General features: G+C 41.4%; 2 protein-coding genes and 1 non-coding gene across 3 annotated transcripts; 1 reads left to right on the top strand and 2 right to left on the bottom strand.

The window, feature by feature from the left end:
* Positions 1–13,608: 13,608 nt before the first annotated feature.
* exd1 (exonuclease 3'-5' domain containing 1) lies at positions 13,609–18,040 on the bottom strand. The gene is made up of 11 exons (XM_089004624.1): positions 17,894–18,040; positions 17,715–17,783; positions 17,612–17,645; positions 17,482–17,543; positions 17,345–17,409; positions 17,132–17,218; positions 15,479–15,583; positions 15,331–15,411; positions 15,095–15,238; positions 14,825–15,016; positions 13,609–14,601 (listed from the first exon to the last, which is right to left on the bottom strand). Exons 1-11 carry the CDS (start codon positions 18,021–18,023, stop codon positions 14,119–14,121), a joined length of 1,452 nt encoding a protein of 483 aa, XP_088860750.1. The 5' UTR covers positions 18,024–18,040; the 3' UTR covers positions 13,609–14,118.
* A 7,050-nt stretch (positions 18,041–25,090) lies between these two features.
* On the top strand, positions 25,091–55,657 carry LOC148893731 (RAS guanyl-releasing protein 1-like). Its single transcript, XM_089004062.1, has 17 exons — positions 25,091–25,337; positions 27,214–27,389; positions 35,167–35,274; positions 40,039–40,099; positions 40,183–40,314; positions 41,079–41,232; positions 41,369–41,542; positions 43,021–43,137; positions 44,053–44,328; positions 46,319–46,399; positions 46,885–46,989; positions 48,580–48,689; positions 48,971–49,115; positions 49,200–49,236; positions 50,655–50,795; positions 52,464–52,774; positions 52,851–55,657. Exons 1-17 carry the CDS (start codon positions 25,225–25,227, stop codon positions 52,983–52,985), a joined length of 2,376 nt encoding a protein of 791 aa, XP_088860188.1. The 5' UTR covers positions 25,091–25,224; the 3' UTR covers positions 52,986–55,657.
* Positions 55,658–59,079: 3,422 nt separating this feature from the next.
* Positions 59,080–59,152, bottom strand: trnap-agg (transfer RNA proline (anticodon AGG)). Its single transcript has one exon. It is a non-coding gene; the product is annotated as a tRNA-Pro (tRNA).
* Between the last annotated feature and the right edge of the window lie 9,188 nt (positions 59,153–68,340).

Below are 68,340 nucleotides of genomic sequence, written 5' to 3'. Positions count from 1 at the left end.
GGTGTCATCTTGGGTGTAACTCATCAAATTCAATGAGTTGTTGCAGAATATGCATTGTTCCAGGGGCATGGCGTACTGGACCATACGTGTGTGTGTGTGTGTGTGTGTGTGTGTGTGTGTGTGTGTGTGTGTGTGTGTGTGTGTGTGTGTGTGTGTGTGTGTGTGTGTGTGTGTGTGTGTGTGCGTGCGTGCGTGCGTGCGTGCGTGCGTGCGTGCGCGCGTGTGTGTGTGTGTGTGTGTGTGTGTGTGTGTGTGTGTGTGCGTTGTATACAAAAAAATAAAATAAACAGTCATGATGTTGTCACAATGCAACCCTGCTCCATCATTTTCAAAACACAAAAACGTTTGAAGTTTCCAAATTGAGTCGTGAACAATGTTATCCAAATCAAATCCACAGCTGCAGTTGCCAGGTATTTGGTGGCTTGAAGCATTGAAGAATATTGTCTCTTTTTAATGTTGGGACAGAGGTTCGCTACTCTGTTACACATAGTAGATTCCAATGACACGACTGGCTCACGCTGAAAATTTCAGGCATGATTCAGCCCTTCTAAAACAAGTCTAACAATGCCATCGCCACTCACATTTTCAATTGTCACGAGACATTGACATTGAACCTGGAAGCCATTTATAAGGCGGCACCCTCCTAATGACGGAAAAGGGCTCACCGTTTGATGTCAAGTCTGCAAAAATGTTTCCTTTTAGGGCACTGAAAGCTCTCCAATACCTACATCATTAAATGCAATCACAAGGTCTCAAATCACTGAATGGATTATAGTGATTTACACAAAATGTTTTTTTAAACTAAGGAAGAATGTAAATCACAAAAAAAACTGTAAATTCCCAAAGTGGAAGTCGACTTCAGACAGTAAATGTTTGGCCACTTTGGACCGGATAATTACTTTTTATTGAGGACTACATGAATCATCATTCTACAATGGACCCTAGTTTGTGCATTGATAACATAACAGAAAGAAAGATCTTTCAAGACTTTATGTAGAATTACACCCTCTCTGCCAGCACTTCCAAACATTTATTGAGTCGTTTTATATTCAGAAGAAAAACCTCTCACAGAACATTACTGGATACAAGTGGTGAAATGAGCATTTAATTTCTCTGCCTTTCACTATAGGTTTCTGGCAAAGACAAATGACCAAAGATACATTTGTAATGAATAATGGACATTTTCCGGCAAATTACAAAAGGTGGATAAGCCTAATGTGATCTTTATGAAGATATGCAGATCAGAAAATGGGTGGAGGGATGGATGGGTGGATGGATTAGTTCCAATGGCACCCCAGATGTGCATTCAGACAGCAGTAAGGTGCCACGGGACCCTTGTTGGGAATCACTGCTCTCTGCAAGGGCAATTATCAGCATGCATGTTTGTGGCTAGTCGAAAGTACTCAAGACTAATGTTAACCATGGTGCTGATTAGAAAAGTCCTAGAATAATTACGCAAAGGACAACAGCATTAAATGCGAGACATTTCTCTTCTGACAAGTTATCATTACATTTTTTCTTCTGAAACAACCGTGCAGATGTGGTAGTGACGGTTTCAGATATCACTCCTAATTGTGGGGGAAAAAATGCAAAAACCACCCACATGTACCGTAATTTATGATTACTGCCATAAATCATAAAACAAGGTTAGTAGGGTAGCAAAACAAACCTCGGCCATGCAGGAACAATGAGCGCTATCTTATCTAACCATTCATTTTCTGATACGCTTATCCTCACAAGGGTCAAGGGGCATGATGGAGCCTATCCCAGTTGTCTTCGGGCAGTACGCGGGGGACACCCTCAACCGGTTGCCAACCAATCATAGTGTACACGTCGACGTGAGACAATTTGCACCCACAATCACACCTTGGGGCAATTTAGAGGGTTCAATCAGCCTACCATGAAACCTTCTTGGGACCTTCTCATTCCAAATTAGTGATACTGGTGACAAAATGGTCACAAACAAGAAAAGTCAACGATACCAGTAGACAATATACAAACGGCTAAGAGAGCATGTGTAAAAATTCAATTTAATTTGAAGCATACTGCTGATTTGGCCCAAAAATTATTTGGAGTTTTGGATCTTAATTTTAAAAATGTTGTACATTCAGCATTACAGTTGATCATTGCATGAATAGGATTGTGTGTGTGTGTGTGCGTGTGCGTGTGTGTGTGTGTGTGTGTGTGTGTGTGTGTGTGTGTGTGTGTGTGTGTGTGTGTGTGTGTGTGTGTGTGTGTGTGTGTGTGTGTGTGTGTGTGTGTGTGTGTGTGTGTGTGCGTGTGCGTGTGCGTGTGTTTTCTTTAAAGTTAAGGCCAATTCATTTATGCAGCACTTAATCACAAAATAGTCTCAAAGGGTTTTACAAGTCCACAGTTGACAAATATTAATGACACCCACTGATCTTAACTCCCGAAATGGCAAGGAAAAAAACATCAGGAGAAGAATAAGAAACCCTGAGGTGACGGCTACTGAAAGTTAAAATAATACCCGAGTGCCCCCTATGTCCTGCAATTTTGCTGCATGTGGAATTTGGGAATCTCATATGGTAGTGAAATAATGCAGTGGTTGTCAAAAATAGCGAGCACCAGAACCAGCAGCAGCATCAAAACACTTTTGGTCCCATTCGAGCAAAGCCATTGTCCACTGGCGGTAATTGTCCATTTTGCTTTCCCCATTACAGCACAAAGAGAGGGGAGGTAAAAACAGTTTGCCCACAAATCTCCCTCAGTGTGCCAACTGGTTTACTCCATTTATTCAGGCCGGGAAGCAAAGACCATCTGCTCATTTCAACTCCCGCCTTAAAACACTCGATAATGTGCATTCACTGCTCGCATTTGTCGTTTGCCAGCACACGATTTGACCAAACACTTAGTAAAACTCCCTCCAAAACAGACCCAAAGCTAGCTTGGCCGAGCCATGAATGTGGCCGCTTTGAATGCGTGAGTCCTTGCTCGGTCTCCTCCTGGCGCGACTTGAATGACATCTACCAAAGGGGAACTGGACAAAGCTGAAGTTGAGGTAAAAGCTTAGATACAGTCAGCTTACAGGCTAAAATTGTGAAAATAAAATGCTTTGTCAGTACACAACAACGCTTTGTTGATTAATTGTTTTCATTTCTTCTTCAATTGGAGGATGTCGAATTGAGATATTTTGGGTCATTAGTTATTGCTTGGCAAAAGATCTAAAGGCCCACATTGTCATTTGGCATGTTTTGGTATGACACTTTGATCCACTTAGTAGCTCACTGCACAGGGCCAAACAAACACTTTTGTATGAATATTCACATACAGCTGTCTGGGGCAAGGCGCTAGCAGCTGGTGCGCTTGAGACTCACAAGCAGACCTAAGCCGTGCCTGGATCGGACACAGGCAGCTACATCTGGGCCAGATTCACCGCGCCGAATGCCACCACCAGGTCTGCGTGAGGCCACTTTTAAGACAGACGATAGCAGTCCGGGTCACAGTTTAATGTTTATTGAACAGTTATGTATCTTCTTTTCCTTTCGGCTTTTCCCCTCAGGGGTCGCCACAGCGAATCAATGTCCTCCATCTATCCCGGTTTATTGAACAGTTATGTATATAAAAAAAACCTCGGAAATTCACCTGTGCTTTTTAAAAATTACTGCATTTACATATGTTTATAGAGCATATATTTTATTAAATGTTTAATTTTTCAATACAAACCAATACAGATAACTTATACAAACCTTAAAACGTACTTATATAAACCTTAAACATACTTATATAAGGCTTAAACATATATTCCATACAAAATATAGCATTGAAGCAACTTACAAACTAATTCACCTTACAAACAACCATTCGGAACGTATCTCATTTGTAAGTTGGGGAGTGTCTTCTCAGAAATTGCGTCTTTTTCTGACACTTTAACAACTGAGCATGGTAGTGTAATGTGAGAGTCCAAATTATTTACGGATATGAATGTGAGTGTGACTGGTTGTCTCTTTGTTCCCTGCAATTACCTCTCAAATGTCACCTGCAACCTTAGTGAGAATATGGGCAATAGATAATGTTTGTAGTTAGTACTGATTGCTTTTTTTCCTTTGTTGGTTTGTATAAACAAAATATGACTAAAGGCAAATGTATTGCCCTTCTGTCACGTTCACATTAAATGTTTTTTTAATTACATTTAACTATAATCCCAGATTCAGAATGTATTATTTAAACACAATAAAAATACTATTTGGTCAGCTTTCCTCATTATAGTTGAATATAATCATCTTAAAATCACATTTCCCCTCTCCAGTGAATGTAATTTTTTTAATGAGCAAATTTAATCTCATCCTAAACCAATGGCGTCACCATAGCAAGTATGGCGAGTGGGTTGAAATACAAAAACGGCTCTGGTGAGAGTTTAGTGTGCAACGGTATCGCTGCCCCCCTCCCCTCACGGGTTGTTGGTTGGCCTTGACAACACCCCTCAACACGATGCCAGGCTGTCAGGATGCCAAGGTCGGGCAGCAGCTGCGGGCATCAACCAGCGGGCACTGATTGCGACAACGGCAAGGGAGCCCCATCCTGCTCTGGTCCTCCCACTAACTCCTTGAGGCTGCGACCACTCATCATCCACCCAACACACACAATGCGGCTTTAATTCTGAAAAATTAGCCAAAAGATAATCTCCCATCTTTTCAATCATTGATGTGCTGGGGCATCCATTATAATGATAATTTATCAGCAATTTTAAGCAAAAACTTAATAGTGTTCCCTATGAGAAACCCTCGTTGTTTCCTCCCCATCCCCACAATGTGTTTTGCACTTATCCTATTTCAGACATGAATATATGTAACTATTTCAGATGATCATAATAATATCGTATAATACATACCCATTCAATCCATCTTTATTGTGACTGTGTTTTTTTGCATTAATAATGTACACGACTGTGTCAAAAGTGGGACAGGAGACATCTACGTGTTTTCTCAGTTGTGTCATGTCAGACTTAGGTCTTATGAATGAGAATTTACAAAGCACGTCACACATCAAGTGCGGTAACAGGGAGCGATCAAATGAGTCACATTAAGTGAGTCACTCAAACAAAATTCCAGTCAGCATGCACATGGCTTCCCATTCAATATGCTGTGGTGTATTCTTAATTTGAATTTGTTTGTTGAACTACAAAAACATGGTGTGATTGTCTAAGAAGAAGTAGCTGGTCACAAAAATGTGTAAAGTGCAACAATGAGGAGACAATGTGCATAATTTGAGGATCTGGGCAATCAATGCATTTTGTGGGAATGGTCACATGCATGTTTGGTTGATAATATAATGCCGCATTGTCAATTCATTTTTCAAATTGCAGCAAAACAAATGGTCCTCCATGTACATCAGGCTGTTGAATCCCACGCACAGTGTGTAGTGGCTTAACTCACAAGTGAATTATTTGCCAAGAGCTCTTTTGAGACCATTTGCATTTCATACAAATACGTGAAGGGAAACTTTATTGTCAATTGTGCAGCACAGATGACATTTCTTCTGCTCTCACCCAGACTATAGACAACAGAGAACAAAAGGAGCCAGTGCGGGTGCCCGTGCCACCAAAGAACAGTTCACATCAATCAAGGTAAACCACTGACCCTGCATCCATCCATTCCGCCAAACATTTTCAGGACTGCTTTACAATCAGTCGGAAAGCTAACAATTCATACATCTGCGGCTGGATGGATGCAAGGCTTGAGGAGACCGCGATGAGGAGAAAGGAGCGACACTGCTCAATCAGTGATATGTCTCGTCACAAAATGCGGCCATGCATTTGTCTATTGACATATTGTAAATGTCAGAGTAAGAAGGTAAAAAATAGTGGCTTATTTGTAGCCTGTGTGGAATCTGTTCCCACCAAATGACAGCGTGACCTGACAGGCAATTTATACAATACAATACAATACCATACAATACTAATTTATAAAGCGCTTTCACAACAGCTGCAACAAAGCGTTTTACATCATAGTCAACATAAAGCAAAATAATAATCACGAGAGTAACAAAAATCTGTGCTGTATGTCATGCAAATTAGCATATTTGACAATAAAGCTGACTTTGACTTTGAAAAACATGGACAGTTGTGCAATCTTAACAACTTTCCCCTTAGGCCCTTTGATGTTTAAGTACAAGACAAAATAAATTGTCCCAAGTAGTACCTAAAAAGTCGAGAAAAACATACTACAGCCCATTGGTTAAGTGGAAAGTCAGTCACCACTTCAATTCGAATATATTAACAGAATTGGAAGAACACCAACAATATTCCATTGTCGTCCTTTATATACTCTGCTTGTCTTGTTGACAGTTTTCTGAGGTGATGCTGGGATGACTGTTACCAGACACGACATCCAGACAGTGAAAACAAGGCCAAATTAAGGTTTGCTGAAGCAACTATACATTACTACACTGCATTATGTTGTGGATAAACATGTTTTCTTCTACTATTACTAACTACTACGCTGATTACTATTTGTATGAATACTTTTGATTGGATTCATAATCAGTTTTGTGTGGATCTTGATGTTTGGAAGTATTTTCAGGGGCATTCCCAAGTGTAGGTACACTGTGAATAAGTCATCTTAAAATATTAATGGTCTGTTTTGTTTACATTTTTGAGAAGCCATCGTCCTTTCTCACATTAAATATGCAGTGGCCTGGTGAATGTGACCAAGGGAGAGCAAAAGAGGGTCATTTTGTAACACGAGAGAGGAGCGGCAAGAAGTGCTAGTGGGGGACTTCAACAATGGCTTTGCCTAACAGATGGATGATAGCGTGTGGGGTTAGACTTCAGTGTCATAGTAGAACCTGATATCTGATTATGTCCTTCTCGGCCTATAAACACAAAGGGATTACATGCGGTTACATGAATAATGAAATTTTGAATTATTTTTTGACATGCGTCTAATTTGCTGTGCCTTGCAAAATGCCACAAAGGAACAGCAGGTCATGTTCCTCTCGCGGGCCATAAGTTCCTCGTGACCGGCTCTCACGTGAAGTGAGGCTATTAATTAGCGGTGAAATGTCCACGTTAGTGGGTGCAATCAGGAAAACTTAAATGTTTGGAACTTTTCCCTTTGTTCAGTCGTGGTGATAAAATGAACCGTGGTCCTAGTGTACACAGAGTCAGCAAACCCGACAAACAATTAAAATGATGTGCAAACACAGCCATCATAAAATGCATACGAAGCGGCAACTTTTCGAGTTCACCACCTTTTAATATTTAATGACAGTCCATCAATTATGAACAAATCTGCTGCTGAACACTCATTAAGATGAGGGATTGTTGCTTAGAAGCGCGGGCATGCTCAGTCACTTGTGTGGCATTCGTAACTGAACACCCCGCAGTGTGACAGTAATATGGTGGAAAGTAAATAAGGCAGCGGGTGCGGGGACCTTTGTCGTGTGAGCTGCCACAAGCATGCTACAAAACCAAATGTTCAATAATGTAGTCTGTCATGTGTCTGGCTTGCTTTGATCCCTGGCACCCTTGACATGCATGTACTCAGCTGTGCACAAATCAGCATTTGTTTAACTTTTTGAGCTTTAGAATACCAACAGAAAAATGTACAGCCGTGTATCCATGAACTCACTTTCTCCGGCATTTGTCCCCATTAGGATAGTAGGTGAGCTGGAATCAATTCGTATTGACTTTGGGCAGGAGCCGGAGAGCAGCCTGGACAATCACAGATGACTTAATTTAGATGACTAACTAACTAACTAACTAACTAACTAACTAGCAGGCCAGCCAACCAACCAACCAACCACATACTGATGTCACGAGAGGCTGGGTCAGCCTCTCCAGTCTTCCCAGGAGATATGTGTTCGTCCTCTTTGGAAAGAGATGACCATCTTCACTGGAGTGGGGGGTGGTGAAGATGACTTGTGCGTGAGGTTGATTAAAGTGAAGGAGAGTTGCGCAATGTCGTCTGCCTCACTCTCTCGTCCCAGCCCATCAGAATTCAGTGGCAAGACAGAGTCAAGACGACTGGGGATGGGTCGGGATGCAGTGGATGACCACAGTGTTCTACGTGTCTCACTGTGACCTACTTGCGCTCCACAATGCTTTGCTGGGCCCACCTTCATGCCTGTTGAACCAGTCTAGTGGTTTCCTCCATGCAATCTGCTGGGTCCAGCCTTTACATGCGTAGGTAGACAAGCCCTACAATGACCTACTGTCTATGTAGCATGCTCACTTAGACAGGGAGACTCGTGGTGGCTGGGACGCCTAACCCCATCACAGATCAAACAGACCTGCCCACTCCCACGAGATAGAAGCGCAATGACTCCAAAGCCCAGGTAATGGCAAGACACTCCTTTTCCACTGTGGAATAGTTCTTTTCCCTGGGCAACAGCTTTCTGCTAAGGTAGAGGACGGGACGTTCCTCTCCTCCATGTACTTGTGAGAGTACGGCCCCCAGACCAACTTCAGATGCATCAGCTGGAACAATGAAGTACTTGCTAAAGTCTGGTGCCACCAGGATCGGACTGGAGCACAACACCTGTTTCAGATTGATGAAGGCCAGTTCGGCCTCTGGGCTCCATTTCACCAACCAGGAGTGTTTTTTGGTCCTCAATCCTGTCAGGGGGGATGCTATAGTAGCAAAGTCAGCAATAAATAGTCTATAGTAGCCAGACAGGCCTAAGAACAACCTCACCTGCTACAGTAAAGTCTCGTTATATCGATATTCAAGGGAGTCCGAAAAAATATCGATATAACCGGGACTATCGATATATCCGACCCTGTTTGCATGTAATTTTCTCCGTGCGTGCATAGAAATAGTATCGATATAACCGGGACTATCGATATATCCGATATCGATATAACGAGACTTTACTGTATTTGGAAAAGGGCCTGGGGCCAATCTTGTATGGCCTGTAGTTTTCCTTCTTGAGGTTTCGCCAGGCCCCGTCCTATAGTGTAGCCCAGGTAGTTGGTCTCGCCAAATGCCAACCTGCACTTTTTCGGGTTTGCTGTGAGACCTGCTTTTCTGAGGTATGCGCACGCACGCACGTACATACGTACATACGTACATACATACATACATACATACATACATACATACATACATACATACATACATACATACATACATACATACATACATAGATAGTAGAAGCAGTCTAAAAACGCCTTGCGTGTTCTTTGAAGCTGGCTCAAGTAAGCTTTCGTGGAGTCTGCTTAAGTTACACATGACATGATGCTCAAAGAGTTAATGTCCCAGGTTTTGTAAGACCACTCACTGAAGTGCAATCAAAGAGAAATTTTTGATTGGCTTTTAAATTGGACATTTTCTGATTTCAGATGATAACGTTTCATATGTTGAGAATCACATAACAAATGTCCACCAAAATTGGAATCAAAACAATTGTAACCTTGCGCTGTCAAGCTCCTCGTTTTTAGGAGATAAACACAGCTGGACACCCTAAAACATGTGTTTATGTCTGTTTGCTACCTTTCCAACTTGAGTCTAAAAATAGTCCTTGTGCATCCGGCTGGGATGCTAACAGTGCAGTCATCTTTCCCTGTGAAGGACACAACACTGTCTGAAGTTTGGGGAGTAGGGGAGAAGGGGAGAAGAGAGGGGAGGAAGCGGTGACTACCGTGTGACAAGCGCCCTGTTCCTTCCTCCCAGGCCTGGGAAACAGGAAGTGCTACACACAAGGCATTATTGTGACGGAGAGGAAATGCAAGGTCCTCTAAAATAAGAGCCTCAATCTGGTTGTCAATGACATGGGACCTGTCGTCCACAGAGACCCCCCACTGTCACACACACAAACACACGTACACACACGCACACGCCCACACACGCGCGCGCGCACACACACACACACACACGCGCACATACACACACACACACGCGCGCGCACACAAACAAACGTACAAGTTTAACAATAACCGTTGATGTACTGCTTTTATTTTCGACCCATGTACGTATAATAAAAGAAAATCTAGACATGGATGATGAATAACTTTTCAAGGTGGCAATATGGGGGCAAGTGTTGAGCAGATGTCGAGGAGAGGCTGGTTGCTAAGAGAGATGCGAAGCTTGAAGTGTGCCGCCTCTCAGTTAATCAAAATCTTCCTTTATCTGTTCCATTTTTTTTTAATTATACAGCTCTGGAAAGGGCCAAATTTTATTTATGAAGATAATGGCAGTCCAGTGGCAGTCCAAGTGGCACCCTTGCTCTGCTGTTTTTGGCCAGGTCTTATTTTGATTCTACACAGCAAGCTCATATCATCCAGGCACAATAATAGCGAGTTACCCCTTTTGCCAAGATCATTTGAACACCATTGGAAAACATTGCAAATGTTGGCCACTTGACTTTTTTTGTCAATTATAACGAGATCCATCAATGTCCTTCTTCTCTACATTGCCAATTAAAAGAAAGGTAGAAGCCAGGATATTAATCATGCTATGTGAACATTCGGACTGAAATTATCGAATATTTTAGGATCAATTATTGAAATCGACCTAACAATGTTTATATTGTTTTAAATATTGGCAATTTGTTGTAATATTTTTTTGCAAAAGCACATTTGTTTTTCATATAATAATAATAATAATAATAATAATAATAATAATAATAATAATAATAATGCCTGGTAGTATACGACCTCTGCACCGGCTTCACGGTGCAGAGGTCGTAAGTAGACCCGGACCAACCGACCTGTGTGGAGTTTGCATGTTCTCCCCGTGCCCGCGTGGGTTTTCTCCGGGGCCTCCGGTTTCCGCCAAGATGTCAAAAAATGCATGGCAGGTTGACTGAACATGCCAAAATTGTCCCTGGGTTTGAGTGTGCAAGACACTGTTATTTTCTCTGTGTGGCCTGCGATTGGCTGACAACCAATTCAGGGGGTCTCCCGCCTCATGCCTGAAGATGACTGGGAGAGGCGACAGCACCCCCGCGACCCTAATGAGGATAAAGCGGTCTGGAAAATGGATGAATAATAATAATAATAATAATAATAATAATAATAATAATAACAATTTTACTGACTCTCCTATCCACGCAGGCTTGTGGGAGACGTTACACTACTCAATATATAAATCCATGGCGTCTGTTCGCCTTTATTAGGCATTGTTTGTAAAGGAATGTAACGTCTGAGTGCTACGGAAGAGGATTAGGGCCACTGAAGAAAAAAAAATATGGTTGGCAAAATTCTGACTTTAATCTCAGAATCCTCTTCCCTAGAGTGCAGTACAAAAAGAAAAGGGAAAAAACATGACCTACCACTCCCATGAGGACAAAACACACATATCTGGTCTGATAGAGACGAAGGACCACCTTCAGTGCCCCTCGTGGACATCTACCGCAAACACAAGGTAAAATAAACAAATCGCTCCATCAATAATACATGCACAGTACTGTGTATGCAATGCACTTTAGTAATATAGATGATTTAAGGGTTAGGTGTAGTAAGAGGTGCTCCCCCACCCCACACCCCCACCCCCTGAAACATACAATGGACCCGAATTTGTGCATTGAAAACATAACAGAAAGAAAGACCTTTCAAGGCCTTACGTAGAATTACACCCTCTCTGCCAGGACCTCTCAACAGTTATTGAGTTGTTTTATATTAAGAAGAAAAACCTCTCACAGAACATTACTGGATACAAGCGACCGGAATGAGCTTTCTCCGTAGGGTGTCCAGGCTCTCCCTTAGAGATACGGTGAGAAGCTGTTATCCAAGAGGGGGACAGTGTCGAGCCACTTCTCCACCACATAGAGAGGAGCCTGATGAGGTGGCTCAGGCATCTGATTAGGATGCCTCCTGGATGCCTCCTTGGTGAGATGTTCTGAGCATGCCCCACTGGCAGAAGACCCCGGGGACGACCGACCTAAGACCTGCCTGGGAACGCATTGGGATCTGCCTGGAAGAACTGGGTGGGGAGAGGGAGCCACTGACCCCGTGACACGACCTCGGATAAGTGGTAGATAATGGATGGATATTTTCTTTTTGCATTAAAGTGCAGGGGGAATTGAGCAATTGCCCGTAAAGCCTGGATCTGATCCCAATGACTGCAAGAACCTGCGCCCCATTTCTCACTTTCCTTTTATTTCCAAAATCCTCGAAAAAGTTGTGTACTCTCAGCTACACTCTCACTTCTCCCCGAATGATCTCTACGAACCATTCCAATTTGGTTTCCGCCCCCTCCACAGTACAGAATCAGGTCTCTTAAAAGTCACGAATGATTTTCTTTTGCCAGCTGACGCCGGTTTACTTTCCATCCTCGTCTTTCTTGACCTCTCTGCAGCTTTTGACATCATTTCTCATCCCATCCTCCTTGACAGACTTTCCTCCATAGGGATCACCTACGCTGGTTCCACTCTTATCTCTCTGACCGCTCTCAGTTCATCCAAATTAACTCCTTCACTTCACAGTCCTCTCCTGCATCCTCTGGTGTGCCCCAAGGCTCTGTCCTGGGACCGCTCCTCTTTATCACCTACCTTCTACCCCTTGGCAATATTCTCCGCTAATTTGGTATACAATTTCATTGCTTTGCGGATGACACCCATCTCTATCTCTCCAACAAACCCGACGCCTCTCTTCCACCTTCTTCCCTTTCACTCTGCCTCTCTGAAATTAAAGCCTGGTTTACCCATAACTTCCTCAAACTTAACAGCGAAAAAACTAAAATTCACCTCGTTGGTACCAAATTCACCTTGAGCAAAGCTAACAGTTTCTCTCTCACTATTGACAATTCTCCCTCCCATCAGGTGAAAAGCCGAGGTATCATTCTTTACAGCACACTATCTTTCCACTCCCATATAAATAACTTAACCTGGTCTTCGTACTTCCACCTACGCAATATCAATCGTCTTCGCCCGTCTCTCACTCCTCACACCACTGCTATCATCGTTCATATAGTCTTGTCACCTCCCAGATTGACTATTGCAATTCACTTCTCTTTGGTGTCCCTCAGAAACGTCTCCACAAACTTCAACTCGTCCAGAATTCTTCAGCCAGATCATCACCAGAACCCCATCCTTTCACCACATCACCCCCGTCCTCCAAGAGCTCCACTGGCTCCCGGTCAAATATAGAATCAACTTTAAAATGGTTCTTTATACACTTAAAGCTATCCATAACTTTGCCCCCTCCCCCCCATACCTATCTGACCTTCTTCAAATTTCTATTCCCTCTCGTTCCCTCAGATCCTCTTCCTCCCTCCGCCTCGGGATGGGTGACAGAGCCTTCAGCTGCTCTGCCCCCAAACTCACTTCCTCCCAACATTAGTAACATCGATTCTCTTCCCACCTTCAACTCCCATCTCAATACCCACCTATTTAAAATTTCTTTTTCAGTGTAGCTCTCTCTCGTTTCTATTTATAATTGTATTTTATTTATTGCATTCTATTTGTGATTATATTTTATTTATTATAGTAGCAATGCTTGTCTGTGACTGTAAAGTGTCCTTGAGAGCTTTGAAAGGCACTTAAAATGTAATGTATTCTTATTATTGTTATCATTCATTTAAAATAAATAGTATCACAGGAGAGGGATTGTTTGAAACTCATTCAGTTACTGGTTTATTCAGTTTTCCCAAATCAAAGAGGATATTTGCAAATGTCTTAATTTCATTAATAACAAAATGTAATCAGCCTTCATTCACAAAAGACTATGAAAGTCAAAGAAGCATGTTGAAAAGTTGAAATCAGAGGATTTGTTCAATTTTGGCTCGAAGTACAAACATTAAAATAGTGTCAACAGCTTGGCAAATGTATTAGTTGTCAAATATTGAGACCACTAAAAATGAGGAAGTAAAAAATATGCCACTTATTGAAAAAGTGGTATGGTTTTCATTCAGACTGTATGTGTATTGTAAAGGTAGAATTTGGGATAAAGCCCTTGCAACGGATCTTATATTGTATTAAGTGGTGGTCATTTACAGAATATGTGTGACATAAGAATCATTCTTTACTCACTTCTGAAAATGAAAGTTTTATTTTAACAGAACTCAAAACATTCTCGTCCAGGCTGAACGTGGTCGTGGAACTAAACAAAATGTTTACTGCCATCTAGTGTTCAATTTATAGACCAACAACCATTTGTGACATCCCGACCGGGTGTTGTATTGGATGGAGGCTTGTGGAGATTGTTCCTTGGGAGGATCCTCAATCCCACTCCTCGCTCTCGGGATCCATTATGGTAGTGTCTGAATCAAGTGGTCTGAGCCCAAAGTGGGGGTAAGAAGGGGGAGGATGGTCGGTCACTGATTTTTCTTTCCCAAAAGACCTCCCTCGACCCATCACCCCCATTAGTAGTGATGTAAACCCTCTGCCTACACCACTGAGAGGTATTTTGCCCATCGGCTCTGACAAGGTGTTTGGGACTGGATCTGATTGAGCAACATTCAAAGTTGTGATGATTGTGTTCTGATCGGCTTTTATCGACGTTGGCGATGATGGTTGCTCAAAAGGCTGTGTGCATTTGTCATCTTCCGCAGGTGATGTCTGGGGTGCGGGCTCCGTTCGAGGACTGGAACGAATGAGCAGACCTTTCTCTGTGACGGGGTACAGTTTGGCAGCACGCTCCCGACGCTCGCTGCGCTTCAGCTCGAGCAGCCTGAGCTCGGGCGGAAAGTCAAAAACACGGTCCTGTAAATGGTGGGGGAAAAATGAAGAAAAACTCAGTATGAATAGTTCCAAAAATGACTGCAAGGTTGATTAAAAACCTAACCTAAGCATTGGACATTATATATGGTAGACTTGCAATCTTCTTTGTTGACTCTCAACAAAACAAATCTTAGAAGTCTGGGGCTGCCTAATTGTGTTGAACAACTTTTTACATCATAATACAAAGCAAACAATACACTCATACCAAATTGATGCTCTCCAAATCAACAAGCGGGTATTGGCTATTTGACAGGTAGGTGTCCACTAAGGCCATGTAGTCCATTAGAAGAGAATCCAACAGCACCATTCTGAGACGTTGCAAGGGGATCACAGACAACGCCATCACATTCAGCAGAGGTAAAGGGCACGGACGCTTGTACCACACTTTGGTTTCCTCCTGCCCAAAAAAATACATACACTGTTATCATTAAAGCTGACTAATCAAGTTTAACTCTTGTTCTCCATCAGAGCATACTTTGGTGAGCTGTGCCTTGGTCTCCAGAGTGATGAGCTGGGAGGAGGGCATCTTCAGGTAGGAACTCACCATCTCGTGAAGGGTGCTCACTCGGTGTGGAAAGAATCCACCCGTCTCAGAGTGAAAGCACAAGACATCTGCCAACTTGGCCAGAAAAGGTAAGAGAGACAACATGGTTGGGTCAAAGTATGATACTATAAGGATGTATGCATAGCCACCAGTCTTCCCTGATGTACCTGAGTGTCAAAAACATTAGTCAGCTTTACTCCAAAGTGTGTCATCAGACATCCAGCAACAGCTCGACAGTCATGAATGACCTGTGCCACATAACACAATCAACAGAGGTCAAACAACATAATCGACGCACGACTATAAAATACTCACCTTCAGTATGTGTTTATCCTCGAGAATCATGCGCAGGCCATTCTTAAAGGCTTTTGTTCCAAGTAACAGAATGTCAAAGAGATACACCTTGTGTTTAGTGGCAATCTAAGATGGGAACAGGAAGCATCATTATAGACAGAGGACATTCAAATGTTAAAGGACAACCGACGTCTTCGGACAAGTTGTGTCCATAATTTGTAAAATGGCTTCAAATGACTTCTACTGAGCGTATTTTAATAAGATTCCACCGCATGTAGCTATATTTTACATTTTGAGACTCGCGCTGAATATTCAGGAAGTCTCGTTTTTGAGTTGGTGACGAGTCCATACGCGACGTCACTAAAGGAACACCCCTGACCGAAAAAATGACGCATTGTAGCAGTCCTTCCATCACGTCAATGTATATTGCTGTACATGTTTGGTCTGGGGACCTCGTGTTGCACCCAAAAGCCGCCAGAAGAGGGCGTCCAACCTCCATATAAGGAATTTATCAGCCTGCGGAAACGGAGGTGGCCACAGGAGGTCGCCATCAATGTTGCCTCAAAATGGCACGGAATAAATTCTTTAATCGATTGCAAACATGTATGCTTTCCTCTTCAGAACTATTTGAATCATATTCATAACTGGATGTGTAACAAGAAAGCATATTCTCCGAATCTGAAGCAATTGTTTTGATTCTCCAGCGATGCAAGACGTCTTGGCGTGACGTCACGAACTGGGGGCGGGACTTTGGACAGATTTTGCAGATTTTGGACACTTTAAGTCATTTTTATTGGTGTTTTGCATTTGAATAAAAATATCATACTGCGTGTTTTGGGTATTTTAGATGCTATAAAGCGTTTTTCTGATGTCAGTTAAGAAATGTTGAACCTTTAATGTTGAACAGTTTGGAATTTTATAATAAAGTACAAGCGTTGAAATAAATAAGTGCAAGTTAATGGCGATCTCTCCAAAAAAGTTAATGATTGCCTATAAATTCTCCAAAGGGCCACAAAACAATGTTTGTTACGTGTAGCTCCTCGAATCTTGACAATAGTATTGTTCTTTGACTGCAAGATGCCCCCAATGTAATGGGCACAAAAACAGGAAGCAAACCAAAGGCAATTATAAGATTTTTGACACTTGTGTCTGTCTTTGAGCTGTATTGACTTGTATTGGAGTGTTGAAATTGCAATGCAGTCAGAATCAGAATCCGAATCATAAAGCTTTTAATCGTCCTACAATGGGAAAATTTGCAAACTAGATTGAACTGTCGAATAATCAAAATATTTAAAAAAAACATTCAAATAAAATTTAAACAAAAGTTTATTTTTTTTAGATTACACCTGCGAAGAACTCATCTTCTGCTCTACTTCCAGTATCAGCTTGACAAGTGTGTCCGTTTTTGACGTTTGTTTACCCTTCCTTTTTGTGAAAGGGAGTTTTTGTTTTCTGGACTTTGCATAGAATATGCAGAGGATAATGTACAGTACGTTCGTAACTGAGTGCACCATCTTAAACCGCCTGTCATCCCAATGTTTCGTCATACATAATTTTTCCGTTGTGGGACAAATAAAGGTTAGCCTATCTTTATCTTTGAGTCAAAGAACCATATCCTCAAAAGCTTTAAGCTGCGATGCCAAGAACTTTCTGAAAGAACCACGGACTTCTTACCTGAAGCCAACACAGTCTGCCGTGCTTGTACATGTCCACCCCGTCAGCCCCAACGCTAACCACATGCTGCTTCTTTATTTCCATCACCTAAAAAGTGAAACACCACAAACATCATTCAGTCATCAAAATAGAGGCTGTTGATTATTTTAACACAAGGATTTACTGTTCTCTCACTACTTTTTCAAATATATGGAAGACCCTAAAAGTACTTACTGCAGGTCCAAATTTTGTATGAAACCCATCAATAACTTCAAATTTGATGTATTCTTCGTCATCACCTATTAAAACAGTTGTAATCAACAAACAGTGTTTCTATTTTGAATGACTACGAATGTTGACATTTTACTCACCCTGGTGAAAATTCTGGAATGGATGAAATTCTGATAACTTCAAGTGGTCTTCAGAAATATTTCTGTGCATCATTTAATACCTCAAAATCAATCTTTCGTCTGTCAATTTGACAATTTGGTAACAACTTACCCATGCGTTTGGTCCTCTTCATTGGCAAACTCCACTAATAATTAACAAAATGTTTATTTTAGGAATTTTCACTAAAACATTATTAGATGGCTTTTGTACTGACCATTCAAAATCTCGTGACCGTAGAATAATCTAATTCCGGGAAGTTCACATCCATTTTCGCCATATACGACTGAAACAGCAATTTAATGAATAAGTGACGGTTAGCTTCTTTGTTCGTGGACCAATTGTCCATTAACGTAACTGTTCAATGGCATAATTATAAGGCGGATTTTTTCGAACCTTTAGCGAGGGCCACTGTCTTGCTGGAGGTGATGCGTTGCACAACGCCGAAGCAAAACGACGACTTGAGGATAAGTTTAATTCGTTTCCCTTGGAATATATTCGTGAAATGGGTATGTTCGTCCACCATCTTGTTTTCGGAGCGCACTAAAGTGTCTGGGGGGGGGGGGGGGGGGGGGGTGTAGAAGTTAACTCTCGAACGAGGGTACCAAGTTCGTAAAGAAGCTACACCGCTAACTTGATGTTGAGTTCATTAACACCTTGCATGTTTGAAAAATCGGGTGGTAAAAGCAACCTATCACATGTCAGAAACATTACATTTTCATATCCAACACCTGGGAATTTAACACAATTGTTGTGGGTCACCATTCCAGTTTGTGAATATTTGTCAAAGCGTCCCTTGATTATCCGATGTTGTTTATAAACATAATGAAAAATGCTGTTTCTGCAAATGTGTGTCGAAGAAGCAGGAAAGTGTGCAAACCACATTCACCTGTCCCAGTGGCTTTCTCAGCCAATGAAGCACACTGGCGTGACTGGCGCAGAGGAAGCACTTTATTTGCAAAGCCAAATGTGATAGCAGAGCTCCAGTGATACCAAGTATTACGTATCTGGCCGCGCCGTCCATTTTATAATTGGTGTAGCGCAGGGGTGCTCACACTTTTTCAGCATACGAGCTACTTATAAAAACTACCAAGTCAAAATGATCTACCCACGACAAAAATGCAAAACATAATTATTTTCAAATGTTCTTTGTATGTACAATGTATGTTGATGTACCTTGCATAACTGAATAAGCCAATATTGCACAACACACATAATAACTACATATACGTAACATAATAAATAACTATTAATTTTTTTTTGTAATTACCTGAGTTTACTTTGATGACTTGCACTGAATTGAATCAGGCAGGGATGCATAGTCCGGACAGTAGGTGCTGACAGCCAACCTCAAGCACATTTCCAAATGTTCATCATTCATGGTGGAACGGTATTTGGACTTAATGATCTTCATGTAGGAAAAGGCTGACCACATAAATAAGTGGAGCCGAATATTGCAGTCAAGGAGGTAGCACATTTCCTCATGTTGGGGTACTTTTCCTGTGTGAGTAAGTTACAGAACTGTCCATGAGCCCTGGACTTCAGCAGTGAGAACACTCACAATCTCCGATGTCTTTCCACATTTGCTGGGTTAAATCCTCAGCCGTGGCTTCACAGCGCTGTGTAACTGTATGTCTTGACAGCTGCAGAGCTTTGATTGAAGATAATATCTCTGCCTTATTTTTAAAGTCTCTGAACAAGGAGTCAGCTGCTTCAACGAACGAATGCTTCTTTTACCATCTCTCCATCTTGGAAGGACTGTTTTTAACGATGGCGTGACTTACCAGGAACAATGCTTCGGTGGTGGCTTTCGCTAATGAAGTATGTTGAGTGAAAAAATGACTGTCCGGACAACTGGGATTTTAGTTCGTCCACCGTTCTCTTTCTCAGCTGGCTTTTCGGCGGGAATTCAATGTCGTATTTTCCATGAACAGTCCGAAAATGGCGCTCCACATTTTCCCTTTCCGTATGAAAGTAATACGTTTTGCCCCCTTACTTGGTCCCGCTTTCTCACTCATTTTGATCACCATATGTGATCACCATATGTGTCCTTGCTTAATTCGCTGACTAGCTTGTAAATTTTGCTGCGTTTAGCGCCGTTGTTTACGCATGCACGGTGACCTAAAGGTAAAAATTCAGTTGTCATCTGAATGGTTGCCCTGTATGTCAATCAAGTGACGGGACGTTTGATAGGCTGACAAATGTTTTTTTACTGTCACGCTGCGATCGACCAATACTACCTCCGCGATCGACCAGTAGATCGTGATCGACGTAATGAGCACCCCTGGTGTAGCGGCTGTAGCCAAATCAGGATTGCAGGTGTGTTCGAGACTTATTTTATTTATATATGTATTTTGTTGATATAATGGACGTCAATTTTTTATGCCTGCAAGACGTGTGTTAATTTTTATCCTCTACTTTTTTTTACAGTTGTGAGAAATAATGGACTGATGCTGTTATTGTACTGCTATTGTAGCCGTTGAAGAAGGAGCAGTTCTCCACATTCAGTCGTGTGTGCTCTTTAGGAGCACACACGACTGAATGTGGAGATGTGTTTATTCCAACGGCTAACAAGTAGATCTAACTCAAACAGAAAATGCAGTGAAATATATGCAATATATGCAATATATATATGAAATGACGCAGTGGTGAAATGGTGCTGGAGACAGGGGCTCTCCTGGCAAAAGGGGGAAAGAAGGTGTACCCGAAGCTTCAGGTCGAAATTCACCAGGAACGCAGTGTGGCTGATCGAACACTAACTCTGCCGGAGCGCCGTTAAGGTATTCTTTTGGGGCCGAACGTAACCCGAGCAGGACCCACGGAAGCCGGTCGACCCAGTTACCGTCCGATAGTGCGGCCCGTAGCGCGGCTTTAAGTGACCGGTGGAAACGTTCACACATCCCGTTAGCCTGCGGGTGGTAGGCCATAGTGTACCTGCACACCCAATGACTGCGCCATGGCCTCTGTCCGAAGTGATATCGGATGGCATGCCGAAACGTGCGACCCAGGACGACAGAAATGTGCGGGCAATATCTGCCGAGGTCGTGGAGGACAGGGGGACTGCTTCCGGCCACCTAGTGGTCCAATTGACCATAGTGAGGAGATGTGTGCAACCCTGCGAAGGAAGGAGGGGCCCGACCAGATCCACATGGACGTGGTCAAATCTCCTGACAGGAATCGGAAAAGTTTCCAGATTTGCCTGGGTGTTCCTGTGGACTTTGGCACGCTGAAATGCCACGCATGCAGTTGCCCACATCCTGACATCCTTTCGTAACCAGGTCAGTTTGACTGACGCCCGGACGCCAGGATGTGACAGGGAATGAATAGAATCAAAAATTCGCCGACGCCACTCCTGCGGAACCACGGGACGAGTGCGACCCGTAGACTCATCGCAGAGGAGAGCGGGACCCCCTTCACACAGTGCCACCTCCTCAAGTTTCAGGGCCGTGCCTGCAGCCTTGAGTTCGTGGATGTCCGGATCCTCAGATTGGGTGGTGGCCATCTCTGAAAAATCTAGCAAGAGCTGGACTGGACACACGATCGCGCATGACAAACAATCGGCCACAGGGTTACACTTGCCGGCCACGTGCCGAATGTCTGTTGTAAATTCTGAAACGTCCGCTAAATGCCGTTGCTGTCGGCCCGACCACAGTTCAGTCACCACGAATGTGAGTGGTTTGTGATCCACATATGCGGTGGACCGGCGCCCCTCGAGTAGGACACGAATAGTGTCAAAAACACTATACTTGCGTTCGTTATCTTGCAGCTTCTGAATGAAAAATGCAAGGGGCTGCCATTCGTTTTCCACAAACTGCTCGACCACCGCCCCTACGGCAACATCAGACGCATCGGTAGTCAAGGCCACTGGTGCGGTTAAGATCGGGTGGACCAGAAGAGTTACACCCACGAGACCTTCCTTGGCTCGTTGAAAGGACTGTGCTCGTTGCGGGGGCCACTCGACGGGGTCGTTAGCCTTCTTTTTTCTCAATGCGCCATAGAGGGGTTGTAGGAGGTCGGCTGCGTAAGGGAGGAACCGGTTGTAAAAATTAACCAAGCTCAAAAACTCCTGCAAAGCCTTAACTGTGGCCGGGCGGGGGAGGTCCACCACTGCCTGCACTTCGGCAGGTAAGGGGATGGCACCCTGTGGAGAAATGCGGTGCCCCAAGAAATAGATCGAGGACAGACGAAATTGGCACTTCACAGGGTTAACGATAAGACCGTGCAAATCAAGACGCTTGAAAACCTTAGTTAAGTGCGACGGCCGTTCCTCCGGTGAAGAGCTGGCCACAAGGATGTCATCGAAGTAGGTGAATACAAACTCGAGGCCTCGCAAGACTGAGTCCATCAGTCTTTGGAAGGTCTGTGCCTCCCCCCTTCAGGCCAAAAGGCATGCGGAGAAATTCAAAAAGGCCAAATGGGGTTATTACAGCAGTTTTCGGCACATCCTCTGCCCGTACCGGCACCTGGTGATAACCACGAACTAAATGTACTTTAGAAAAAAATCAAGGCGCCGGCCAAACGTGCGGATTGGGGTCTCGGTCTTGGATGTGCGGAATGGGGTAACGGTCATGTGTGGTTATATTGTTTAGCCGACAAAAAACACTGCACGGCCGCCAAGAACTGTCACTTTTGGAGCCCACGGGCTGTTGGAACGCCTCACGATGCCCAAGTGCCTCACGATGCCCATGTCGCGAACTCCCCTTTCGCCATTGCCAATTTTGCCGCGTCAAGGCGACGAGCGGGGGCAAAAACTGGCGGGCCGAACGTGGGGATGAAATGCTCTACCCCGTGTTTCATATTGGAATTGAAAAAGGCGGGAGTAGTTAACGACGGAAATTCGGTCAACAGACGTTCGTAAACGTTACCTGACGTTAAATAATTTGCGTGTGTTCACGCTCCAAGCCCTCCAGCCTCACACGAGAAAGTCGGGAAAGAGATCACGTCAATCAAACGACGGTTAGCAATGTTCACAAGTAGTCCGTGAGCACATAGAAAATCCACGCCAATTATCAGGACCGTGATCGAGGGAACAATAAAGTTCCACTTGAATTCCCGTCCGTGGAAGCGCACCGAGCCAAAGTTGGCAATGGCCGAGCCGTTAGCTGCACACAGGGGAGGCCCGCACCCACCTGCCGTCTTTTCCGCGGCAGTCGTCGTCAGCAGGCTTACTTGCCCCACTGTCCACAAGAAAAGGTATTCCTGACGAGGAGTCCGTAATGAAAAGCAGGTCGCTTTCCTTGCCGGCGCCCACGGCTGCTACTGGGTGCCGGTATTGGGAGCCGGTGTTGGGAGCCTCGTGGTGGCAGTGCCGAGCCTTGGCGCCAAACCGCTGATGGAAAAAACAGGTGGTCTTCCCGCGCCATTTCGCCGATACCACTCCTGCCACGACGGTCGGATTGATGCTCGATGCCCCTTCACCGAGGGGTTCGGCCGTCACGCTTTGCACGGCGAACAGCCGTGTCGCCAGAAGCACTCGATCCGCTTCTTCAGCCAAACCTTGATAATCGCCGGTGGCTAAGCACGTCGAGTTAGCTAGCCGGCGCGCGCTGAGGCTGGTAGCTGACGGAGGAATATATGGGGGAAAAGTAATCCGGCCTCATCTGAACTTAATAGCGACAGCATATTGTCCATGAGATCCACTGCTGTTCCGTCGCCGAGTCCGGGAAGGGAAAGAAGCCTGTCTGCTCTCTCAGAGGCCGATAGCGTGAACCGCCGGAGCAGCAGGTGTTTGAGCGCCGCATATTTCTCGCTGTGTGGAGGCGCGCGTAAGAGCGGCAGCACACGAGAAGTAGTCTGCTCGATGAGAGACGCCACGACCCGGTAATATTTTGGCTCATCCGCCGTGATGCCTCGTAGGTGGAAAAGTGCTTCCACATGCTGGAACCACGAAGCCGGATCACTGTGCCAGAACTCGGACAGCTTTGCGGCGTAGGCGGGAGCTGCGAGTTGGGGCGCCGGTCGTGGCGACATGGCCGTAGAAGTTGCCATGAACATTTCAAACGTCGGGGTCACCGGTGTAGCCGTTGAGGAAGGAGCACACACGACTGAATGTGGAGACATGTTTATTCCAACGGCTAACAATTAGATCTAACTCAAACAGAAAATGCAGTGGATTATGTGTAACATGCACCCGCCCCCTCCCGTGCACCTGCTGGGTGAGATGCCTGGTCCTAGTACCCGCCACACTTTTTCTCTTTATCCACATGGGGGCAGACTTATTTCATGGAGCATATCGCATGCAACAATTAAGAGAACTTGCTCTCTCTCTCTAACTCTCTCTCACTCTCTCTCTCTCATATACAGCCAGACAGATGGATAGATAGATGGACAGACAGACAGATAGAGAGAGACACGGACGGACAGACAGACAGATAATTGTAGTTATACCGTATTTTCCGTTGTGTCTGGCGCACCTAAAAGCCTTCATTTTCTTCTTGAAATGACCCTGCGCCTGATACACTGTTGCACTTTATATGAAGTAATATTGAGCCACAACTGGTCTTGTCACTACTATCAGCAGCCACTGACTCAATTTTCCCGTGTAGAAGAAATAGTGTGCGGTCCATGCTGGGATATATTTGAAACATAATGTCTTATATTGTGGAATGCCTTATACGTATATGGAAAACTTTTTAAAACATGTAATTCATTGAAGGTGTGCCTTGTATATGGAAAAGTTTTAACAAACACCATTCACACGTGTGTGTGTTTGTGTGTGTCTGTGTGTGTGCGTATGTGCACGTGTGTGTGTTTTAATTGTGCCTAGAATGTAAATCTTTTATGAATAGTAAAGATGAGGAAAAAGTTTGTTATTAGATGTGTTTGTGTATTTGTTGTGAAGGTTTGAAAAATCTTAGTTTGACCCTGTGTCAATCATTACTATGTCCTTTGTATGCCCATCCATGTCATTTTAAACATGGGCCTTCTGAAGGAGAATGGGGGTCTCAGGGTGATAACAATTGATAATGTCTGATGTTGATCACATGTGAATTAAATATGTTTGAGATTAGCTCTTTGAATTCCACAAAGCAGAGTTCAAAATATTTTTTTCTTCTGAACAAAGTTTATTTTGAACACCTTTAATTCAAATGTTGCCCATATCTCAATCTAGATTATTTTTTGGATAGAGTTTGATATGAGCAGTCTTCGGACATTGTTTAGGCATGGGCAATTTTTATATATAGCATTAAATCTAACAATGATTTTTAGAAGTAAATATTTTCCATTGCATTTTCATCATATGATTTTCAATTAAAGATAGACAGTTTATATTTAATGCATTTTATGCTTTAAGAATCTATGGAATTATATTTTCATGTTTATGTTTGTTAAAGTAATTATAAGTGCCTTGCATGCCGGGTCAGAGAGGACAATAATTTCATCTGTGCTGTATGTCATGCATATTAGCATATTTGACAATAAAGCTGACTTTGACTTTGACTTTTTGACTTTGAAATACCTTTTAAAGTTTAATCAAGAAAAGTGACTTACAACAGACCATGACGCTGAGAGGAGTTCCTCTGCCCACTCTGCAGTGCAGTTAATGACATGCCGGCCACATTGCAGCTTGCCTCCCGCCCCCAGACAAGCTGCGTCTGAATGTTGCCTGTTGCTTGTGTCACGTCCATTGACGAGTGTGTGTGTGTATGTGTGTGTGCTCAGCATGCTGCTAAGAGCACCGGTGAGGCGAGCACAACGATCATTTGCTCCAAACGAGGAGGACGCAGATGGACAGCTTAGTGCAGCCTCTCGTCGCACAGTACCTTGCCATGGGCTGTCAATCAAAAAACAATAACAAAAGTGAAAGTATTGGGACGGATGACAGGGGGAAAGACGATGCGTAAGTGTCACCATCATATTTTACTCTTTTTGTTTCATGCTTCTTCCCCCTGTTTCGATCAACAGTTGTGTGTAGTTATGTTTACAGCTTTTTGAATTATGATGTCCACCCATTCATTCTTAATCTGAACCGTTTTATTCTCAGAGGGTTGACATACGTTGTTCAATACATATATTTTCTTACATAAATATGAAGGTTACACTGCTGTGAATGTGTAGCACAAAAACGAAGAAATGTTTCATTTCTCCTCCTTTGAAAGAAAATATCATTATTCACTGGTCAGCTACCAAGCTAATGTGGATGTCCGTAATTAAGTGGTATTTCCCACAGTTAAAGGAAGGAAATGAGAACAATGCAAGTTATCTCATGGGAGTTCCTTTTTAAACAGAAGCCATCTTTTGTACTTCACATTTGATGCGATGGAGGCTGTACTCACACTCTGCACTTAAGGGGGGACCAAACCCAACAAGTCAAAATGTTACAGTTTTCATGCACAAAAATACATCGTACTTTGCTGTTACCAAACCCTTGGTGAAGTATGTGTACAGTTGGTTGTGAAGCAATTGAATGATCACCATTTGCTTTGACATGACATTTTGGCAAATCCTGTTGAAATAAACTCAAATTTTCACAGAATGCTTTGAAGCACATTTCAGATTTTATATTGTTGTATTAAGACTAAGCTTCTTATGTTGAACACCTAAAGAGTTCCATCTAATTGATCTGGACATAGTAGTTTTCTGTACAATTACATTGAATTTGACGTTAAATGTTTTGGTGCACGCTGTACTTCCATCTCAGTGGATTAGATGTACGTATAACCCCACGTAAAAATTGTGATAGATCCATCTTTTTACTGTGTCTGGCATATTCTCATGAAGGTCATGGGAGAGCTGCAGCCTTTCCCTGTTCACTTTGGAGAAAATGCTAGTCAAATTAGGTAATGGGTTTTCTGCACAAAATGAATGTATTTCTATAATGCTAAAAATGTTCTTTTTTAATCTTGGAATTTAACTCATTCACTGTCAGACGATGTGCAGTAACGTGTCATCTGCAGTACCAGGTTTTTTGTCATTCTCACTCAAATTTCAGGACCCACAGAATATTGAGTTTTAGTTCTACATAAACATTCAATTCAGTGTAAGAAACTTTAGACTCTCTTCTTTCATCAGAAAAAAAGAGTTAATTCCTAAATTATATGGGTCTGGAGTTTTCTGAGCTTGACATGGGGGCGTCTGTACAAAATACAATATACAGGTAATATATACATATTGATTTATATCGCGCTTTAACAACAACACTGAATTTGTAACAAAGCGCTCACGTGGACCAAAGGCAACCCAGCGCTTTGTCCCCCCCCATGCACAAAAACCAAACAAATTTGGGAGTGGCGCTCCACATCACACTTTTCAATTCCTAAATACATTTGGGAATGGCAGCGAATGAGTTAAACCTCATATTATGTAAAGGGTTCAATTTTACCCGTTTCCATTTTTGTGTTGACTCAAGCACTGGATATCGTTTCCTTGTAAAATATCTCAATGGCATAGAAAATATGTTATCTCTCTTTTCAAGGATGTTTATAAAATCTCAGAAGCAGTAGATACTGATGTTACCTATTAGTTGACTGTTTAGTGTGGATTTTTACATATGGGTAAAAATGACCCACACCATAATCAACATGATTTTTTTTCAACATAATATGAGGGTTAAAGACTTCATCCATGCATGATTGCTGTGACGGAAATCCATGATATCATTGTCCAAAAACATTTGGCCCAAACTAAATGTGTTTGTGGAACGCGCGCTTGTAAATCCTTCCACAGAGAAAAATATGATCCCATTAACAGTCACGTGTTGGTGCATTCCTTAAAAGGAGAGCGACTCCAGGAAGCGGCCCCAGGTCTGAAATTTCCACTCCAGGACGTCCTCAAAGGTTCCACAAGCCGATTCAGGTCCAGGCCCCCACGGGGAAACCCACAATGTCAGTGGGCCATCTTGCCAAGGGGGCCAGCTGGGAGGAGCTCCTCCAGGCTTGTTTACAAGCCTTTGGTAAGCTTCGTTGACAGAACTTGCCTTCATTGACATGTTTTTACGTGTGCATGGATATGGAGTTGATTTCAAAAGCCACCTCTTTTACTGAGTTCTAAATATGATTGGTTCATGTTGAACAGCAAAATCAAAGTTATAAGTTTAATTCCACTTCCCTATCTGGAAAAGTTTTTAAAAATGTAATTTAATTGATCTATAGAGCTGAGCTGATGAGTCCTTTTGAAGTGATTTGTCTTGCTCTCAATTATTTAGACTGGCATTTTAACAAACGTGTTTATACTTTTAATCAGCTGTAACTTTCAAATTACTGTGAATGTAGGTTTTTGTATTGTGATTTTGCTTTCCAGCCATCCCTACTAAAATCTGTACAACGACTCCGCTAGATTTTTTTGTATGTTGCGGATGTTGATGAAATGTGTTTGCTTTATCCTGGCGGAGGAAGAGGAGAGGTGGGAATGGGGGGAGGTTACGACAGCACAGCAGGTTGGTTGAGTAGGTTGGATCAATCAAGCCAACATAATTGGCTTCATTAAGTTGTCAGGAGAGCTTTCTGAGTTTTGGTGATTATATCTCTGGAAAGAGAAGCTTTCAAAGTGGCGTTGCCCTGGTTACGCAAATGGAGCAATACGAGAGGCGTTACAATGGACTGCATATAAAAGGACATCCCATGAAGAGCGTTCGTCAATAGAGAGAAAGAACCAGGTGTAAGTTTGTGTTGCTACATAAAGCTTCAGTATGCACGTGGGGTTTAAATGTGTAGTCGAAGGTATGACCCAAAAACGTGTGAAATGAAAGTAGATTTTCTTGAGGCAGCAACATATGTTGTATTGTTCAAGAGTAAATTGCTTTACAAATATAAAAATGTGGGGAATACAAATGATTCAACATGTAGATTAAAATAATAGGCAGCATTAAAAAAAAAACTATAAAATGATTTTTGCCAATGCCTAGAAAAGGATCATGAAGCTGTTTGGACTACCATTCCTTTGTTCATAAGCACAACATTATATTTGGAATTCACTGTACAGAAATGCACAAATAAACTAATTTAATTTTGACTCTATCACTGGTTTTGTCCATGAGATCTCGGAAAATAGGCAAACACGTACATTTTTTTGCGAAAGTAAAAGCAATTTTTTTTACACATTTTGAGTCAACACAAGGAAAACAAGAATGACAGAAATGGGATATTTTCTACTTGGAAATGGAAATTTCACAAGTGTAGACAACTTTCAGTTAAAAAAAAAAGTATGTCAGCGATTAATTAATTATCATCCAAAATAATAATAGATTTTGCCATTCGAGTGGCTGGTGACCAGTTGAGTCTGCTTTCTGCCCAAAGTCAGCTGGGACAGACTTCAATATAAGCATTGTTGAAAATGGATGGATGATCGATTAATTTTATAAGCAATTCATTTTTGATTCATCATATTACTCTTGCATGTGATCTACTAGTAATCAGTCTTGGATGTAGTCAACCAAAGACCCTAAATTGGATCGGGAGTATAAAAGAAATGAACAGAAAGAATTAACAAGGTTCCTCTTTATCAATACAAAATTAAAAAAGGCAAATAGTGGAACACCAATATTTAACTAATTCACTGCCAGACATGTGTAAGAATGTGTCAACTCCAGTGCCAGGATTTTTGTCATTGTGACTTGAATTCCAGGTCCCACAGAATATGGAGTTTTAGGACTGCATGAATATTCATGCAGAGTAAGAAACCTTAGACTCTCTTCTTTCGTCAGAAAAAAAAAGAGTTATTCCCTAAATTATTTGGCTCTGGAGTTGTATGAGCTTGAAATGAGGCCGGCTGTCCAAAATACAATGCAATGCATATACGTATACAGACTTTACGGAGTCGGAAAAAATATCGATATAACCGGACTATCGATATTTCCAATCCTTCGCCGAACTGCATTAAAAGTGGGCAATAAATGGGGGATCTTTGATATGGCATGTAATTTTCTCTTTGAGCTCATGGATTGCGTATCTAGCATGCTTTTGTACTGTAGTGAAGTGAAAAATAAACTTATGCATTAAATAAAAACGTCTTTACACTATTTTAATGACTATTTAATGACTAAAATTCAACCAATGCAAAATCCTCACGTTGTTCTATACACACGACAGAAACCACGAACGGCAGCATGTACGTATGAAAAACAGTGATTATTGCAAGCGATAAAAAGATATCTGAATACAACACAATGAAATACATGTATGGAAAACAAAAACTGCACCGTTTACATTACTTACGTTGATAAAGTATTCTGCGGCACGTCGAACTCTTTCGCGATGGAGGATTTGCTCCTTGTTGGATTGTCCTCCACAGCCACTATTGCCTTGTACTTCGTTCCGATATCACAATTCTTACGTTTCCCCATGGTTGAAATTGGTGTTGAACAACTGTATATAAGAAGACTACAGTATGTTTCAAATGCTATTGCAGCAGTAATGAAAGATGTGAGCTCTGCTACACCGTTCTTATAGTGCTCGAGGATTACAGTGCAAGGTGCGAAAGCTGGTCACGTGACCAACGGTATTAGCCGAAAATCAAACAATACGCCGTTTACAGATTTTGCTAATGGTGGTATTGAAATCTCGAAGCAAATATTGATTCAGCTTTAAGCTGCTTTTGTATCGATATAAGCAGACCAAATTGGCTGGCAGGAGATGAAAAGGGCATCATGGTAACCGGATTATCGTAATAACCGGGTATCGTACTAACCGAAACTAATTATATCATAAAAGACTAGAAATTTGCCGGGAAATGTAAATAGTATCGTAATAAGCAGTACTATCGATATAACCGATATCGATATAACGAGACTTTACTGTATTGGCAGTGTCTGAAACTCATGGCAAAAAGTTAGCGGACACCCGGGCAGACAACTCTGAAAAGTTTCCTGCCCGGCCATAAAGTTGCCTGACCCATTTTTCACAACTTGAAACACAATAAGATGACTAATCGCAAAAAAAAACATTGTTGCAAAATATGAATGATTTTTTAAATTAAGGAAGTACCTACCACAAATGCTTCCTTGATTAATTTATGGTATAATAAATATCCCTTGCTAAAGATTTTGCTCCAGTTGTCTTTGTCGTCATGGTTTGCAATATTTGCGTTGCGTTGTTTGCAGAGTACGCAAATTGCCAAATGTATGGCAATTTGCATACTCGCCACCGAAGCCTGTTTCGTGCTTCGGACTACACCGTGACTGCAAAGTGTACTTGAGAGTTTTGAAAGCCTCTCAGAAAGAGGAGTCCACGTGGCTTGTCGCTGTTTGCTTGTAGCTTTTGCTTTATTGAATAAAACAAACTTTTGATTTGAAAAAAAAAAACGGTTTTTTTTTTTACTTGAAAAAGTTATCGGCCACCTGGGCCGAAACGTTTTCAAAGTGGTATGCCCGACGTAAAGGTTGTATGCCGCAGACGTTATTTCAAACACTGATATTGGTTTAAATAGCGCCTTAAAAACAGCTGAAGCTGGAACAAAGCGGTAACATGGAAATAAAGGGAAATGCTGCCCCCTTGTGCCAGACGTCTGGCCAGCGCTTTATCGGCATCCAAGCAAGCAAGAAAACACAAAACCAGAACAAATTCAGGAATGGCGCTCCACGTCATGCTTTTCAATTCCCGAATAAATTTGTGAATGGAAGTGAATGAGTTAAAAACAGTCATCGATGGAACACAAATGCAGAAATTCACACCACGTGAAAATCTGGCCTGTCATGAAGTTGCACAGAACACAAGCATCAGCCAACAACACCATTGGTGTCACGATGATTGAGGTTCTATTCCACCATACTCGTACTGAAGAGGGTATGACACCATAGTTATTGTGCGCCATGGGCCCACTTCACATAGAGTCCCCTGTGGTGGGGGAGTTATTTGAAAAATGAGCTGATGGTACTTTCAGGCTCGGCTAAACCCAAAGGTCGACTCCCCACACTACGTCGCTCACATGGTGACCAAGCTTTGAAGATGACACGACTGTGAGGAGTCGATCAATAGTCCCTGACATCATTGTCCATCAATCTCAAGACCTCACTTCACTTGTGTGCTTCAAGTTGATTGTAATACATCAAATACATGTACTGAGCACATTTGATCCTTTAATACCAAGTATGGCACTTGCAGTCAAGTATATGAAAGAGAGAAGAGCGTGTGCATCAAACACAATTCAATACAGCTCTGCTTACCTACGGGCTTTGACATGATAGCAGTTCCCACTCTTGGCGGATGTGAGTGTTTCTGTATGATTTTGTCTGTGCAATATGTTTCAGACATTTGGTCAGGTTACTTGAAGGTGACTCTGGATCTTCAGCCAACCAAACCGATCATCTAATTGGTGGACAAACTTTGAGGCGGTTAATATGTAGGCTAATGAAGGAGAACATGCATGTTTTAACTTCTTAAGACGTGTGTTTTCAGCGGTTCAGCCAAATGGAAGTGCAGAAAACTGTTCTGACCTGCTACCCTCTCAATGAGACAGCTCGTTTACACGCATATATTTTCGCAAATAGTCCAATAGCAAAAGGTTTACTTGGGTTTTAAATTTTAAACTCAATCGGTGGGCAATCACTACAGAGGCACAACTCCGTGTAAACAATTCAAAGGGAACCAGATCAGGGTAAACTCCTCCTCTTTTCCAAAGTCAGCTGGGAGCGGCTACAGCTCACCGATGCCCGAAGGATAAGCAGGACTAAAAAAGGGTGGATGTTGCAGAGGCTTAAATACTGGACTGTGTTGTTATCTGCTGTTGTGGTCTGTTTGTTTTTGTCTTGCTTTAGTTACAAAACAATTATTGCCGTTCAAATAAGTTGAGGAGTTTCGTTGGGACAAAATTAATGTTTTGCCGTATCTAACATCGGCTGGCAATAACAGTACAGCGGAACACTTTTATGACCGGATCAATTGGCTGGACGTTTTTGTTATTAAGCCATATACTCCAGAGGTTCACCTGTTCATATATACAGTGATACCTCAGCTTACAAACTTAATTCATTCCCAGAAAGTGTGTGTAAGGCGAAAAGTTCATCTGCCAAAGATTTCCCATAAGAAACCATTAAAAATGAGTAATTTTGTTTTGTGTCCTCTTCGGCTGACCACTAGCCTGTCGTGGGGTCTTTTTCGGTCCCATAATAGCAAAAGTATCCTTGATAACAAACCACATATGCACTCAAGGAAAGGGGTGATGAAAACTAGTCCGCCAGCCACCGTAGTGCTCTGTGTGGTTTGGTTTGTTTGCCGAAAACTAGTTTGTATACCAAGATTATATTCTCGTGAATTGAATATTCGTAAGGCGAAAACTTCGTAAAATAAAGTGTTCGTAAGCTGAGGTATCACTGTATTGTGGACTGACATCAGGCTAACCACAATGCTGCACCACCAAAAATGAATAAATGAAGTGAACGTTGCGAAATGCCCATCGCTCGTTACAAGTGGCCCTTTTAATCCTAAAAATATAAGATATCAATCAGCATCGACTTGTATTATTTCAAACATCTCAATATTTCTAACCCTGCGTCCCATCGTCACACAGCGTCCTTTGAAGTCAATGTTTTTCCGATTTCAAAGGAAGAGCCATAAAAAGATCACCCAGTCTGATAACATCTTCCAAAACAAGGAAAAGTGACACACACATTCGGCTTATCCTGATGAGTCTCAAAGATAGCCTTAAAAGCACCACATGAGTCTGGTGTGCTATTTCACCGCCGTGGGCGTCTTTCCTAATTTTCCATCCGGAAGGGCATCATACCAACAATTAACCCCATGCCGGTCGGTTTAGAGGTCGGGAGGTTGTGAAAACAACGATGAGCTAATTGTTTACTTTAGACGGAGTCATCCCTTCCTGTTGTGCATTTATGCTTTTATGGGTCTTACTTTCCTGCTAATTGTAGGTATAGACACAGATAAAAGATTCAGCAAATATGCGTGGCATGATAGATTTTTCACAAAGTGTTTTCGGCTGTGCTTTAGCTCAGGGTAGGCATCCTTTCCTCTTGTGCATTTATACATTTCACTTTGCAGCTTGGAGTGGGTTTTGAAGTAGGTCAATAATAAACAAATACATTTGAATGAAACAACTTTCACTGTGTTGTGGACTTGTGATGCCACTGGCTTAAGCAGGCAATGGCTGAGTGGCACAAACGGAAGCACTGTCCATGCAGGATGCGAGGGCTAGAGTGCCGCTGGAGAGGCTGGTTGCTCACAGATAACACAGATTGGAAAATGTGTTGCCATGGTGTGCAAAGTCTATCCAAGGTGGTAAAAGTGTGTTCAATCACCCCATGGCCTTAAATTCTCAGGAGGAACTACACGGCTGAGCCGTGAATAAAGCGCATGCTCTTGAAATGTTCATCTTTATGCGTTTTGTCATCTAGTCTACCATCAAGAGCTTTTCCTTTCTGTGTAAACACTAGATCAGAATCAGAATCATCTTTATTGCCAAGTATGTAGAACACACAAGGAATTTGTTTCCGGTAGAACACGCTGCACTAGTATCGTCGTCAAAAAAAGATCGCGGCACGCGGCGGCGGTTTTTCTCAGAAGATAAGTCATCAGGAAAAGGCTTGCATGCACTGAAATTTGAGCTCAGCTCTGGTGTTGTGTGGTTTTTGCACAGTTTTATACACATTTCGTCTCTTTATATTCTTTCTGTCTCTTGAGACAATAGAGGAAGTGAGTCATTCGAGTTGGAGAAAAAGAGGAACATTAAATGTTGTGGAGACAAACATTTGTCAGACGTCCACACAGTTACGAAGGTCAGTTAACCACAATGACATCATTTATTATAGTGTGTCTATAGGGATGGTGATTATTTGCATGGATAGCCATAACATCACCCAAATCCCCTGATTACAAAGACCCTCATGTTGCAGTCTTCTTATTTTCTCACTGTAATAATACACATATTATATTTGAATATATACAATAAAGTAATTTCAAATGTTTAGATTAGATTAATCTTTATTAGTCTCACGGTGGAGAAATTAATTTACATACATGCAGTACATCTTTACCATTTAAACACTGTTGGGTTTACTGTACGTTTGAAAAAAAAACAGGTATGGGGGGTGGTTGTACACCTTTGAAATGTGTTTGACAAACATAACTATGATTTCATTGAGCGCGATATTGATGTCGGTCAAACAATTTTAACACACACAACATGCAAACAACGGCCGTCTTTTTTTTTTTTTTTTTAAGTCAACCAGACTCTTATTTCCTGCTGAAACTCTGAAATCATGATATCCGAATCAGGATCGAAAAGCCTTTAATAGTCCCACAACAGGGAAATTTTCAATCTACAGCAGCAAAATTGAAAGGGGTCGGGTGGGGGTAATCTATTAATCTGGTAATCTATTAATTTATTGTTTACAAGCAATAATACTGGATGTCAACATTTATGTTCTGTTTTTCTGTTGTTATGAAACTTTTGATACGAAATCCTACCATTTTCTGATGGCTTCAATGGGTTGTTTTCCTCCTCTGTCTGCTCCATTGCAACAGACAGACTATTGCCGATAGCATAATTTAACATGGAGTTCTGACAGTGACTGTGTGCCACCGCTGCATGCAAATGACTGCATTTGTGCAGCATTGCACCTTTCACTCCAGATGTAATGAATCACACAGCTATTGCTTGGTGAAACAAGGGCACTCGTGAATCACTGATGAAGGTTTTTATTCTGAGGGTACAACTTGACATTTTGTATCAAACAAAATTGCCACATTGCCACATTCAATTGCATTTTTTTCCCTCTCCAGATTCAGACGGTAACGTATGCGATCGCAACCACTTGTTGAACAGCACCCTGACCATGCACCGCCTCCTCATCTCCTCCAGTGATCTGCTGGACAAGATCATCAATCTATATCCTTCAGTTACCTGACGGAATAACATTGTTGATATCACGGATACATTTGTAGGCATTCAAATTTGTGTGCTGCGTGGACTTGGTTGTCAAGAGAGATTTCCAATCTCTTGCTTGGCTCACACTTGTGGCTCGTCTGCATAAAATTACAGCAGCCTGTTTGAATTATCTTCTGCTTTCATTGCTCAATTTATACATTGCTAAGACGACAAATCTAATGCTATCCAAGAAGCAATACTGTCTCACTTTCTTGTATCATCGTAGATCCATCGTGATAATTTCTCTCATTCGTAGCATTTTGATCCTATGCTTTGAAAACAAAAAGAAAAAGAAAAAAAACATCTGTGAACTGGTGTTTTGTTTGGTGACAATGTCCGTTCAATTGTTTGCCGCTGTGCAAATAGAGCTGGCAAGATGAGTCGACTCGTCAAATAGTCCTTGACAATTTAACTCATTCACTGCCATTCCTGAATTTATATGACATGGAGCGCCATTCCTGAATTCGTTTGGGTTATGGTTTTTCTTATGGGGGTGCCAATAATGCGCGATCCAGACTACTGACAATGTTTTTTCCCTTCCACGAGGGGGCAGTATTTGCCTTTTGTTCCCCCGCCCCCACTTGCACTTCATATTACGCCAGACCCATATAACTTAGGAATTAACTCTTTCTTTTTCAGATGAAAGAAGAGAGTCTAAGGTCTGTAACGCTGCATTGAATGTTTATGTAGTCCTAAAACTCAATAGTCTATGGGTACTGGGATTTGAGTGAAAATGACAAAAACCCTGGCACTGGAGTGGACACATTTTTGCATGTCTGGCAGTGAATGATTTCATTGACGATGACTCAATTATTTATACAGTATATGTAGGCCATTTGTCATTCATTTGAGGCTTTGTTTATCTCTCAAAACTGCCTCACCATGAAATGACTCTATGCCTTGGATGTGTGTGAAAGCAAAGTAGTGATCATTTGAGTCACCGGTGACGGAAATCATTGTAATTCCTGTGTCATAGCTGACCCGAGTTTGCAACAGATGCATGTAATGTTGTAACGTTATGTGATGTTTGGTAGGCTTGGGCTTCATTGTCATTTGTCAGTGAACACATTTTTTTAATGAGCAAAGCACATGTTTTGTCTCCCCTTGATTGACATACAGGCAGGATGGGAGAACGCAGTCGCGACAGTTGTATTCACGAGTTGCGAAATGGGAGCCCTCAGGCCATGATATGTTTGCCACAAGCCCTTAATGGCAACACACAGCAATAAAACATGGAACTAAATTCGCTGGAATATATAATGATTTAACTTATAGTGCTTTTTTTAAAATTCGGGCACACCAGACAAGGTTTTGGTTGTGTGGATCAATTCTCTACTTTTAAAATTAAATAGACGGTGGGCAACTAAATCGTTATCTTGTCTCTCTTAGAGTGCAGAGGTCACGAATTTGATTCTGGGCCTCGGCCTGCTCTCAGTGCCACATTCAACAAGATTCACAATCGTTTCATTGATTGCTCTACATCAGGGGTGTCAAAGTCATTTTTTGCCGCGGGCCACATTGTAGTTATGGTTTCCTTTCGAGGGCCGTTATGAATTCGGGGAACCCAATAGAATGTTTAAATCCCTTCAAATATTACATATAAAGCACACAGCAAATTAATGAATAACTCGTTTTCAAATCTGAAGTCAAGAATAATGACTTTTATTGTAGTTGACATCCAAAAATATGAAATTTTGGCTCAGATTTTAGCAATCATCATGGAATTTAACAAGTTTGATTTGCTTTCGCGGGCCGAAAAAATGATGTGGCGGGCCGGATTTGGCCCGTGGGCCTTGACTTTGACACCTGTGCTCTATGTTGTCCGTAGGTGTGTTTGTGAGTGTGATTAATGTGCTCTGTTATTGGCGGGAAACCAGTTCAGGGTGGAGCCTGCCTAACGCTCAACCCCTTTTGAGGATAAAATCGGTTTGCATAATGGATAGGTAGATAGATCGATATTTCATTAAAAATAACATGGAAAACCAATACAGTACCAGTTGTAGTGTAACTTATCTGATTTCATTGCCTTCCACATTAAAAGGTCTGGAGGCCAAAAAATGTTGTAAGCTAACAATGGTTATTAACTTATTCACTGCAAGACGTGGAAAAATGTGTCTACTCCAATGCCAGGGTTTTTGGCATTTTCACTCAAATTCTAGGACCCAGAGAATATTGAGTTTTGGGACGGCATAAACATTCAATGCATCACGAGAAACCTTACACTCTCTTCTTTCATCAGAAAAAGAAGAATTAAATCCTCAGTTATATGAATCTGGAGTTATCAGAGCTTGAAATGGGGGTGACTGTACAAAAGGCAAATGCTGCCCCCTCGTGGGAGTGAAAAACATTGCCAGAGGTCTGACCAGCACTTTATCGGCACTCCTCCGCAAGACAAAACAAAACCCGAACATATTTGGGAATGGTGCTTTTCAATTCCCAAATAAATTCGGAAATGGCAGTGAATGAGTTAAAAGAGCAGCTGTTTGCGATGTGTTTCTATATGAATTGTTGACTTAATATAACTATGGTTGATGACAAATCCATTAGGTGACAAATCTTGTGTTGCGACTACCATGGAGTCCTTACAGTCTTGGCTTCCATTCATGAAACAGTGACCGTGTCATAAAGCCTCTCAGAAGAGGACACCGAGCGAGCAGGCTTGGGTTTTCAGGTGTTAATTACCTGTATTTCTTTCAAACACAGACACGCGCACACATGTCCTCTTCAACTATATATAAACACTTCTGTAGATTAAAGAGCCGCACGCCGCACAAACTACGTCACAGCAAACAATACAAAATGTCCCTTTGCTATTTTTAACCCTCTCATTGGGAACCCAAGCCCCAAAAGGATCTCTCAAATAGATTGAGAGAGTGTGTTATGATCCAGGAGGAGACGCAGGACCATTAACAGTCCTCATCATCACAGTCCGGCTGTGGGATTGTGTGGGCGCTTCTTCTGCTCCCATGACGCCATTAGCCTTTTTGCGTGTATCACTTCAAGATGATTCTTGCCAAATGTAAGCCTTTGTGTAAATCCATTTATTTATGAGGGCTGACTCTCATATCACACCTTGCCTTAATCTCCTTTTTGTCTGGCCGCTCCAAGTGTGGGTCATGGTCAATATGGGCAAGACGGGGCTTTGGAGAGTAACTTTCTCCAACTAAACTCTCACTGAAAAAAATGGTATGTTGAATTTACTGAATTTTATTTCATCAGGGTGTCGTACAAAATAAAATCATTAATTAAGATCAGTGGCGGCCCGTGCATGTCACTCGTAGGCCTTCAGGATTGCTACGTCTGAATCACTCCACAGCTGTGAGTGTGGTGTGATTTAATACACGTCCACTAGAGGATATCGTTGGGCAGGAAATAACTTGTGACTTGAAGAAACTTGAGAAATTCTGTCATTAAACTGTTTGAATTTTTACTATGAACGTGTGGATGTGTGGATTCATGTTAACCTCATCAAATTTCAATATTATTTGCTATTTTTGCTAGCTTCTGAACTTTCCAACCTTTCTTAATGTTGTCCATATATTCCTAAAACGTCCGTCATGAAAATGTCTTTAACAGTATATCTGCAACCAAATTCATTTCTTCTCCTCCTTCCGCCATTGTGGGTTGAGAAACCCACTATTAAATCAAAACAAAAATGTATTTGTCGATTTCATCAATGGACCACTCCTGCACGACTGAGAGCTTACACAGATATAAAAATGTATTTGCTTATGCAGCTTGCTACAGATACAATATGCTAGCTCTGGCCACTATGCGCTTATGACCAGCGGCTAGTGATACTATGATTGGAGAGTGACCAGCCAATCATGTAACAGGCCAATTATAATTTGCGAAAACTCTGACATCAGACCTTGGGTTGCCAACTCAGATTCTTATTGGTTAAAACAACTGTTGCATCACCATTGATTTTTATGCTCAAGAACCTGCAGAACTGATTGTAAAGGTGTCCAGGTAGATTTCTGATCCTGACAAATGATGGCTGAAATGTGATTGGCTAAATTCTTAAATAAGAAAACACACATCTGGAAGCTGCACAACTGAGGAAAAGCAATGAAAGGAAGCAGAAAGACAAATTGGAATTATTTAATAACAATTAATGGACAAAATATAATTCACATTTGTCTGTGATTCAGATATTTTTAGGTCAGCAGAGAAGGCATTGCAGACCCTGACGGCCTACCACGGATTAAGATTGATTTTAAAGTAGCATGCCATAAAGTTCTTTGGGTGATGTTACAAATGCTGCCTACAAGTGGGTTACTTCTGTCCGATTTTGAAACACAATATGTACTAACACCTTTCACTATACTGAAAAAAGTTGTTTGTTGAATTTACATTTTTCTACGGGAAGAGGTTACACAAAACAAAATCATCTGGTTCTCGATACATTTGGAAGCAGAAGTCTCGTTATTGTAACAATTTTTTCATCAACTATTCATTCATCTCCTCAAGTTTCTTCTACTTCACTTTGACCAGGATTTCATTGTTTTGCATGTGATTTTATGATAATTCTGATGATTATTTGCACAATATCACTTTGCACTTTTTGTATTACACCAAAAGAGTACCTGCAACCCTTATGGAGATCAGCTGCCTTGTTGCCGGTCACTTAATATTAATGTGGATACAAAACTTACATATCACACATTGTTCATGACAACTTGCCATTCAGAGTCATTCATAATCCTGAACTATCGTCTTTACATTTAAAAGTGCCATGGATACTGAGCAGCCCACCAAGTGGCAGAGAATATGCTACCTCATCAGGTTTGTGCATTCATAGGATAGTGATATGAACAGTCGGTAATGTAGTTGGTTCGGTAATGTACATTGTCCACTCTGACTTACAGGCATTGGATTCAGGAATTCTGGATGATGTTCAGGTTGCACCACAGCTTGTCAGACAGCTTGGACCAACTCCGGGAGCTGATCAAGGAGCATGGACAGGATCATCTCTGCTCTCTCCTTGAAACAAAATGGATGTAAGTGTTGAGAGCGACCAGCTGTCAAATGAGAGGTATGAACACGATTCCCTGAGAAAGGTAAATTTCTCTACTGTGAGACTAAGAAAGGCAAATCCAATCGAAATCAGTCAGGAAAAAAAAAGAATACAGTCACGTTCATAAAACCTTTGCAGTCGAACAAAAAGTGCATTCATGTTCATAAAACTGAATTTAACTGAGAGCAGACGTGGAGAAAAATATGTGTTTCCAAAATGAATTTATTGCCACAATATGATTACTGCAATTGGCTGCGAACCGGTTCAGGGTGTCCCCTGCCTATTGCCTGAAGACAGCTGGGAGTAATCCAGCACCTATTGAGGATAAAGCGGGTCGGAAAATGAACAAATGACAAAAAAATGATTATAATTGTAATCATACTTTATTTGTATATTTGCCTGTCTAGAAATGTTCTGTGATATCTAAACCAGTCCATTAGGATTAGTAGAAAGTATTCCTTCTCACCTTACCTCATTACTTCTTTTTTTTTATTATTATCGCGGGCTCTGTCAAATGTCATTTTTTGGTACAAGCCACAGGCCTCTGAAATGTGTGATGGGTCGCAAATTGCCCCATGGGCAATTGTTTGGTCACTCCTGGCCCAAGGCAGCATTCAAACCTTGGACCATTCTATTGTAAGGCAGCCTAATGCTAATCACTGTGTTTTATTTGAGCCGAAAACTTCAGATCGGAACTTGCTTATATTGCCCATAGCAAAATTTGCTGTTCGTCGTCATGCATTCTAGAAACGAACGAGACTGGTCCTGGAAGGCCAGCCAGAAGATCAAAGCCAACAGCAGTAAAAAGAGGAAGGTATCACTTCTCTTTGACCACCTGGAGCCCATCGAGCTGGCCGAGCATCTCACCTTCCTGGAGTTTAAATCATTTTGCAGGATTTCCGTGAGTACTCATATCAGCAGTCTTTTGGTGCATATGCAATTTGTATCTTTGGCATGCATGCAAGGTGCATATTTCCTCCCAGAGGAAATGCCTAGTCGCTTACATTTGCCTCTTAGTTCTCTGCTCTCACCATCAGTTCATAGACTACCAGAATTATATCCGAAACTGCTGCATGAAGGATATCCCCGTGATGGAGCGTTCCATCGCACTGTGCAACGGAGTCTCCCAGTGGGTTCAGCTGATGGTGCTCAGCAGGCCAACGGCTCAGCTACGAGCTGAGGTTTACACAAAGTTCATCCATGTGGCAAAGGTAGTTTCAATCACATTGCCGCTAGTCTGTGTATTCTGATCAAATTAACTCATGCGCTGCCATTCCCAAATTTATTCGTCAATTGAAAAATGTGACGTGGAGCTCCTTTCCCAAATTTGTTCGGGTTTTGGTTTTCTTTGCAGGGGTTCCGATAAAGCGCTAATAAGATCTCTGTCAATGTTTTTTCCCTCCCACGACATTTCCCTTTTTTCCAAATGAGTGCTTTGTCCCGGCTTCAGATGTTGTTAAAGCGCTATGTAAACCAATATGTACAGTATACTTGTATATTGCAATGTATTTTGGACAGCCACCCCCATTTCAATCTTATATAACTCCAGACCTAAATAATTTAGGAATTGACTCTTTTTTTCTGATGGAAGAAGAGAGTCTAATGTTTCTTACGCTGCATTGAATGTTTATGTAGTCTGAAAACTCTATATTCTGTGGGTCCTGCAATTTGAGTGAAAATGACAAAAACTCTGGCACTGCAGTGGACACATTTTTACACATGTGTAGAATGTGTCCACTGCAGTGCCTTGGCAGTGAATGAGTTAAGAGCTAAAACAATGTGTGTTTGATTTGCAGGATAAATGATTAAATCGATCTAAAAATGTTTTTTGAAGGCAACACCTGCTAAATATTCAGTGCAGTCATATGAAGTACTCCCCAACCAAAACACATTCACCTACTGACTTTCCTTCGTCAAATAATTCAAAATGTTCTGAAGCTGAACTCTCCATTCAGTCAACGATGCATGTAAATAAGACTTTCATGTGAATACATTCCTTCTTACCAGTTTATATTTATTAATCCAAAGTTGCGGTTAATTCTACTGCTTTCATTCCTCTCATCACTTTGCTGCTGTGAAATGTAAATTTCTACACTGCGAGATTGATAAAGGCAAATCCAATCCAATCCAATTACATTAAAATGCAATGAGTTCCGAATTTGGTATGCTAGTGGCAGAAATTTCACACTCTTTTGATCGTCCCCATTTGTCAAATTTACAAACTTAAATAAAACGGTTATGGGGAACCCAAAAACTAAAGCGGCGCATCATTCGGTGGGCCTGCCATCCGGCATTGGTTCGTGCCATTAAATTGCCAGCCTGCTGCTGAGCACAAAGCCCATGGGGTGCGGAAACAAATTTCACACCATCATTCTCCAATGACAGCAGGAATTTGAGAGCTGAGAAGAAACGGGAAAGCGCTTCGGGTTAAAAAAAAGAAGGAAAACAATGGGTGTGAAAAAGTAACAACAATTTAAGTGCTTTATGTAACTGTGGTTTTCTGTATTATATAACCAGAACGACTTGAAACATGTCATCACGGCAAACTACAACCACTATCCCGAATGCATTGTTACATGAATACATATCTGACCATCAAAGCAGAGCTTGATTTATTCATTTGTTCTAGTGGATCTCAATGTCGGCGTCGAGTTGAATGGCCTTATATGTGTTTGTGTGCGTCCACCAGGGTTTACACCTCATGCACAACTACAACACACTAATGGCCGTGGTGGGGGGGCTTTGTCACAGCTCCATATCCAGACTGAAGGACACCACCTCCCACGTTCCCAATGAGGTCATCAAGGTAATGAATAATCACAGAGCCGTTCCAAAGAGGAAGCAAAGTGAACAACTGCTTTGTCTGATTGTGTTGAGGAAGAGCAGTCTAACATAACGAAATTGAATTTTTGGATTAAGGCATTTATTTGGACATATATTTCACAAAATGTTTTTGTCATTTTTTTACATTCGATTTTTTTTTTCGGTTGTGTTAAAATGTTTTTGTTCCAGGTATTTGCATAATAATGTTATGCCTCACCTCGGGTATTGCTTCAAATAATTATACTTAATCACTTCATTGACTGCACAGATTGAACTTTTAACTTATTCACTGCTATTCCCAAATTGAAAGAAGTTGTTCGGGTTGTGGTTTTTCTTGCGGGAGGGTGGGGGTACTGCTCATCTATGAATAGAAATGCATACATTTTGACTTTTTATTTCATAATTCCATTCACTTAACTTGTCCCATGCAAGTGAATGGTTAGGCGGTGCCCTCCATTGAGCTGCCACCACTCTCTGTGGTTTTGTTTGTTATTACAAACGATTACGGTTCTTGTACTACAAATTATTTTTACAGTATGGGGTCACAACATTGAAATTATATACATGATGCGCTCAATTATTATTTTATTACTTTTAGAGCAATGAGATGATGTTCAGTACGTATAGCCCAATGAGTGTGTCTTCCATTGGAATGTTGTGTAAATCAACCCCATTCTGCTCTGTATTTTTTTCTGTACTCATTATGCAGTTATCCTTGGAATTCAACCATGAATGATCACTAAACAAAATATATACAACAATGAAGTGCCCCAAACTAAAATGTTTATTTTCTGCCCAGAAGGCTCGGGCTCTGATTATACAATTACAAGTGTTCCATACATACTCATGAGAGTGGTCACGGGCAGTTAAGAATGTCCTTTTTCCCTCTCCTTTCTAGGTGTTAAATGAAATGACAGATCTGCTCTCCTCGTGCAGAAACTTTGACAACTACAGACAAGCATTTAATAAGTGTATCGGATTTAAAATCCCGATCCTGGGTGTTCACCTGAAAGACCTAATTTCAGTGAATGAGGCCATGCCGGACTATGTGGAAGACAATAAAGTGAACGTGCAGAAGTTGCAGGCCCTCTACACACATATCAATGAGCTGATACAGCTACAACAGATCCCTCCCAAGCTGGACGCCAACAAAGACTTGGTCCACCTGCTAACGGTATACTAGCTATGATATTTATTTATTTATCTGATACTTTCTTTTTCTTTGCCTTTGCTGGCCATCTGTCTGTCTTTGTGTCTGTCTGTGTGTCTGTCTGTCTCTCTGTGACACACATGCAAAGTTCTGTTAATACGGGTCATCCGCGATGAAAACAGAAGCACAGTGGTCAATGCAGTGTCATGGCTATCTAATATTGGTAACATAGTTCAAATGGTAAATACTACTACTACTACTACTACTACTACGACTACTACTACTAATAATAATAATACATTTCATTTATAAGCGCCTTTCATAACTCTCTAGGACACTTTATAGTCACATGATATTTTTTCTGCGGGTGAGCAACGGCAGCCACACACGCCAGCATTCACTCAACCCGGAAGAACATAAAGTAAAAAAAACTAAATCACAAATAATATAAAGTGCATTTCCCCCCATAATAGGTAATGCGATGCCAACCTGCCTTTCATGGCAGCACTGTGGTGGTTCACAAGAATCTGAAACGGAAGCACAGTGTGTTTGATGCGCCATTCAATTTCTGCAAGGGACAGTCGTGCCTGCTATCGAGCCGTTGTTAGCACATAGGTTGCTTTATTTTATGAAGTATTGTATTTTCCGATGTATAAGGCGCACCCAAAAGCCTTCCTTTTCTTCAAAAGATAACCCTGCACCTTATACACAGGTGGCACTTATATGTAAATGACCAGTATGTTTTTTTTTGTGTGTGTGTTTTGTTTTTTACCATATGCAACCTGTGGCGGGCCGTGGATTTCATCGCGAGGCCTTCAGTAGTGCTACGTCTGAATCAATCCAGACGGAAAAAAATGTGGTGTCATTTACTACAAAGTCCAGTAGAGGATACCATTAGCCAGGAAATTACTGACCGACCTTTCTTACTGATGTCAATTTTTATCTTGAAAAATGCAGCTTGAAAATGGCTTTGGCTAGTGCCTAGCCAATCATACTTTGCGAAAACTCTGACATTGACCGGCACCTTCGAGAGGGCGTTGGTACCCCTTTTGGGTTGCCGACTCGAAATCTGATTGGTTAGAGCAACAGTTTAATCGACACATTTGATACGACAGGGCCCGCAGAACTTATTGTAACAAATGGCTGAAATGTGATTGGTTATGCTTAATTATGAAAACACACAACTGGAAACAGCGTAACAGGGGAACAGTAATGACAGGAAGCTGAAAGTCAAATTGAAATTATTTCGTAAGAATTCATGGTAAAAATATAATTAACATCCGTCTGTGATTCAGTTTTAGGCAGAGAAGGTTTTGCAGGCCTTGACAGTCCGCCACTGTGTGCAACATATCAGGAATGCTGGCACAATACAATACATATTGTTTGTACAGTATATTGCGCTTTAAAAACAGCTAAAGCTGTAGCAAAGCGCTTAACATGGACAACTATCATGTACAGAAAGTAAGGCAATCCCAAAGATAGTAGAAAGCACCAGGGAGTAAAACTCAGATCAAGTCTGTATCATGCTGTGTCAAATGCCAAAGAGTACAAGTACAATCTGCAAAGGTCAATCAAAGTTCAACATAATTTGTATTTTTTTGTTGTTTGTTTGTTTTTTTGTTTGTTTTGCTTATAGCTTGAAGAATTCAAGCTAATGATAATTCCTGTAAGAGCAGCTTCTTGCTGGTACGACATGCTGCGCTTTACATATGATCCAGTTAGTCAACTGATTGCAACTACTATCAGTGGCTAGCCGACGAGCAAAATAATCCTTTGCGGCAGACCCAGTTCCATCCAGCATGTGGTTTGTCTGCATATGTGTGGGTGCAATGAGAATCTAGGATCCATGAGTGTGTGGGCGACAAACTGAGCGTGAATGAGAGTGAATTCAAATTGCTGCACTGTACTTGTGTGTCATCCTTGCGGTGCTTTACATGAATACAGTATGTCCTTGTATGTCCAATGTGCTCTTGTACCCCCACCTCTCTCTCTCCCTCTCTCTCTCTCCATCCAGCTGTCCTTGGACCTTTACTACACAGAGGATGAAATCTATGAGCTCTCTTATGCCCGGGAACCCAAGAACTGTAAAGCCCCTGTGAGTGATCAAGCCACTTAACAACCACGGGTCATAGCTGCATATATCCATGGAAACTAATACAAGAAAAAAGTGTTGTTGTTTTTTTCAAAATATTACACAATACAATAGGAATCTGTTTATTTTGTATGTATTTAACAGTTGTATAAATTTGTAATATATAAAAATGAGAGATGTTTCAAACAATTTTGTTTTCTATTTCCCATGAAAAAAGTATCTTGGATATGCAACCCCTCCGACATATAAATGACTTTCCTCAAATACAGTAGATGCATTTTTCCCGCTTTGGATAATTTTAAAAACTATAAGGTTCTGGTAGGTGCATTCTAATACTACATACATTTGAACAAAAAAATCCCTTTGTCATATTCATATCACAACTGGAACTGTTTGCAGTTGAGTAAATGAACACCGGAATACAGCGTTGAATAGATATGCTTATTCACTTCTTGAGACTTACTTTGAAAATATTCATTTTCCATCAGCCAGCAACCCCATCTCGACCTCCAGTGGTTGTCGACTGGGTATCGGGAGTGGCTGCCAAACCGGATCCCCGAACCATTAGCAAACATGTGCAGAGAATGGTGGACGTAAGTCTTTGCTCTAACAACTTTTTTGTTTTTTTCTTTTGGGAGGTGTTGGTTACCGCAATTGGCTGCGACACACGATTCAACACCGCGTTATTTATGTAGTATTCCTTCTAATTTCGCCATCAACACGGTGTTTTCAGATGAAAAAAAGTACCCAAAATGCATTGTGTGTTGCTTTCTCGGTCAGAGGCGTTCCCTCCGTGATTTTACTTAGGGCGTGGTCATCAACTCAAAAACAAGACTTCATGAATACTAACTATTCAAGGCTCTCATCATAGCCTCATGCCTACGCATACCTGTGTGTTGAACTTTATTGTTGAACACTCTTTAATTCAAGCTGATGACCATTTTGTGTTTGGGAGCCTTTTCCTGAGCGAGTTGCTTGTTCTGTAGCCACAAGGGGACATAAGTCTTCTTGTGCCGGTCCCAAGCCCGAATAAATACAGAGGGTTGTGTCAGGAAGGGCATCCGACGTAAAAGCTGGGCCAAAACAAACATGTGTATCATACCTCTGAAGATGGAGGTTACTGATTCGCTGTGGCGACCCCTTGAAGGGAAAGGCCGAAAGGAAAAGAAGAAGAAGAAGAAGCTTTCTAATCTTTGCTTACGTTTTGGACTTCCCGATACGTCATATCCTGCCTTCCCTTACATGATGTCGCATCTACATTACGTCATCCTATCGCGTCACACCCTGTGCGTCATATATAAATGCTCTCGCAGTTCGTCTCTCTGTGTCTTCATGCTTCCTCTGAGCCGACACCGCGATATCTCCACTCGCTTCAAGATTAAACCAACTTTGTGTTCAACACCTGGCTTCCTGATGATTTAACCATCCTCTGCCATCAACGCCCGTAGAAGCAATGAATCAGGGACGAACGATCAAAATAAACCCATTAGAGGTAGGACAGAAAGCAGGGGAGTGCACCTCAAATGCCAAAAGGGGATTTTCCAGCAGTGCTATTGGGAGGTCTCATGGGACCATGCACTCCCCAAAAAGTAGTACTGTACAGGTATGACAAAAAAAGCTCTATTTGATATGGACAAAAAAACAGGCTTTTAGGATGTTTCATTTACATTTCATTTCTATTTGTACAATATCTGTAAAACAGAACAAACAACAGAAAATGAACGGCGAAAAAAACGAGAATATGTATTTAGTTTTATCGGCGAGCCATAGGTTCCCGACCCCTGCAATAAAATAACCACATCATGTACTGTTTCTTTCTGCAAAGGGTTCTGGCAAAAAAACAAGGGTGGCACAAAACTGCGGGCCACGGAACCAACATTAAGCGCTACAAATCATTTTGTATGTTTTTTTCTCCGAAATATATTCAACCTATTTAAAATGTTTATATTATTTCTCAACTTTTTTTTGTCCACCAGACCATTTGAAACCCACCAAAAACATGAGGTGCCCTCGTGTGTAGTAAAAGTTCGGTCACAGAGCTGAATATTTTCAGTTTTTTTTCTAAGATATTTCCATATTGGGGATTTTTCCCCCCTCCATTACGCCCATTTGCTGGGGGAAATATATAACATATTTATCAACATTTTTGAAGAATTGTATGCTTTCCTTCTTTTCCTCCACAGTCTGTGTTTACCAACTACGATCCCGATGAGAACGGCTTCATTTCTCAAGAGGACTTTGAGAAAATGGCTGCCAGCTTTCCCTTTTCTTTCTGTGTCATGGACAAAGACAAGTGAGTGCTCGGCGGGTCACACACTCATTTGCAACTGCAGGGGAGAGCAAAGTGGTATTTGTGATAAGTGCGGCGACAGGAAGCTTTAAGTAGCTGCACAACTAACCATAACCTCATTGCTCTTGAGTCTATTTTTTTGCACGCGGACCCACTTGCATGCAATGTTCGCCATCCAAATAAAATAATGCAAAAGTCCCTCGCAAAAAAAAAACTCTCAATGTAAATGTCAAGGGTTGTTTCATTTGTAATATTGTAATCTCATTTTTCATATGTTTGTGCAGAGAAGGACTTGTCAACAGAGATGAGACAAAAGCGTATTTTATGCGAGCCAGTGTCATCTGCTCCAAACTTGGGCTGGGCTTTCTTCATAACTTTCAGGAAACCACGTACATGAAGCCCACCTTTTGCGACAACTGCTCTGGATTTGTAAGTGATCAGATGAGTCAATGCACGTCATTAAAAAAAAACTAATTAACGTTGGCTTTTGACGTTCCTGTATCTTCTCCCTAGCTGTGGGGTGTCATCAAGCAAGGCTACAGATGCAAAGGTAACTCTTTGGATTTTAGTCATGGATTGTCTTGTGAATGTTAATTTAAATCAGACATTTCCACTGTGAGGTAGAGAGCTAACTGCTAACTCCCTGTGCTTCCTCATAGATTTCATTATTAATTCAGAAGGATTTCATTTTCACCTGAAACACCCTTTTATATAACTCATTCACTGACATCCCCGAATTTATTCGGGAATTACAAATTATACGTGGAGCCTCATTCCCGAATTTGTTCGGGTTTTCTTGTGGGGAGGGGTGGTGCAGATAAAGTGCTGGTCAGACCTCTGGCAATGTTTTTCCCTCCCATGAGGGGGCAGCATTTGCTTTTTGTACCGCCGCCCCCAATTGCACCTCATATTACTCCCGACCCATATGACTGAGGAATTAACTATTTTTTTCTGATGAGACAAGAGAGTCTCAAGTTTCTTACGCTGCATTGAAAGTTTATGTAGTCCCAAATCTCAATATTGCGTGGGTCCTGGAATTTGAGTGAAAATGATAAAAACCCTGGCACTGTAGTGGACACATTTTTGCACATTGGTTAATTGAAACCTGGTTGATTTGGTGGAAACCTCTTTATTTTGCAAAACATTAATATGGCAACCAAAAAGCTGCCGAATTGCCAAGAGTGCATTATGATTGTGTCAATTATGTTGTCTGCAATCGTGCATTTGTAGATAAGAGTACCCGGTGTGTTTATGTTTGGAGCCTGGGCTTTAGCCCAATGTAGTACAGCATCATACTGAGAGCTGGTTACCACATTGAGTTCTAAGTTTAGCCATTGGATTATTACAACTCTAATATCTTTTAAACCTCAATGACATTCAATATTTCAATTCTACGCTCTTGCTTTAAATCTCATTGACTCTTATACATTGTGTTGCTGGCGTGGAACCGTAGTGGAGTGGTTAGCACACTGACTTCCCGGGACAGAGGTCATAAGTTCATATTCCGCTACGGACTCCCTGGTTGGAGTTTGCATGTGCTCCCCGGGCCTGTGTGGGTTTTCTCAAACATGCATGACAGGATAATTGAACACTCTAAAATTGTCCCTAGGTGTGAGTGAGAGCGAATGGTTGTTTATCTGTGTGTGCCCTGCGAATGACTGGCAAAATGTTCAGGGTGTTCCCCGCCTCGTACCTGAGGACGGCTGGGATAGGCTCCAGCACCTTCCGCGTGCCTCGTGAGGATAAAGCAGTCCGCAAGATTAATGTTACTGGGTAAACCTAGATGGCTGCCAATCGATTGTTCTTCAAAGAATGAGCATTGCAGTGGCGGCAGAGACTCAAAGAGATGTTGAGTTCCTATTCTGACTTTGTGCTACTTTCCCTTACCTTCCTTTCAAATTGCTGCTGTGGACTGCACATTTCCCCATTGTGGGACGAATAAAGGTTTTCTGATTCTGATTCCCACAGATTGTGGGATGAACTGCCACAAGATGTGTAAGGACTGGGTGACCTTTGAGTGCAAGAAGAACACCAAAGTAAACAACAACAACGACATCATCGACAGTCCCACGTCCGACTCCACGCCAGTTACCATGGGAACCTCAGAGGGTGGGTCAGGGCATGGCAATGAAACCATCATTCAAACAATAGAGGGCTACATGAAGTTTCTATAAAATGGGCCATCTGGTGGCAGCACATAAAAATCAACCAGTTTTTTTTCAAACATTCTTCAATTATTGGCACAACCTCATTTACATAATGTCAGTTTTTTAAGTAAAAAAAAAACTTGAAAGGGTTTTGGATCTCTTGCCTGCTACAGGTGAGTGATTTCCTGCTATCTGTCTTTCTTTTATTTTCAGTCAGAAAGTGAGAGCAGGCTGACTCCCTGCGACAAGTAATCTGCATTTTTCAGCGGCAGTTTACTTTAAAGCAAAATGTCAAATTAAGTGATAGCTTAGGATAGGTTCCAGACACACACACACACACACACACACACACACACACACACACACACACACACACACACACACACACACACACACACACACACACACACACACACACACACTTTTGAACTCGACATTTTCCACTGTTTGGACAAAAAGAAATGAGTTACATGTCAAGGACACATCGCGAACACTTAGAACTTAAGAAATACATTTAATTTTGTCACATAATCAACATTATTCATTCCTTATTTGTAAAAGCATTTCTGAATTTTAAAGGTTAGATTTGATCATGATTTTTTTTCATTCACCCTGTAAGCCACAGGTGTCAAACTCAAGCTCACCACATCATTTTATTTGGCCAGCGAAAGCCTGCCAAGCGCCATGATACTTGCGAAAGTCCGAACCAAAATTTACATTTGTCGCATGTAAACCACAAAAACAGTCATTATCTTTTTACTTGAAATTTGAAAACAAGTTATTCATTAATTTGTTGTGCGCTCTATATGTAGCATGTGTAAGGGATTTCACTTCCCCAAATTCATAACGGACCTCGAGAGGAAACTATAACAATTTGTCCGGCGGCAAAAAAAACTAACTCATTCAGTGCCACTCCCGAATATATTCGGGAAGTGAAAATATGATGTGGAGCGCCATTCCCGAATTTGTTCGGGTTTTGGTTTTTCTTGCGGGGGTACCGATAAAGCGCTGGTCAGACCTGTGGCAATATTTTTTTCCCTCCCATGAGGGGGCATCATTTGTCTTTTGTACAGTCGCCCCCCTTTTGCCTCTCATATTACTCCTGACCCATATAACTTGTGGGGGGGGGAGTGCAGATAAAGTGCTGGTCAGACCTCTGGCAATGTTTTTCCCTCCCATGAGGGGGCAGCATTTGCCTTTTGTACAGCCGCCCCCAATTGCACCTCATATTACTCCAGACTCACATGACTTAGGAATGAACTCTGTTTTTCTGATGAAAGAAGAAAGTTGAAGTTTTCTTACACTGCATTAAATGTTAATGTAGTCCTAAAACTCAATATTCTGTGGGTCCTGTAATTTGAGTGAAAATGAAAAAAACCCTGGCACTGGAGTGGGCACATTTTTTCACGTCTGGCAGTGAATTAGTTAATTAGACAACTTTGCTGTAAACTGATGATAAGCGGTCCAGTGTTGTCCCTGTCCCTGAAAGAGTTAATATTTCTGTTCCGGACTCATGCTACTTCTGTAATTTCCAACCAGAAGATACACTGTACTTACTCATCAATAAACTGTACCTTTGCAGCAATTATACTAAGAAGCAGTTCCTGCCGTGTCAATGTGTCCTCTTCAGGTTCAGATGAGTGTCCTTTCCAGTACCCTTCTGATGACAGCAAAGACTGGAGTCCAGACTCTCCAGTCACCTCCCATTTCAGACTAAACCAGGTCCACAGTGCCACCCAGACCGAGGCTCCGCCGCTATCACACGATGCATCGCGCCCTCATCCCTCTCTGACGGCGTCCGCTCCCTCAGCGACCTGTCCCAACACGCTGGCCCAGAGGAAACAGCGCCATTGTGCCAAGTGGGAGAACAGAGTTTCTGTTGTACACAAGTCCCACGAGCCGGATGAAGACAACAAACCCAACATGGAAGCCCTTCAATCAGTGAGTGTCACACTTTACTTGATGGTATTTGAATGCTTCAACCTTCCTAACAATATTGTTATTGTTTTTAAATCAGGAGTGTGACAGGCTCCAAAAAGCCAACAAAACACTACACAGAAAGTTGAAAGACGCAGAGAAAGAAGTGGATATGTTAAAGACGCTGCTGAAGAGGCACGCGCTCCATCCTGTGGAGGAGACGGAATCCTATTAGACCCATCGAGTACATACAGTATCGTGCTTAAACAAGTAACATGGAATATAATTCACATGGCCAGTCAGGTTTTTGGGAAAAGCAACACGGGTATTGCTCTACTTTTTAGGTGAAATGTCACCACAGGATGCAGATTTTAACTCATTCACTGCCAAACGTGCAAAAATGTGTCTACTCCAGTGCCAGGGCTTTTGTCATTTTTACTCAAATTCCAGGACCCACAGAATATTGACTTTTAGGTCTACTTAAACATTCAATGCACCGTAAGAAACATTAGACCTGCTTTTTCCTTTAAACAAAATCCAAAGTTGTATGAGTCTGTAGAGCGTGAAATGAGGGTGGCTGTACAAAAAAAACAATGCAATATATATATATATATATATATATATATATATATTGGTTTATATTGCGCTTCCACAAGAGCTGAAGCTGGAAGGGAAAAAACATTGCCAGAGGTCTGACCAGTGCTTTATCGCAAGAATAACCAAAAGCCGAACAAATTCGGGAACGGCGCTCCACTTCATGATTTTCAATTCCCAAATAAATTCGGGAATGACAGTGAATGAGTTCATTGTGCACATGCAAGAAATAGATTCAAATAATTCAACCTTCAAGAATTAATTTTTGATAAGATATCAAGTTTATTGAAGCAGTGAAACCTCCATTGTTGAACACAAGCGGAAATTTGAGGCTGGCTGACTTCCAAGTTGTTGGATTTTTCCGGTGGGAATACTGTGATTAAAGGGTAATTGAAGTTCGCCCTCGTCAAGTTCTTAAGAAAGTGCAAAATCAATACAGTAGTTTGTTATTGTTGAAATTGAAATTGAAGCATGTACAACAAAGCACCCGTAACAATTTTACCCATCGGAGACAAGATGCTTGAAAACGAGAAGTGGCATTTTGCTTGAGATGGCTATTTTAAATGCTGCTGGAAATGGCATAAATAATCCCACGAGTTGTGTATTTCTCACACGTCTGTCAAAATGTTCTTTTCCAAAGAAAAGACAAATCCAAGCTGTGATGTGACGTTACATTGCAGCATGCACCTTACCCCCGAAATACTATGCAAGTCTGAATGAACCATTGTCATTAACTTAGGCAAATGCAACAGTAGACATTTTCATATGAATGAAAACCACACCAACATCGCCGATATAAAACAATTAAACGAAAAACATTTCATATGGTGCAAACTGAGCCTGCCTTATTGTACCATGTGAAGTCTAAAGCTCACTGTAATCTTAAAATGTCATATGCCATTCAACTTTGGAGGTTCCGCTGCAGATTTTTTTAAGGGAGTGGGGATATCATATCAAAAATATATACATTAAGGTCATACACCATAAATGGAGAAGAGAAAAACTGAGTCAAAAACTAGATATTTATCCTCCGGAATATGTACAGTACAGTTTGATAGTGTGAGGTATAGGTGTCAAACTGCTGTCTTAGATCTTTTTCTCATCGCAAAAGCCTGATTCAAATCATCAGTTCTGATGAACTGCTCTACCGGTGCCAGTGAACCATCCTGATTATTGTAATCAGGTGTGTGGGAGGAGAGAAACATCTAAAACATGCCGCATGGTTGCCCCAGAGAACCGGTGATTGACACCTGAGCTGTAAATTACATTGGGTAATAATTGCAGCACAATGTCCACAAATTACATACTCATTAGTGCATCTTTTTATTGTGTGAAACACGACATGGATCATAAATAAGTGAGACTTTTTTGTACTTTGGTACTTACTGTTTGTTAGATGTATTTTTTGCTTATCTGCGCATGGTATGTCGTTACTTTTGTCTGATATTTTTATGGTCAGTGTTGTAAATGAATGTTGTGATGTTTGTTTTTATTTACGGTGCCACAGCGATATATACGTTACCTATTTGCTCGTCTTTCGTATCAGTATTGTGAGATTTTTGTTTAAAAAAAAAGCAAGAATGCTGTGTGCATCCAGTATAAAAATTACTTGCGTTACTTCAATTTATCAGAAGGGGTCACTACAGCCTCACAACGTCACATGCTTTCTTTATCACATCAGCTCTGGTCTACTTTTGAACAAACCAGGGTCAATCGGACAACAATTTCGAAAGCAGTTACCAAAAACGCGCCAGGTCTCCTACTTATGGATATTTTGGTTTTTGGTATCGTGATAGAGTCAACGTCTATATTCCTTTTGTAGATATTTATTATATAGATTACTGAAAGTGCTAATTGAGTCATTGTGTATACTTGGGTGGGGGTTGGTTGAGAGGGGTTCATTTGTTAAAAGGCTTTTTTACACCTTGTTGACGAGAAATTAGTAAACGCCTGAAGGACACATGTGGACGAAATGACAAAGGATTTTGTAACCAGATTTACCATATTTTCCAGACTATAAAGCGCAGCAGGTTATAAGGTGAACCTTCAATTAACAATCCTGTATGTTTTTAAACGTTTCCATATAATAGATGCTTTGCATTATGAAACACACCTTCAATGAATGAGATATTTTAAAACGTTTTCTATATCCTCCATAAGGCACAGCTTTTTTAAAAAAATGTAATGCTTTTAGGTGCACCCTACACTGAAGGCAATACGGTGTTTCAATTGTGGAACAATTTGGAATAAGACAAAGTATTTTCTAGAGGAAATGTGCCTTGAAAGTCAATTAAAGTTTGATTTCAGCCATTATTATGTCTGATGTCATAAAATGTGATTTTTTTGTGACATTTTTGCAATGTCCCCAAAAGGAAAAGTGTGAAAAGTCAAAAGACTTGACGCAAGAACCATTCATTCGCTGGACGTGTCAGTGTGGACATCTTCTCTGCTGGGAGTCTATACCGTAGAATCAGAAGGTTTGTTACTACTCACTTTTAGGGAAATACAGTGTCAGTAAATAGAGCAAAAAGTTACAAAGTTGTCAGCATGAAGTTATGAAGCCAGACATGCTTTTGCTCAATCCTCTGTTTGCAAGATAATAAAAGCCAATTAACAATTCGAACAGTATTGACTTTTGAATGATGTCTGTCTGAATGAGTTGCTCCATCTTTTATGTTCCATTATTTTTAACCACCGGTCAAAGTCAATAACAGTGAATAACAGTCATTATTCTTGGCTTTTGGTTTTAAAACTAGTTGTTTGCCATTTTTTTGTGTTTTGTATGTAATATGTGGAGGTGATTAAACATTAATATGGAAATTCATAATGGCCCACGCAACTATAATGTGGCCCGCGACAAAAATGAGTTTGACACCCCTGCTTTAAGCGTTACATCATCAACACATTGATGGGCTTCTTGGTGACATGGCATTTCCCATAATGTATTAGCACAAAGATAGCAGACTTAAAATCAAACATGTATTGATGTTCTAAAACAGGGTCTGGCACTCCGGTTCTGGAGAGGCGCAGTCCTGCTTGTTTCAAAGGTTTCACTCTTCCAACACACCTGATTCAAATGAAGAGCTCGTGAGCAAGCACTGTAAAAGCCTGATAATCATCATGAGTGCAATTATTAAACTAAGAGTTGCATTGAACCAGTTGACGCCTCTTTTACAATTCCAAACACATATTTGTTGTGATAGAGATGAGCTGACTGCCATCATGTTTGTTTTATCAGATTTTTTTGCACATGTAAAAGCAAGACAACAACAAAAAGATAGCCAAACAAATGCTCATAGCTTAAAATTAATTAACCATGTCACTTGTTACCCAAAAAATGGCCAACTGAATGCTCATATCTTAAAATTCTTAAGACTCGCGCTGAATATTCAGGAAGTCTTGTTTTTGAGTTGATGCCTGACATGACGTCACGTCTGGAACGCCCCTGACCGAGTATTCAACACACAATGCATTTTGGGTACTTTGTTTGGTCTGAAAACTTCGTATTCATCCGTGTTGATGGCGAAATTAGAAGGAAAACACATAACGCAATGGTGAATCATTGTGTGTTGCACCAAGACTTCTATTTCATTCTAGTTGACACAAATTCCCAGCACACAAATCAGCCAATTTCCAACGGATCTTGGGCGCCTTCTTCTGCATTTTCTGGGACGTTACATTGGAGTCCTGATGGCTCGAATTGATACGCGAGTACTGGTCTTCTTTCATTGATTGCAAACAGTTATGCTTTCCTCTTCAGAACTATTTGAATCATATTAATAACTGGATGAGGAACAAGAAAGCATCTTCTCCGAATCTGTAGTCATTGTTATGAGTCTAGAGCAAGGCAAAGACGTCCTGGCGTGACATCACGAACAAGGCGGCGGGACCTTCTGAAACTCGCAATTTCCGGGGTCATTTTGAAGTAGTTTTGGGACACTTTAACTCATTTTTATTGGTGTTTTGCATTTGACTAAAAATATCAGCCTGTGTGTTTTGGGTATGGTGTTGGTTGTCCTTGAAGGCGCCTCTGTACAAATTATCTGTATAAATTATTTCTTGAGTTTCCACTGTATTTGTGAAATCATGCTCATGGAAGATACTCATAAGTTAACTTTATCTAATGAATGTGTTCTTAAGCTAATGAGATAAAACTGTCACTGTTTCCCACTGGCACACAAAGCACCATATCAACCAAGTGCCTTTAACACACATTTGGACACACACAAAAAAACAACAGCAGTGCCTGTGGGTGTTTCCAAGCTGCTCTAATTCTCTTGATTATGAAACTGAGTTCATTATCTTCCGCATGGTGGCCAAGGAGCCACGTGGGCCCAGCAGAGGAAGCCTGCAGTGATAATCAAAAGGAGAACAACTTGAAATGAGCACAATTGCATGAAGACTTGGAAATACAGTATATTAATTAACATTATGAGCGGTAGTATGAAGAGAGGGTGGCACTGGTTACAAAGTCGGCTTTACAGCGCAGAGGTTCAAGGTTCGATTCCACCCATGGCCTTCTTTTGTTTGGGTGTGCATGTTCTCGCCATTCCCGTATGGGTTTTCTCACAGTACTGTGGCCTACTCACACATCCTCAATACATTGATGGCAGGTTAATGGAACACTCTCTAATTTGTCTCCAGGAGAGAGAGACAGAGCGAGAGAGAGAGAGAGAGAGAGAGAGAGAGAGAGAGAGAGAGAGAGAGAGAGAGAGAGAGAGAGAGAGAGAGAGAGAGAGAGAGAAATTCATTTCTGTCTCTTTGGCATGATGACAATAATGCAGTGTTTATATAAATTGCATTTTGTCGCTATAATATGCACAGTACTGCACAAAGCTCATTGGCAGGCACACGCTTTGTTTTAATAACCTTTTCCGTGGCAATCATTTTAACAATGGGCAAGTAATAGGCAGATCGAAGGATTATAGAAACAATTATATTGTCAGCCGCTGTTCAACATCTTCCACAAAAATAGCATTTTATGGAATGGGTGCTTTGAATTAATCAAAATGGTTATTAGCAAATGTAATGGTGGTGAAGACATTTTTTCCATCACTAGTTCTCTTGCCAACTGAGAGGTTTTAGCATGTAATTTATAAAAATTAAAGCTTGCTAACACCTTCCTACAAGCAAGAGTAGTACCTGTATTTTGACTGCCAGTGAGAATCAAACTCACAACTCCTGGTGTTGTCTTGAACTCAGAAAGAACTTTCCCTGAAAGCAGTGCTTCTTAAACTCGGTTAGATCTCACTCTAATATGCAGTTAGTGGGCATGCACTGTGTTGGTTTTGTTATGTGAACAAAGGGATATTAATACACAATTCATTTCATACACCATCAGATTTTATTTTTTATTAAAGAAGGGTTTGGTGAATGCGCATACGGAGTTCGGTGCCTCCAACAAGATTAAGAACCACTGCCCTAAAGGGAGGATGAGCTGTTTTCCTGCAGGTTTTAGATCACAGGTGTCAAACTCTGGTCCTCAAGGGACACCGTCTTACATGTTTTCCACGATATTTTCATTGAAGGAATCCTTATTTGATGTTTTTTGGGAGGTGTCCCTGAACGCCTCTCAAGTCGAAATGATTGGTCGCCCTGTCTCGTGGATGCAATGGAGTTTGCGTTTTATCAATACATATCAAAACAATTTATAAAACATGCCATTAATTGAGTGTGTACCTCATACTTCAGTGCCCCTTTCGGTGTGGAAAACACAGCATAGCCCGTTTTTCTCAAGGCCCCTGTGAGAATTGAACTCACGACCCCTGGTTTCCTAGACCAGTGCTCTAACCACTGAGCTATGAGGCCTATTTACTGACCTTCTAGTTAAGAAAGGTGGAAGTCAACAGATGATCACATTTTGCTCCACAAAAACATTTGATTGGTGTTTTTGAAGTATTCATGGCACTGTGAAAATCTGAAATCAAGGCATCACTGTCTATGAACATGTGATAGGTTGAAGAAGGATGTTGAGGTTCAATTGGTATTTTGTGTCAGTGAATGCATTAAAAACCAAAGGTGTTGGTGCCAAGAGACTGTGACAGTTTAGATACATTGTATTGATCCAACATTTTTTCACTCATGTAACATTCTTAAAATAAGCCCGTTGTCCTCCGTTTGTGATTACGTCACTGTGATAAATTACTTTGTTGCTATTGTTTGTGCATCTCTGTCCAGCCCACTGACTGTCAAAAGCCAGTAAGCGTGCATGTCTGTGAAAACAATGTACCTATGGGTGGCCTTTTCAGCTAAAATTCCCAAATTGTTGCAAGGCCTAATATCTCTGTGGCAAGAACAATTGTCTTGTTAATCAGGGGTTATGAGAGAAAGCCTGATGCCAAGTGACTTTCTTATTATGGAGTGTGCTTGTCTGCACAGCAACTTGGAAGACAGAAATATTAGCAAATGTGTTTTGTCTACTGCAAGTAAAGGTCCTTTGAGGAAAATTAGGAATGATGAAAAAATGATCTATGGTGGTTTGTGGAGTAATAGGTGCGTGCATATTTAATGTTTGACTTGTAGATTGATGCTAATATTTTTGCTAGCAGGATACATTCGGCTGCAGGGCTGTGCAGAAAAAAAGCACTCGGCACCATACATGATGTATTTTTAGCAGTGTGCCTACCAAGATGCGGCATGATACCAAAAATTCAAATCAAATCGATTTCAAAGTGCAAAAATTGCTCATTGCTGCCAAGAAAATCGAAGGTGGATACAGTGTCTTAAAACAAGTAGGTTTTACAGTAGAGCAAAGTACGGACAATAAATAAAACATTAGAAAAAAAAGAGCACTCTGCTAAGATAAGATGCTGCATGCAAATATCCAGAACCTGCACACACATCTCAAGATAAAAGACTAGCGTGAAGATATGTCATGAAGGAACAGCATAGATTGGCTGATGGGGCAAAGTCAGATGGGAGCTGCGGCCCAAATGACAATCGCGCAGGAAGAGGGAATAAATTCAAGACTGTATATCGAGATGGGGGACTCGACTTCAACAAACTGCAAGAAAAATACTGCGGTACACTTTTACCAAAGGTCTGGGCAAACTTTTGTGCTCGAGGGCCACATTAGATTTTTCACAAAGAAATAGATTGGCCAAGTTATTTGTACTTGTGGTGTAAAAACTAAAAAGAACAATAAATGAGAAAAGCAACACATTGAAGAAATATAGACATGATGGCTATACAGTATTTTCTGGTGTATAAGGCACATCTAAAAGCCTTGGTTTTCTTCAAAAGATGACCCTGCGCTTTATACGCTGGTGCATCTTTTCTGTGAAGTAATATTTAGCCACTGACTCCATTTCCCCCCTGTTGCGCCGGTGCACCTTATATGTGGGAAAGCTTTGAAAATACACCATTCATTGGGTGTGTGACTTCTACTCCCGTGCACGTTATACACAGGAAGATACAGTAATTAAAATGCCATGTATTCATTAGAATTTATTTTAATAGAATTACTTTGACATATATACATTTAATAACATATACGTCTGTGTAAGCTCTCAGTCGTACAGGAGTGGTCCATCGATGAAAAGGTTTCTTCAGCCGCAGTGACGTGCGGTGAGGTTCATGGCTGGTGAGGCACTAACATCATCACAGTCATATTAACAAGCATATGAACTCCACAGAGTAGTTTATTCGCCATTTGATTGGCAACAGTTAACATGTTTTGTTTAAAATGTCATGTCAGCACTCTTTATATACTGTACTGTAAAAGTGCTTACAAATTAAATGGATGACGATAATGTGGCGGTTTTGTTGTCGGTCACCGAGCATAAAAAATCAATTTTAAAAACGTTATTATCGTGTTACCTTTACTTATAAATTAAGTCCAAGTCTCTCTGTCTCAATGGAGATCACTGCCAGTGAAGAAAGTCGTCCTTGATCAGTCCTGTTCCGACTGTATGTTTTCAGTCTTTTGTGCTGAGAATGAGCGCTCCACTGATGCTGTAGTAGGTGGAACAGCACGAGCTGGAGCAACTTTGTCGCTTCAGGAATAGTTTCAATGAGATCCTTCTTGGGATGGGAGGAGTCGCAAGAAAAATCTCTAATCACCAGCGCCCCCTGTCATGAGGCAGGAGAACTGTGTGCCTCACCTATGCACACCGTTTTGATAAAAATAAAATAAAATAAACGCTGTAGTACAGTGTTTATAATGTACAGGGACCGTACATTATATACACCAGCTAAACTGAAGAAATTTAGTTCGTATACTAAAAGCTTTTGAACACTTTAATAGCGATATGCAGAGGGACAGCAATGCGGTCTCACTGCACAGCAAGCCAGCACAGTTAGCAAGTGATTGCGCAATCAATGGTGAGGCTCAGCCGGCTGCTGCCTCACCGCTCGTCTCTACTTAGTATTTGAATGGTAAATGTGAAAATTCAGCGATTTTGAAAAAAAATCAAAAAAACGGTGAAGTTAAATGGAAAAGAACGTTAAAGTACAAATCACTAAAGAAATATAACTGTTTAATTTATTTTGTCATTTGATATTTCCATGATGAGCGGTGAGGCACTGCCTCACCTGCCTCTCTGACTGCACGTCACTGTTCAGCCGTCATCTGAACTTCTTTGAAGGTGTCGGACGTTTCGCTTCTTATCCAAGATGCTTCTTCAGCGAACTAAAGTCTTACTAGTAGTGTAGTCCCTATATATATATATATATATATATATATATATATATATATATATATATATATATATATATATATATATATATATATATATATATATATATATATATATATATATATATATATATATATATCCCTACTGTCCAGACATGGCAGTGCCGCACACTGCTATGATAAGTCCCTACTCTCAAGTTGGGGGGAGCAGAGGACTACTCCCTGCGGCTCCACTGATTCTTCCTATTGTCCTGACTAACGACTGGCCTGATTGCCCCACTTCCTCCGGTATCACCTCATCAGCATTACTAATCCTATGTTGCCTAAGCAGGCTATTGTACGAACGATCCAAATTGAATCTCACACTACCATATCGGTTTAGTGAAGGATTTAGCTGTTTTATGAAAATCGCTTATTTTACTCCCCTTTCAAACCATCTATGTTCGTTCGCTAAGATTTTAACCTCATTGTCGTCAAATGAGTGGTTGCTAGCTTTTAGGTGCATATGTACTGCCAATTGAGGCCCACTAGTATTATCCCTGCGATGTTGATAAAGTCTTTTTTTGAGAATTTGTTGAGTCTCCCCAATGTATTGCTCTTTACAATTTTCATTCTTACAATGTATTGAATAAACTACATTACTTTGTTTTTCATTTGTCAGCCTATCTTTTGGATGCACTAATTTTTGCCTTAAACTGTTTATCGGTTTGAAATAAGTAGGAATTTTGTGTTGCCAAAGGACTCCTTCAGAGACTCCTGCAATGTAGGTGCTTCAAGGTACTGCTACTCCTCTCCTTTTTGTGTCTTCAGAATTCCTATATATTCTTTCATTTTGACATTTGTTAAGAGACCACTGAGGGTACCCACAAATTCCTACTTATTATTATCATGTCATATCATATCATACAATCTATATGTGAAATTATGAGTTCATATTCCCTATCAGAGGCTTCCGTTAAAAATACATTGTTTTTATTGCCTCCCCATATATTATGTATGTTTTGCGTTAAAATACGCTGCTTCACTCCTTTCCGCTCCTGCCAATCTCGGTTAAGAAGTGTGAGTTAAGGGAGTGTCAATAGCGGCAGAATTTATGAGACTTATCGTTAGACTGTCTGGAGATGTGCGAAGCTCAAATGTGTCGCTTGCCTACGCGGCTGTGCGATTGCGACTTCCGGTCCTATGCACACACACAGACACACGCACACACACACACACACACACACACACACACACACACACACACACACACACACACACACACACACACACACACACACACACACACACACACACACACACACACACACACACACACACACACGCACGCGCGCGCTCACACACACACCCCCCCACACACACACACACACACACGCACACACACACACACACACACACACACACACACACACACACACACACAAACTCATTCACACAGTAGTGCATTACGCCAGGTTCCTCCACACAGATTGGTTACTTTAGCATAAGGAATGCCAACTGTGACCTTGACTAGTCTAACCCTTTTAGGGGCACTCGTTACTCCAGTGGACAGGTTATTTTATCACCAGGTTACGGGGTTCCATAGAGTGGTTGAAGTGAGTTCAATGCTTGAATCAGACAGTACAGACAGTACGTCCTTGACAGTTCATTGTCTTTACACAGTTTCTGATAACTTTCCAACGTCTAAGCCACAAAGTCTATGTATTTCCTCTGCAAGCTCTTCCTGTTGCTTCTCTTCCTACAGTACTTGGTAACCATAGCTACCTTGGATGCTATTTTGTCAACCTATTTTAAGAAAATTTTATGTTGAACAAGCCTCATCCACTATACCACACACACGCACACACACACACGCACGCACACACACACACACACACACACACACACACACATACACACACACACACACGCACACATATACAAATTGTGAGAGGGTGTTGATCATGCATGCATTTTACATTTGCGTAACTTTTAACTCACGTTTTGAGTTATTTTTGGCCACACTGGTCGTTGAGTGCACACATCCTTGTAATATTTAATAATACAATCTCTATGTTGTATTAGACTACAAACAATACAATGTGATAAGATAAAAATATACAGATACTTGGAAAAAATGTGTGGTATGTGTGTAGGGAATGCTATTTATCACAAAAAAAGCGTAGTGTGAGAAATCTGTTTGATGAATAGACGGGTGATTGGACCTAATTTAATCTATTCACGAATCATCGCTCAGCATTATGAGCACTTAATTGTATCCCTGAATATGGCAAGTATGTATGCATACTGCACTATAATTCCTTCCGGAGGCCTTTTTTTAGATTACTCGCCCACAGGTCCATTGGGGCACACTTGCACAATCAAAAGCAATTCAGCACATGATTAGGTTAGTCAGCTCAAGAAAGGTTCGATGATTTCTCCATTGCTAATACGTTAATGTTTGGCTAAATGTTTGTGATGAAAACTATAGTGCACACAAAAGGGGGACAAAACAAATAATTCAGTTATTTTGGGTTGATGGGCTTTCTCTTTGTATCGACCTGGTTTTGGTCCCCTGACATGACAGATAAACAGATTTTGGTCCCAGTGAAGTAATAACGACCATGCTGAAGAGACAACATTCGTGTCAAATGGGTCAAGGTTAGAATGGCGTAGAATGGCCTGATTTCAAAGGACCATATGTTTGTTTTCCTGACATGATGAGATTTTTGACCCAATGGTGATAAATTACCTCAGACTAGTGATGCGTGCAGGCACTGGGGTTCTCGATACGTTGTCCAGATCAATACACATCCAGTGAAGCAGCCACACAAAAAAACAAACAAATAAACAAAATGATGGTGCCGAAATTCAGCTCGCCATTATTATGCCCCACTTGGATTTTCACTTTGTAAACGTGTCACAGTCTCCTCCTGGTCCACTGAGGCCTCTCAAAAAGTGATGCAAGGTTTGGAGTGAAGCCCTCTCCGACCTCCTTCCCTTTTGAGCCCCTCGACTGAAATTCCAAGGCCTCTGCGAGGTTGTTTACTGCACTCAAGTGCACCACAGTGGCCCGTGTTCACTGAGAAGGTATTTTTTTTAATGATGGGGTGGGCATCTGGCTGTTAGGCCACGGATAATAAACCTACCTGAAAGCGCACCACAGTGGGGCGAATTAAAGAGCAACATCAAGAAAAATATTGACGGAATCCCGAAGTGTGTGCAGAAGCACATCAAAACACATAAAATAAAAGCCACTTAGAGTAAGATATGTTGTTTTACACATCGCAATACAGCTTTACCACGCAGAGGATGATGTTCTCTAGCTCTTGACAGCGTAATCATGTGTTGCATGCTGATAGCCAAAGTCTATTTCCTCCGTGAATACACAGCCATCAATCAAGTGGCGCGATCCAGCAGAGCCAAAGAGGAAGTAAAAAACAGTATCGTCATGGTGTCTTTGAAGCTCCCCAGGGAACTCTCTTTCATTTGTATGCGCTGTCGGGACTCTGGTGAGGCAGAATGAACTCGATTTTTTTGGTGGGTTTTCTCCTCCATGCCGCTACCTGTTGTGTTCACAAACAACATGGTAAAGAAGGGCAAAAGTGAGCCCACGGTGGTTGCAAAGGTGAACCACAAGGTTTTTGAAATGATACGATGAGACAAAGTATGATCCCAAAAGACTTCAATCAAGCTAAAACAATAAAGGGCTAAAGGTGCACAATATTTGATTTCAGAACAAGCAAGCAGTAGCCATGTACTGTACATGTACAGGTCTGTGAAATAGTTTTCACAGACCTGTTTCCCCACTCTTAATTTCCTTTTTTTCTGTTCTGATATGACACTGTAAAAAAAAAGCAATTACCCTCTGAACTTAATAACGTGTTGTGCCACCCTTGGCAGTCATAACTGAAATCAAGCGTTTGCGGTAATTGGTGAGTAGTCTTTCACATCGCTCTGCAGGTGAAGAACCTCTATAATGTCGCAAGCTAAAGAGAGCTCATTGCCCACATATAAAGATGTTATTCTCTCAGTCAAAATGTACCGCTTTGACATTCTTTCTTGACTTCAATTACGGTTTTCCGCTCCAATCGTCCCAATTGTTTAGTGTGAGGTAGTGAAGTGCCCGACTGCGCCGAGGCTCCGAGGCGTGTGCCGAGTAATCCGGTGAAACAATTTGCAAAGCACCAAGACGACAATGAGCTGACATTTGACACTGACACACCCAACTCGCATTTTAATGTCTTGTATTTGCTGATATTTTAAAAGGTGAAGTGTATAATTTGTTGTGAAGAACTGGAGTACCAACAGACCACCTTCCACTCAAAAAAATGAATGAACGGTGCATCTTCATTTTTTTTGTTTCAATGTCTAAAGTAAAGCAATTATTCTTTCATGTAACACACGCATAATTCATTCACATCACAACTCGCTGCCACACACACACCCCCCCACACACACACACACACACGCACACACACACACACACACACACACACACACACACACACACACACACACAAACTCATTCACACAGTAGTGCATTACGCCAGGTTCCTCCACACAGATTGGTTACTTTAGCATAAGGAATGCCAACTGTGACCTTGACTAGTCTAACCCTTTTAGGGGCACTCGTTACTCCAGTGGACAGGTTATTTTATCACCAGGTTACGGGGTTCCATAGAGTGGTTGAAGTGAGTTCAATGCTTGAATCAGACAGTACAGACAGTACGTCCTTGACAGTTCATTGTCTTTACACAGTTTCTGATAACTTTCCAACGTCTAAGCCACAAAGTCTATGTATTTCCTCTGCAAGCTCTTCCTGTTGCTTCTCTTCCTACAGTACTTGGTAACCATAGCTACCTTGGATGCTATTTTGTCAACCTATTTTAAGAAAATTTTATGTTGAACAAGCCTCATCCACTATACCACACACACGCACACACACACACGCACGCACACACACACACACACACACACACACACACACACACACACACACACACACACACACACACATACACACACACACACACACACGCACACATATACAAATTGTGAGAGGGTGTTGATCATGCATGCATTTTACATTTGCGTAACTTTTAACTCACGTTTTGAGTTATTTTTGGCCACACTGGTCGTTGAGTGCACACATCCTTGTAATATTTAATAATACAATCTCTATGTTGTATTAGACTACAAACAATACAATGTGATAAGATAAAAATATACAGATACTTGGAAAAAATGTGTAGTATGTGTGTAGGGAATGCTATTTATCACAAAAAAAAGCGCAGTGTGAGAAATCTGTTTGATGAATAGACGGGTGATTGGACCTAATTTAATCTATTCACGAATCATCGCTCAGCATTATGAGCACTTAATTGTATCCCTGAATATGGCAAGTACGTATGCATACTGCACTATAATTCCTTCCGGAGGCCTTTTTTTAGATTACTCGCCCACAGGTCCATTCGGGCACACTTGCACAATCAAAAGCAATTCAGCACATGATTAGGTTAGTCAGCTCAAGAAAGGTTCGATGATTTCTCCATTGCTAATACGTTAATGTTTGGCTAAATGTTTGTGATGAAAACTATAGTGCACACAAAAGGGGGACAAAACAAATAATTCAGTTATTTTGGGTTGATGGGCTTTCTCTTTGTATCGACCTGGTTTTTGGTCCCCTGACATGACAGATAAACAGATTTTGGTCCCAGTGAAGTAATAACGACCATGCTGAAGAGACAACATTCGTGTCAAATGGGTCAAGGTTAGAATGGCGTAGAATGGCCTGATTTAAAAGGACCATATGTTTGTTTTCCTGACATGATGAGATTTTTGACCCAATGGTGATAAATTACCTCAGACTAGTGATGCGTGCAGGCACTGGGGTTCTCGATACGTTGTCCAGATCAATACACATCCAGTGAAGCAGCCACACAAAAAAACAAACAAATAAACAAAATGATGGTGCCGAAATTCAGCTCGCCATTATTATGCCCCACTTGGATTTTCACTTTGTAAACGTGTCACAGTCTCCTCCTGGTCCACTGAGGCCTCTCAAAAAGTGATGCAAGGTTTGGAGTGAAGCCCTCTCCGACCTCCTTCTCTTTTGAGCCCCTCGACTGAAATTCCAAGGCCTCTGCGAGGTTGTTTACTGCACTCAAGTGCACCACAGTGGCCCGTGTTCACTGAGAAGGTATTTTTTTTAATGATGGGGTGGGCATCTGGCTGTTAGGCCACGGATAATAAACCTACCTGAAAGCGCACCACAGTGGGGCGAATTAAAGAGCAACATCAAGAAAAATATTGACGGAATCCCGAAGTGTGTGCAGAAGCACATCAAAACACATAAAATAAAAGCCACTTAGAGTAAGAT

Source organism: Hippocampus bargibanti, linkage group LG09, assembly GCF_051943395.1.
Source record: "Hippocampus bargibanti isolate YZ-2025 linkage group LG09, ASM5194339v1, whole genome shotgun sequence".
NCBI classification, from domain to species: domain Eukaryota; kingdom Metazoa; phylum Chordata; class Actinopteri; order Syngnathiformes; family Syngnathidae; genus Hippocampus; species Hippocampus bargibanti.
Note: the sequence above shows the minus strand (reverse complement) of the source record. Positions and strands in the feature narration are given on the sequence as shown.

Bases quoted from the DNA above. Each gene is read 5' to 3' on its own strand.
- exd1 (XM_089004624.1), bottom strand. From the start codon at position 18,023: ATGGTGGACGAACATACCCATTTCACGAATATATTCCAAGGGAAACGA. The intron at 17,544-17,611 runs GTAAGTTGTTAC...AATGATGCACAG, and splicing joins GAAGAGGACCAAACGCATGG to AAATATTTCTGAAGACCACT. The intron at 17,219-17,344 runs GTAAGTACTTTT...TTCACTTTTTAG, and splicing joins ATACAAAATTTGGACCTGCA to GTGATGGAAATAAAGAAGCA.
- LOC148893731 (XM_089004062.1), top strand. From the start codon at position 25,225: ATGGACAGCTTAGTGCAGCCTCTCGTCGCACAGTACCTTGCCATGGGC. The intron at 25,338-27,213 runs GTAAGTGTCACC...ATTCCTTAAAAG, and splicing joins GACAGGGGGAAAGACGATGC to GAGAGCGACTCCAGGAAGCG. The intron at 46,990-48,579 runs GTAAGTCTTTGC...TTTCCTCCACAG, and splicing joins ATGTGCAGAGAATGGTGGAC to TCTGTGTTTACCAACTACGA.